The 71,789-nt window shown below is 49.5% G+C and overlaps 1 protein-coding gene across 1 annotated transcript; it reads left to right on the top strand.

The window, feature by feature from the left end:
- Positions 1-39,641: 39,641 nt before the first annotated feature.
- FAIM2 (Fas apoptotic inhibitory molecule 2) lies at positions 39,642-70,491 on the top strand. Its single transcript, XM_005896406.3, has 12 exons — positions 39,642-40,011; positions 43,334-43,529; positions 46,609-46,712; positions 47,127-47,191; positions 47,628-47,681; positions 53,655-53,705; positions 53,995-54,034; positions 54,524-54,561; positions 55,086-55,173; positions 55,440-55,535; positions 57,167-57,220; positions 70,237-70,491. Exons 1-12 carry the CDS (start codon positions 39,997-39,999, stop codon positions 70,384-70,386), a joined length of 951 nt encoding a protein of 316 aa, XP_005896468.1. The 5' UTR covers positions 39,642-39,996; the 3' UTR covers positions 70,387-70,491.
- Positions 70,492-71,789: the final 1,298 nt, after the last annotated feature.

The raw sequence follows: 71,789 nt of genomic DNA, 5'->3' as shown, positions 1-71,789 counted from the left end.
CAAGAAGAGATAAGAAAGCCTTCCTCAGTGATCACTGCAAAGAAATAGAGGAAAACAATAGAATGGGAAAGACTAGAGACCTCTTCAAGAAAATTAGAAATACCAAGGGAACATGTCATCCAAAGATGGGCTCAATAAAGGACAGAAATGGTATGGACCTAACAGAAGCAAAAGATATTAAGAAGAGGTGGTAAGAATACACAGAAGAACTGTACAAAAAAGATCTTCATGACCCAGATAATCATGATGGTGTGATCACTGACCTAGAGCCAGACATCCTGGAATGTGAAGTCAAGTGGGCCTTAGAAAGCATCACCACGAACAAAGCCAGTAGAGGTGATGGAATTCCAGTCGAGCTATTTCAAATCCTGAAAGATGATGCTGTGAAAGTGCTGCACTCAATATGCCAGCACATTTGGAAAACTCAGCAGTGGCCACAGGACTGGAAAAGGTCAGTTTTCATTCCAATCCAAAAGAAAGGCAATGCCAAAAAATGCTCAAACTACAGCACAATTGCACTCATCTCACAGGCTAGCAAAGTAATGCTCAAAATTCTAGAGGCCAGGCTTCAACAGTATGTGAACCATGAACTTCCAGATGTTCAAGCTGGATTTAGAAAAGGCAGAGGAACCAGTGATCAAATTGCCAACATTCGCTGGATCATCGAAAAAGCAAGAGAGTTCCAGAAAAACATCTATTTCTGCTTTATTGACTATGCCAAAGCCTTTGACTGTGTGGATCACAACAAACTATGGAAAATTCTGAAAGAGATGGGAATACCAGACCACCTGATCTGCCTTCTGAGAAATCTGTATGCAGGTCAAGAAGCAACAGTTAGAACTGGACATGGAACAACAGACTGGTTCCAAATCGGGAAAGGAGTGCGTCAAGGCTGTATATTGTCACCCTGGTTATTTAACTTATATGCAGAGTATATCATGAGAAATGCTGGGCTGGATGAAGCACAAGCTGGAATCAAGATTGCCAGGAGAAATATCAATAACCTCGGATATACAAATGACACCACCCTTATGGCAGAAAGTGAAGAAGAACTAAAGAGTCTCTTGATGAAAGTGAAAGAGAGAGTGAAAAAAGTTGGCTTATCATGGCATCTGGTCCCATCCCTTCATGGCAAATAGATGGGGAAACAGTGGAAACAGTGTCAGACTTTATTTTTGGGAGTTCCAAAATCACTGCAGATGGTGACTGCAGCCATGAAATTAAAAGATACTTGCTCCTTGGAAGAAAAGCTATGACCAACCTAGAGAATATATTAAAAAGCAGAGACATCTCTTTATCAACAAAGGTCCATCTAGTCAAGGCTATGGTTTTTCCAGTGGTCATGTATGGATGTGAGAGTTGGACTATAAAGAAAGCTGAGCGCCAAAGAATTGATGCTTTTGAATTGTGGTGTTGGAGAAGACTCTTGAGAGTCCCTTGGACTGCAAGGAGATCCAACCAATCCATCCTAAAGGAAATCAGTCCTGAATATACATTGGAAGGACTGATGCTGAAGCTGAAACTCCAATACTTTGGCCACCTGATGCAAAGAACTGACTCACTGGAAAAGACCCTGATGCTGGGAAAGATTGAAGGCAGGAGGAGAAAGGGACAACAGAGGATGAGATGGTTGGATGGCATCACCAACTCAATGGACATGAGTTTGAGTAAACTCCGGGAGTTGATTATGGGCAGAGAGGCCTGGCGTGCTGCGGTCCCTGGGGTCGCAAAGAGTCAGACACGACTGAGCAACTGAAGTGAACTAAACGAACTGGACTGTGTGTGCCAGGCTCCTCTGTCCATGGGGTTCTCTAGGCAAGAACACTGGAGTGGGTAGCCATTCTCTTCTCCAGGGGAGCTTCCCGACCCAGGGATCAAACCAGGGTCTCTTGTGTTGCAGGCAGATTCTTTACCATCTGAGCCACCAAGTGAGCCCAGCATGTATATGTCAATCCCCAAATCCTTCCTACCTCTTCCCACCTCTGGTATTTGTAAGTTTGTTTTCTGTGAGTCAGTTTCTGTTTTATAAATAGGTTCATTTGCATCTTTTTTTTTTAATTCCAGGTAAGCGATATTGGGCTTCCCAGGTGGCACTAGTGATAAAGAATCTGCCTGACAATGCAGGAGATAAAAGAGTCATGTGTTAGCCAGGACATGGAAGCAACCTAGATGTCCATCAGCAGATGAATGGATAAGAAAGTTGTGGTACATATACACAATGGAGTATTACTCAGCCATTAAAAAGAATACATTTGAATCAGTTCTAATGAGGTGGATGAAACTGGAGCCTATTATACAGAGTGAAGTAAGCCAGAAAGAAAAACACCAATACAGTATACTAACGCATATATATGGAATTTAGAAAGATGGTAACAATAACCCTGTATATGAGACAGCAAAAGAGACACTGATGTATAGAACATTTTGGACTCTGTGGGAGAGGGAGAGGGTGGGATGATTTGGGAGAATGGCACTGAAACATGTATAATATCATATATGAAATGAGTCGCCAGTCCAGGTTTGATGCACGATACTGGATGCTTGGGGCTGGTGCACTGGGACGACCCAGAGGAATGGTACAGGGAGGGAGGAGGGAGGAGGGTTCAGGATGCGGAAGACGTGTATACCTGTGGCGGATTCATGTTGATATATAGCAAAACCAATACAAAATTGTAAAGTTAAAAAAAAAAGTCCTAATTCTTAAAATACTTGTACGGTTTAAAAGACAATAAATAACTAATAAGAAAATTAAAAAAAAAAAAGAGTCATGTGTTCGATCCATGTGTTGGGAATATCCCCTGGAGGAGGGCATGGAAATACACTCTAGTACTCTTGCCTGGAGAATCCCCATGGACAGACGAGCCTGGTGGGCTACAGTCCATGGGGTCGCACAGAGTCAGACATGACTGAAGCGACTTAGCACACATGCGTGCATAAACTTTATCACATATTTGTCTTTGACTTACTTCACTCAGTATGACAATCTCTAGGTCCATCCATGTTGCTGCAAATGGCATTATTTCATTCTTTTCAACGGCTGAGTAATATTCCATTGTGCGTATGCACCACACCTTCTTTATCTGTTTGTCTGTTGATGGACATTTAGATTGTTTCCTTGTTTTGCCTATTGTAAATAGTGCTGCTATGAACACAGGAGTGTATGTATCTTTTTGAATTAGGTTTTCCTCCAGGTAAATTCCCAGGAGTGGAATTTCTGGATCGTTTGGTAGTACTCCGAAAAAACTTTTTAAAAAATGAGGGAAAAAAAAGTGTGGAAGCTCAATAAACTCGTGTTGAATGAATGGGCTATCGGTTGGATTGAGCTGGGCTAGAATGCTGCTAGTCTTATCATTCCAGAGGAACAGTGTGTCATGTTATTTTTTTCAGTGACCTTTCTGGGTAGTTTTTCTGGAGGAGAAGGACAAATTCAGGAATGGATCAGAATGATCTGAAAACCTTTTCACAATACCATTGCCAACCTTCCTGGAAGTCATATTGTCCGGATTATGTAGGGGTGAGAATAGGGAGAGGGCAGCACATTCACTCTGAGAAAGCTCCCGGGTGTTGTTGACCTGCCACATCTCCCAGCCCCGCAGAGACCACTGTTGAAGGCTGAGTTCCAGGCCATATTTTGGGTGGTAACCATCCATGGGATTCAAACCAAGGTGCACTAGACTCTAAAACCACTGCCCTTGATCTCCACACCATGCTGTGCTAACCATGACCCCACCTTCACAATCTGAGACACCACCAACCACCCTCTCAGGCGTTCAGCGCCATCACCCTCCCCCACAATCCCTCACCCCACAGCCATACCTCGGCCAGACCCTCCGCACGGCTTGTTCCCAAGGAACCAACTCCTGCTAAAGCCCAGCCCCCTCTCTCAGCAGCCGTCTGGCTGTGCTACCAGGACCATACCTTTTCATCCGCTACCCTAGGGCAGGCTGTGCCTGGGGTGCATCTTCTTGGGATTCATCTTTGCCCTAGAGATTAGTGTCCTTGATCATTTTGATCATAGCCACACTCTGGCTGGCCTCAGGGCCTTTTCTGGGGATTCCCAACTCCAAGATCCATGGAGCATGTATGTAAGTTTCTGACAGAAGGTCCATTACTTTCATCAGATTCTCATGGGATGTTTCCAGTTTTTGAGTATGTGCCTGCTCACCCCTTGGGGAACTGTTCGTCTGTCAAAATGCAATTCAGATATAACTGACTCTGGATACTCTCCCACTCCCATCAGAGCATTTCCCAAGCTCCGTATCTTTCCTGGGCTGAGTTTTCCATCGTCTGCCTTCTCCACAACAGTGTCAGCTCCCTGATGGCCAGGGTCACAATTGTTCACCCTTATTTCCCAGAGCTGCACCAGTCCAAAGCACATGCTCAAATGGTTTCCTGTGATCAGATGATCTATCAGGCTGTTTCAGAAATTACTCCTCTTTCAAGAAGCCTACCCAGATGGACTGGCAGACGAGCACTTCTTTATCCCAGGGTGACATCTTAGGCCTTACTACTCAATTCCCTCTATACTTCAAGGTACAAAGGCTTAGCACCTTGTCTTAAAGACAGTAAAATGGGACATATGATGAATTAAAGGATTGTTCTACATAGGCCATCTAGTTATCCGCCCCAGGCATGTCCAAATATCCAACCAAGGCTTCTGAATGTCTTCATATCAGGTTCCAAGCTCTCAGCACATCACCTCCACCCCCTACCTAGTTGCCTTCCTCTCCTTTCCCCAACTCATCACTCTGGAGAATTTCTAGTTCCTTCATCCCTCTAGAGATGACCCCTTGGGGACTCCGCACACTCTCATATTACCCAGAATACAAGATGGTGTGGAGACCATCTGTGCATGGAGACTGTCCAATCTGCCATGCAACGCCCCTCCCCAGCATACCTCATTCCATGTTACTCTGCCCTTTCCTCCATCACATCCGTGCATGAGTCCCCTTCGCCAAGGATCTCTCTGACCAAATTCTTTCCTCGCCCCTCTGCTCACAGCTGTAGATTGATTCTTATTTGTTCCAGGTGTGGTTCTGCCCCCCAACCACAAGCACAATTCCTTTCCTCCAGTGGACTTCATCCCATCCTTGGTCACGGACAGAAATGGGGAGAGAGCTGGAAAATAGAGAGCTCTTGGGGATGCATTGAGGGTAGGGAAGCCCCAGAGCCTGAGCTCTGAGTGGCCAGGTCTGGAGGAGGTGGCTGACACTGAAGGAGGCCACAATTCATGTTCCTAAGACAACACTGGGGTTCTCTCCCCCCGGGTCAGGGGCTGCCAGGAGTTGCAGAGGGCAGTTTTAGTTTTCACAGTACTCCAGGAATACAAGTTCCATCAACAGTTTCCAAATAGATGCCCTCTCCCAGAGCAACATGAGATAGCCGTGGGCCTGGGAGGACTTGTCCAGCACAGGGCTGAGCAGGGGTCTGCTGGAGTAAAGGGCACAGGGGTGGGGGGCACAGTCAAGGTTGGGGGCTGAGGGCAGGCTGAGAAGGAGGCTTCCTCAGGGGACTGGTCCACCCTCCACAGCTCTGTAGTCATTCCAGGGGGAAGCTGGCCTATGCCCAGACCCTGGGCTTATCAGAGCTAGAAGGGAAGTTAGGGACCGCCTATCTTGTCAGTGGTTACTGGACCCAGGGTCACATGAAGGCTGGGATGTGGGTTTCTCAAGTAATTTGCTCTAATTCAATGGGTGCGTCAGGTTCTGAATATTTCCCTGACCTGAGACTGCGATCAAGTAACTCAGCCATAAAGAGCTTCTGCTTATTTCTGGAATTCTACCAAGCCTGGTTGGCACACTTGCTATCGGCGGTAGATCTGAGTCTGCTCCATAGATCTTCTGTTAACAAGAAATGGGGAAACAAATTAATCATTACTTACATGTGGTCTACTCGGTCAGCCACATTCGCCAAAGCATGTTCTGCATGGCAGTGGTGGGTGTGGGGATAGATAACAGAAGGTGAGGTTGGTGGGTAAAGGCAGGGAACTGCCTTTCAACCCTGCAGAGGATCCAACTGAGGTTCAGAAAGGAAAAGGCTTTGCAAGGTTGCACAGCAAGCTGTGAATGGATATCAAATCTGAACACATGTCCGCAACTCCTTGACCAGGCCACCTACCCTTCTCACCTTTGGATGGACTGCAGAGACCCCCGCACATGAGATTTACTCTCTCTTCCTCAGGAGGACCAGTCTTTCAAACAAACTTCTTGCTTTCTCTTTTCAGATCTTTTTTTTCCCCTCAAAATTTTATTCTTTTGTAATATCTTTAATACCTTTTTAGAATATCTTTAATATTTTCATTCATTTATTTGTTTTTTTGGTTGTGCTGGGTCTTCGCTGCTGCGTGGGCTACTCTTTGTTGTGGGGTACCGGCTTCTCATGTTGTGAGCACAGGCTCTAGGCATGCAGGCTCAGTATTTACTGTCACATGGGCTTAGTTGCCCCTCGACATGTGGATCTTCCTGGACCAGAGGTTGAACCCATATCCCCTGCACTGACAGGCAGACTCTTATCCACTGCACCACCAAGGAAGCCCCATCTCTTCAGATCTTTGACCAATCTGTTTGTTCAAGTGGAAGTGCCAAGAGAGTCCACACTCTATGATTCCATCTATACAAAGTACGAAATCAGACAAAACTGATCTCTGTTGTTACCAGCCAGGACCTTAGTTATACTTGAGGGAGGTGGTGACTGGGAGGAGAACAGGAGTTCTGGGTGCTGGTCACATTCTGTCTTTTGATCTAGATTCTGGTTACATGGGTGCATTCAGTCAGTGAAAATGCATCAGGCTGTACACTTATGCCTTGCATCTTAATACATGCTGGTAATATATCAATTATGAAATTTAAAAGGTATGAGATCAGAAGTATTTGTCATTGACTGATGAAAGAAAGCACACTGGGGCTGTTTCTAAGCACTTTTAAATATTGTGCTTAGAAACAAAGCTACACGCCCTCAGCAGTCAACAGCACTGGGGAGACTCTCCCTGCTCCCACGGCTCAACCAGGTGGCTCAAGGCCCCAGCAGGGGCAGGTGGAAAAGTTTCTGCATCTTGTGACAATCAAGCTTCATCAGGACCAAGAACCTCTAGCCCAGTTCCTGCTGGGGCTTCAGGGATTAGTGCCCGAGTCCTCAGTAAGGACCCAGAGGAGAACATCTAGCCTGGTGACACAGAGGGAGAAGGAAGGGAAGGAAGGCCAGGGATGGCAGACGTTCAATGCCCTCTGGAGGAAAGGCCAACTGGAACCCAGAGCTTGGTGGGACTCTGGGCTGTGGGTTGACTCAGGTAGACACACTGACATCTTTCAGACAGTCTCTGATGGGCCCAGTTCTTGGGAGAAGGATGCATCTGAGCGTGTGTGTGTGTGTTGGTGCAACGTGTGCCTGTGAACACACCTTTGCTACAGCTGTTCCATCTGCCTGGAACACCTTTCCCACCCTTCCTGAAATCCTTTAGTCCATGTCTCTACCTGACAGAATCCTAGGCAGTATTCCAGGCTCAGTTCAAAGGTCTAAGGTGGCTTGATGCCTCCCAGGCAGAATGACTCCTGCCCGGCTGTTCCGGGCCTACTGTGTGACCCAGCCCTGGCCCCCTGACTCAGAGGAGTCACATGTGTGCCGTCTTCATGCCTTGACTGAGGGCAGGGGCTCAACCCCAGATCTCCGCTGGACTGTCTAAGGTTCAAATGAGCGTTTGTAGCTGTGGGAACATATATTAGAATTGATTAGGGCTAATCCCTCTAAACAAAGAAAATCATTAACAGATTAATTAAGAGAGCTGTTTGGAGCGCTAATTCAAAGGCTAATGATCTTTTAGTTTAAGCAAGGCCTGATGCTTTGATAAGGCCTGTCATTGTACTACAGTATTGATTGAGATTGGGCCTGGCTGTGAAATGCCTAAGTGTGCAATTCACACATAATTCCTCCACTAATTCAGGCACATTTTTCTCCTGTTGATAAGCCTTATAATGACTATAATGAATTAAGGAAACCTCAGGTGAAACAACACATGACTATACTTGTCAATAGAGGTGTAACTATGAATTTAATGAATGCATTTCCTAAGCCATTCTTTGGTAAGGATGTTTGCCCAGGTTCTGATCACAATATGAACTATATGAGTGACTCAATAGCATTCATTCATTTATGTGCTTATTCATTCGTTCATTTGGCATGTACTCAGCCCTGCCACAGTCGTAAGCTCCATGCTGGGGGCTGTGAGGAATACTTTCAGACACAAGCCCTGCCTTTGATGAGCTCTTCTTCCAGTGAGTTAGTGAGATTAGAGAGATCTCATGAGGTCCCAGAAACCTCATGAGAGAACAAGGTGCTGTAAGACAAGCACTGAGGAACTGTTCAGAGGTAGGCAGGTCTTGAATGGAGAGTCTGGGAAAAGCTCCCTGAATGAAGTGGCTTTGGGGTTGGAATGAATTGAATATGTAAGATTTTGCTACGTGCTGGGCACTGTCACTCAGTCATGTCCGACTCTTTGCGAACCTGTGGACTGTAGCCCACCAGGTTCCTCTATCCATGGAATTTCCAGGCAAGAATACTGAAGTGGATTGCTATGCCCTCTTCCAGGGGATCTTCCCAACCCAAGGATCGAACTTGTGTCCCCTGCGACTCCTGCATTGCAGGCAGATTCTTTATCACTGAGCCACAGGGAAAGCCCCAAGATGACTGAATATCTACATGCAAAAGAATGAATTTGGAACCCTATACTAAGATTAAGTAAACATGATCGAAGACCTAAAAGTAAGAGGTAAACTATAAAGCCATCAGAGTAAAACATAGAGATAAGCCTCTTTGACCTTGGATTAGATGATGGTTTCTTAGATGTGACATATAAAGCACAAGTAACCAAAAAATAATAATAAATTAGATGTCATCAAAATTAAAAACTTTTATGCTTCGGAAGACATTATCAAGAAACCAAAAAAACAATTGATATGATGGGAGACAATATTTGCAAATCATGTATCTGATAAACATCTAGTATCCAGCGTATATAAAGAGTACTTGGAACTCAACAATAAAAAGACAATCCAATTTAAAAATGGGAAAAGGATTTGAATAGATGTTTTCCTAAAAATATGGAGAAAGAGAGAGAGAGAAGAGGTACTTCTCTATAAACATACAGAGAATTGGCAAAAGCATTTGAAAAGGTGCTCAACATTAGGAAAATGCAAATTAAACAACAATAGGATGCTACTTCACACCCACTGGGATGACTATAATGAAAAACACAGACAACAACAAGTGTTGAGGGTGATGTGAAGAAACTGAAATCCTCATATGTAGCCAGTGGGAAGGTAAATTGTTGCAGTTGCTGTAGAAAGCAGTGTGGTGGTTCTCAAAAAAATTAAATATGGAATTACCATATGATCCAACAATCTCACTCTATATCCAAAAGAATTTAAAACAATGACTCAAACAGGAATCATGCACCAGCATTCATAGCAGCCTTATTCACAATAGCCAATAGCTGGAAACAATCAGAGTGTCCATCGACAGAGAACTGATAAACACAGTGTGGTCTATCCATACAGTGAAATATTATTCAGACTTAAAAAGAGAGGAAATTCGGACACATGCTACAACACGGATGAAACTCGAAGTCAGGATACTAAGTGAAATAAGGCAATTGCAAAAGGACACCCGTTGTATGATTCTATATGTGGAATCAGTATATGAAATATCCTTGTATATATTTCAGTGTATGAAATATCCTGACTAGGCAAATCCACAGAGATAGTAAGTAGATTATGGTTACCAGGGGCTAGGGAGCAGGAGAATGAGGAGTGACTGCTAATGGGTATGTAATTTCTTTTGGGGCTGATGAAATTGTTCAGGAATTAGATGGTGATGATGGTGGCAGGGCTTTCCTAGTGGCTTAGATGGTAAAGAATCTGCTTGCACTGTAGGAGACCTGAGTTTGATCCCTGGGTTGGGAAGATCCCCTGGAGGAGGGCATGGCAATCCACTCCAGTATTCTTGCCTGGAGAATTCAATAGACAGAGGAGCCTGGCAGGCTACAATCCATAGCGTCGCTCAGAGTCAGGCACGACTGAGGTGACTTAACACGCAGCTCGATGGTGGTACAGCCTTGTAAATATACTAAAACCCACTGGATTGTATACTTTTTTGAAGGATGAATTTTGTGTTATATGAATTGCATGTCGATTTAAAAAGTAGTTTATGCTTATCATAGTAAGTGTAGAAACAAGTATTTTTAAAAAAGAAGAAAAAGCATTCCCCAGACTCTTATCTGGAGGCTGTCTCATAGGCTGGGGGACCCATCAGCAAAAAAGATGGGAAAGGGTAGGGTGAGTGTAGCCAGTGTCCAGGGTGACTGGCACAGACCTGCAAAGTGCCTGAATGCCAGGTTCGACCAGATGTAGGACAAGGAGGAGCCATGAAGAGTTCTGGGGAGACCAGACTGGCAATTAGGAGACTGGGTACGAAGCTGCTGCTGCTGCTGCTGCTAAGTCACTTCAGTAGTGTCTGACTCTGTGTGACCCCATAGACGGCAGCCCACCAGGCTCCCCCTTCCCTGGGATTCTCCAGGCAAGAACACTGGAGTGGGTTGCCATTTCCTTCTCCAGCAGTCTCCATTAATGGTCACCATCCTACCAAATACTGAAGATGCATTCATTTCATTTACAGTAAACTTGCACGTGTCCACAAGGCGTCTGCACAGTAAGTAGCGAATGAGGATCGCAGTATTACTGACAACGGAAAGGAAATGGAAGCCACACACATGTCCAGCAGTAGTGTCTGTGCATTTGTGGGAGAGAATGTTACGTGGAAGATGTTCAAGATACTTTAAGTGAAAGAAAAAAAAAGCTTTCATGATAAGAACTTGATTTTGTTTTTAAAAAAGTTATTCATAACCCTCCTCTTTACATATGAGTGGAGATAAGCTAAAATGTTAATGGTAGTTATCTGCTTGGTGGCTTTCTTAGTCTTGTGTTTTCTGTTTAAAACATATTTTTCTATGATAAACATGTATTACTTATTTAAAAGAATAAGAATAAACATTAATTGTCATTAAATGGTAGAGAGAAAAATTCTATTTTGCCAATTTTCTGATTATTCATGGGAGAATTCAGGGAATGCAGGGGCAGCAGAAGGTAACATCAATGGGTTAACTAATGATTCGAAAGCGATTTACCTTTTACTTTCAACAAGAGGGCAGAGTGAGGGGCAGGGGTGGGAGACAAAGGCATCGAATGTGATTCTCAGTGTTCACCAGTTGAAGGAGCTAGGCGGTTCCACATTGCCAGTGGACAGAAGGTCTAACCCTTCAGCCATTAGAAAGAACAACAGTTCATGTTTTCATTCCTTCGTTCATTCATTCACTTTTTGGGTGAGCACCTGCAGTCCAGAGGGCAGTTCTAGAATTCACCTGAGACACAATCCTTGGCCTCTCAAAGCTAGGAGCTGATTTATTCAATATAATAAGTCTATCTGCTCATATTGAAATGCCTGCCTGGTAGAGTTAAACATTTGTTTACATATTTATTTTGGCCGCACTGGGTCTTGATTGTGCCCTGTGGGCTTTCTCCAGTTGAGGTGCACAGGCTTAGTTGCCCCAAGACATGTGTGATATTAGTTCTCCGACCAAAGATCAAACTCACGTTCCCTGCATTGGAAGGCAGATTCTCAACCGCTGGACCACCAGGGAAGTCCCTAGAGTGAATAAACATGTATAGAAAGCTTTCTATGTGTCAGGTGTTAAGTGCTCCACGTAGATAATCCCACTGACACCTCTCCCCAACAAGATATTTACTAGTGTTGTTACTCCCTTTTATAGATCATGAAAGTGAGCCCTCAGCAGTTAACAAGCTGCCCGTTGGAAGTGGTGGACCTTCTACTTCAGGAGAAAAGTCATCCCAGCTCACAGAGTTAACCTGCCTTACTCGAAAGCGCACATAACAGCAGTGCTGGTCAGCACAGCCGTGAGGCGAATGGTCACCTTGAGGGTGCTGAGTGAGCGTCTGCTCTGGGCCAGGCACTGCGCTGGGGACGCCACGGGGACTCAGGCAGGACTTGCCTTCAAAGAATGTCCAGAACTGAAGCAGAAGCATGGACAAATCTGGTCCCTACGCTACAGAAGAGGAAACTAAACCTCTGAGACGGTGAGAGGCATTTCTGAGTTTCGCACACAACAAGGCATGCATTGATAGAAGCAGGTCCACTCTCTCGCTTCTCTTTGCATTCCAGTCTGTGACTCTGCATAGATTCGTGAATTAGTGCAGTATTCATACAAGTTGAACAAAGCGGTGGAGGAATCTTTTTTAAGACTAATTCTTAAAACTCTTATTTGCATGTTCATAGGTCAGGCATACTGTGGAGGGAGCATGATACCATCTCTTTACATTGTTCTACCCTGAAGCAATTCTCAAAATGTGGCCCAAAGACAAGAATTCTCTGGTGGGCCGGTGGTTAGGACTCCAAGCTTTCACTGCCAAGGGTCTGGGTTCAATGCCTGCTCAGGGAATTAAGATCCCACAAAACTTAGACGTCGTTTGCCCCTCTCATGTTAATTCTCTTGTGAGTGTACAGTGTTTCTCAGAGGCTGCTTGGTGTGGATGTCATCACCGTTCTGACAGCTAAGAGAACATGTGCTAGTGTGTGGTGTTTTAAAAGTTATCAGTTTAATTTCCAACATGACAACCGTCAATAGCTTCCCTTTACGTACACAAGAGCTCTTGGAACCCTCAATAACTTTTAAGAGTGTAAAGGAGTTCTGACATAAAAATGCTTAAGAACTGGTATTTTACAGATTGAGATAGTGCTTTAAGAAGTTTTCAAGATATAAGGGATAGCAGTTTATATCATGAAATGAAAACATTTGTTATTTTTTTTGTGACAGTGGTAATGTATCATATGCCATCCCATTATTTTGCTTGCACATGATACATAAAATTTGTGCTTTCATTCTGAATCCAAGTAATGCTTTGAGAATAATTTCCAGCCTTATGACGTTTCTCCAGATTGAAGTTAATAAAAAGCTAACAACCACAGCGACTCAAGGAATACTGTCTAATTTGGCGTGACTGTCAAATTGATAGTATTCTATGTTTCAGATGTACAACACAATGAAACACAATTTTTAAAGTTTATACTACGTTTATAGTTATGAAAGTCTCTATTATAACCATGTAATTGGTGATTTTCCTGTGACAAATGCAAGATAAGCAAATTTTACTGAATGAACGTGTACTCATTTATGAATAATGTATAATTAGGTATACATTTATTACTCAACCAAGCATTGCCAGCCCATCACTAGTACACTCAGACAAGCGCAATAAAAAATTTAGCCTTTTGATATTTTGTCAAGTTTTAGCCAAGTAATAACCATAGCTTTACACATTTACAAACTATAGCAACTATGGAAGTATATCCTCAAGGTAGGTAAACAATGTATTTTATTTGCGGCTTATGAGTGCATGCTCAGTCATGTCCGACTCTTTATGACCCCAAGAACTGCAGCCCACCAAGCTCCTCTGTCCATGGAAATTTCCAGGCAAGAATACTGGAGTGGGGTGCATTTCCTTCTCCAGGGGATCTTCTCAAGCCAAGGACTGAACCCACATCTCCCGTGTGTCCTGCATTGGCAGGCGGACTCTTTACCACTGAGCCAGATTTGGCAATTAGCTTAACCCATAACTTTTCAATATTTAGACAAGTGGTATGAGAACCTTGCCCGGGTCCTGTACAAGTTAAGGACGGGCCTGGTGTTGTGAACTGCGTCATCATTTCTCACAGAAGAGGGCGAGAATTTCTAGAATGTTCAGATCCCATGTCAGCCACTTTCCACTCAATCTGGCAGTTTAGTTACCAGAGAAATGTGGAAGATGTGGAATCCACACCTTAGCTTGAATCATGGTGCTCGCTGCCTTTTCCATGGCCCTGAATTGCCTGAGTCTTGTGAAAAGTCACCATCCTTCACAGGGAGTGTCTTGGAGCTTGCAGTGCAAACACACATTTTACATACACAGAGACCAGGACAGGGAGACCGCTGGGAGACCTCCTCCTGTCCCCTAGCACCCTCACGTGGGCTGCAAGGATGATCCTGAAGTCCTGGATGACAGTGAAGGGCAGAGCATCTCCTTGGGCAAGATGGTCCTCACGGGAGACTGGGTCTCAAAGCTCCAGGCCTGAGGTTCCCCGTGGCTCGGCAAGTGTGGCTACCCCAGCTCAGCTCACCTGGACACAGTTTCTCAACACAGCTTGTCCATCAGTCCAGGAAATCTGGGTCAGAAGGCCTTGCCCAGACCTCAGTTCTTTTTCTACGCATCTCCACAGAGGTTGCTCAGGAAAAGAGCTGGGTGGGGAGCTGGGGGTGAGGCGGGGGTGGCAGCCAATGGGAAGCCAGCTCAGTGTCTGCAGCTTGGCCAAGGAAGCCCCATCCGCTTCACCTCACCTGTGTGCTCCAGCTTGACCTCTCTGTCTGTTTCATTCTTTTGCCTCCCAGTATGGAAGGAAGGGTCTTCCCAGGTGGCGCTAGTGGTAAAGAACACACCTGCTAATGCAGGAGGCATAGCAGACACATATTTGATCCCTGGGTCGGGAAGATTCCCTGGAGGAGGGCATGGCAACCCACTTCGGTATTCTTGCCTGGACAATCCCGTGGACAGAGGAGCCTGGTGGGCTACAGTCCGTGGGGATCGCAAAGAGTCGGACATGACTGAAGCGACTTAGCATGTGTGGAAGGAAGGATGGGAAAGAGGAGAAAGAGTGACCTTGTCAATCTCTGATGTCCCCTCTGTCCACCCAGGGGTATGAGGACACAGTCAGTTGAGGGTTACCAGGGCAGGGAGCGCCATGACCTTGGGTCTTCTTCTTCCTTCTCCTCCTCATCACTGATTACCACTGATGAGCAGCCACATTAGCTGCTGCCCTGGGTTCAAAAGGTGATGCCATTTCCCTACCCTCCAGGCATCTCCGGGCCAGGAGACTGGAAGGACAGATGTGTCAGTCTCTACCCAGGGCAAAAATAAAAAAGATCTGGGAGCTAATTGGACCAGATAGAAGGGCTGGGCTGGGAGGGTGATGATAAAGGCAGAGTGGAGGTGGTGAGGCAGACTGCTTGCCCTGCACACCAGCCCTTAAAGAGTCCTGAGTGATAAGAGGCCCAAGGACGTGGCAGGGCGAGGCCGGAGGCTGAGGCCATGCCCTGTTGCTAATTCAGCTCTCATGAACACTTGCTACCTGGCAGACCTCATTCCATGCGAAAGTGGTTCTTTTCCTCACAACACCTACTATGTTTTCAACCAAAGTGCATTTATTGAGTACCTACTGTATACCTGATTCAGAGCTGGCCACTAGGGTCTAAAAGATAAATGCAGTTCTAAGGAGCTTACAATAGAGCATCACAGTCACAGCACAGAGATAAATGTTAATGAACATAGTGATTGAGGACTCAAGTTTTCTTATTTATAAAATGAGGGGGCTTGACTGTCTATTTATTACTTGCATTCTACCTGCTTCCATAAGATTTTGAGATAGCTTCCAATTAAACACACTTTATAGTAATTTTGTTAAACCAGAATTAGAAAATTAAAAAGCAAGTGGAAGGAGAGAAACCAGTTGAAGGGGAGAGGGGAAAAAGAGAGCTAAGATGAAGTCAAACTGAGTTAAGAAGTCAGACGTCAATTATCCTAGTTATGTTGTTGCTGTAACTATGGCTCTGAGCTTCCCGGTAGCCAGGCAAAAAGAGAAAGAGAAATGGTCATGTACGTACCATTGTCTGGTAAAATAAAACATAAAAGGTCTTTAAGCAATATAATTTTTTTCCTGGTAGTAAATACTAAAGATAAGTTACTATGTGGGTCCTTCCTTCTGGTAACATAGATTAGGAGAGTAGATAGTGCCTTTAGTGGTAGCTTTTCCCGGACACAAATAATGCTGTTATTTTTCATGTGGTCATTTCTTTGCCAAGGATTAACAGATGCCAAAAGTGTAACACTTAAATGGAACTGGGCTGAATGCATTTCTGCATGGGCAGCTAAGCTAATGCGGTTCAGATGTATAGTTTTCTGGTGACATGAACTGATAGTACGATAGAATATGTAGAGGAACAGTTATAGAGTAGTTTGTATCCCTACTTGATCACAGCTTGAATATTGACCAGTTTTCATTTTTGTTGTGCCGAGGAGTGAAAAAGTGATGTCTAAATTCTAGTTTTATTTTGTATTTCTTCAATTATGAGTGATATCAAGCATGCTTCCACATGTTTACTGGCTTCATATTTATTAAGTAAATATAGCCATATGTTTCTTGATATTTCCTTTTCTGTAAACTCCCTGTCTATAGTCTTTGACTATTCTAAAAATTTATTTATTTTGGCTGTGCTATGTCTTCCTTGCTGCTTGGGCTCGTCTCTAGCTGTGGTGAGCAGGGCCTGTTCTCTGGTTGCGTGCGCCTGCTTCTTATCAAGGTGGCTTTTCTTGTGGAGCACAGGCTCTAGGGCATGCGGGCTTCAGCAGTTGCTGCATGTGGACTCAGTAGTTGTGGCCCCTGGGCTCTAGAGCACAGGCTCAATAGCTGTGATGCACGGGCTAAGCTGCTTTGTGGTATGTGGGATTGGTCTTCCCCAATCCGGGATCAAACCCGTATCTCCTGCATTGGCAGGCAGATTCTTCACCACTAAGCCACTAGGGAAACCCTCTTTGACTATTTTAAAAAACTGTTTCCATGTCCTCATCTATAAATCAGATAATTATAGTACTTATCTGATAGGGCTACCTACTGTGAGATTTAAATAAAATAATCTATGTGCTTAAAATAATGTCTAGTACATAGTAAATAATCATTAAATATTAGTTTTTATGATGATTAGACTTTATGTGAGTTTCCTTGTAAATTAAGGAATAATCCCTTTATCGTATGCTTTTTCACAATATTGTGAAATGTTTTTATGGTAGTCTTCCATTTAGGAAGTTTTAAAAAATTGTTATGTAGTCAAACGTATCAACCTTTTCCTTTATGACTCTTGGGTTTTCCATCCTGATTAGAAAAGCCTTCCAGCTCCAAAATTATAAATCAGTTCACCTGTACTTTCTTATAGAACTTCTACAGTTTTATCACACTTAAATATGCTTTGTTGTTGTTCAGCTTCTAGATAGAGTCCAACTCTTTGCAACCTCATGGACTGCAGCATGTCAGGCTTCCCTGTTCTTCACTATCTCCTGGAGTTTGCTCAAATCCATGTCCACTGAGTCCGTGATGCTATCTAACAATCTCATCCTCGGCCATCCCGTTCTCCTTTTGCCTTCAATCTTTCCCATCATCAGAGTCTTTTACAACGAGTCAGCTCTTCAAATTAGAGGGTCAATATATTGGCGCTTCAGTTTCAGCATCAGTCCTCCCAGTGAATACACTTATCATGATTGAAATAGAATTTGTTTTGGCCCCATCTTTATTATTCCCCCCAAACAACAGTTTTGGTATCTCAACACCATTTATTGAATTTTCTTATTTCCCTGTCTATTTGAGCAAGAATTCTAGAAATTTTCACTAAAGTCCCAACCCTTTCCCTAATCTAAGACTCCTTTGGTCTTAACATGTTGGGATGGATGCCAATCTGCTGGAGGAGATAAGGCGTGAATGTAGAGGAGGGCACTGGATCAGGAGGTAGTCAGCCTGGGTTCTGAACTCTGGACCCTTAGCCTTGTGACTGATCTCTTGTTTTCTCAATTAAAAATCTTTTTTTTGAAGTATTACCATATGATCCAACAGTCCCATTCCTGGGCATATATTGGAGAAAACCATAATTAGAAAAGATACATAGACTCCAATGTTCATTGCAACTCTATTTACAATAGCCGAGATATGGAAGCAACCTAAATGTCCACTGATGGAGGAATGGATAATGATGGATAAAGAAGATGTGGTGTGTATATATATATATATACATATATATTACTCAGCCATTAAAAAAGAACAAAATAATGCCATTTGCAGCAACATGGGTGGACCTGCAGATCGTCATACTGAGTGAAATAAGTCAGATAGAGGAAGACAAATACCATGTGATATTGCTTTGAAGAGTGATCTTAACAAGTCATTCCTGCTTTCCGGGCCCCCGTTTTTTCTCTCTGTAAGATGAAGAGACAAGATTTGATGATTTCTAAAATCCCATCCGGTTTTAATACTGTTCAAGTCTGGAGATTACAGAGTCTGCACAGGAGCAAGTGAGCCAAAACAGGAGATGGAGGCATCATGCTGTTTGTCAGTCTCAAACCAGCCCTGTCCCCTCACTGTCCACACTCCCCTCTCCTCTGCCCAAGGCCCGAGGGTGTGGGAACCAACTGCCTGCCACCCTGAGAGACACTGGCTCTGGTACAGAAAGGCAAGACCTCAGAGAAGCTGCTGACTGAGGGTTGGTGGACAGATGGCACAGGTCCCTGAGAAAGCCACCCTGGGTGAGCACCACTGGGGTGCCCACTCCAAGGTCCTAGACTTTCCCAAGAGAGGAAAGCCAGGAAAGGACTGGAAAACCCTACTCTGAAGGGTGGAAGTGACTATGAGTGTCCACAATGTGCACACGCATGCAAGCATGCACACACAAACACACACACACACATGCCTGCACACATGTCAACAATGTATATGCACAAAGGAGGGCAAAAGTTCGCCTTGAGATGAGACAGATGTGGGTTCGAATCCCTGCTCCACTGCTTCATCTGTGTGACCTCAGATGCTTACTACTTCTAGAATCTCCTAGAGAATCAACTTTATTAGACTTTTGTGACAGCTCAGTGAGTTCTAACACAGCACCTGGGACGTGGTGGAAGACCAGGATATGCCATGTCAACTCCTGTTCCTTCCCTCACCTTCCTGGATGCTGGAGTCTTTGAACAGGCCACAGCACAGCACAACAGAAGGAGATCTGGGCTTTGGAGTCAGGCCAGCTCCCAGCTTCGTGAGCTTACATCTCATGGCTCTGGACCCCCGGGGGCACACAGTAAGTGGTACTAATATTATCACTCAGTACTGCTCTGAGCTTACTGAGGGCAGCATCCAGGCATATCCTGAGAGGACAAGGTGCCCAGATTGGAGGAAAGAGAGATTGACTGGGAGCCCCAAGAAGGCTGAGCCTGGGGGTGCATATGTGAGTGCTAAATTGCTTCAGTTGTGTCTGACTCTGTGCGACCCTACAGACTTTAGCCCGCCAGGCTCGTCTGTACATTAGATTCTCTAGACACGAATACTGGAGTGGGTTGCTGTGCCCTCTTCCAGGGGATCTTCCCAGCCTGGGGATCAGACCCACGTCTCTTATGTCTCCTGCCTTGGCAGGCTGGTTCTTTACCACTAGCACCACCTGGAAAGCCCCTGATTCCAGGGTCTATTTGCAGGATTTACTAGCAAATACAGCCTAAGACGTGACACAACAACAACCCTATGGCCCCGGTGGGCGTCTTAACCCTTATCCTCAAGTTCAGTTCGACCACTGCAGAGCCATTTTCTGGCCCCACATCCCTGTCATTCCAGCCAGCCCATAAACTGTCATCAGTAGGTTTTCCAGATAAAATTTAGGATGCACAGATGAATTTGAATTTCAGGTACACAATGAGTAATATTTTTGTATTATAAATATGTCATCCCCAAATAGACCCTTTTGACATAAATAAAAGTTTACTTTGAGCTAAAGGCACTTGAAAGACAGCAGATTTAAGAAGGGCATCCTAATCTCCTCTTTTCTTCCTGAAAACAGGAGATAACAGCTTCCATGTGTAAGATGCCTTCCCTGTACCAGGAAAAAAAGGAAACTCTTATCTTCCTTTAGCCTCATACTTCTCCACAATTGTTGGTCTTTGTTCAATCCAATATAAAGACATGTCGTTTTCACCATTTCTTTGGGTCTTTTAGCAATAAAATGTAAAGAAATGTGTATGCTTTTCTCCTGTTAATCTGTCTTATGGCAGTTTAATTCTCAGGTCCAGCCAAAATCCCTAAGAGGATAGGGGTAAATTTTTTCCTCCTTTACAGTCCCAAATATTGTGTGGGACATACTTATAACAATAACAAATCTTTCGTTGTTTATCTGAAATTCAAATGTAACTGGGTTTCCTGGATTTTTATTTACTAAAGTAGGCAGCCAGTAGAACACATTGATGACTATTACATCAGTTGTGTGCTGGCTTCTGCAGTCAAGTTCACGTCCATGAACTGGTATGACCTTCCTTTCAACAGATACGGCCTGGTGGCACACTTGACACTTCAGTGGGGGGACAGGAAGGGGACTGGGGGTGGGGGTCACAAGCAGGACCAGAGAGTGAGCTGGCTCTGGGGAGCCATCAATCAGTAGTATTATTATTACTCCCATTTAACATGCAAGGAAGGCAATCCACTCCAGCATTCTTGCCTGGAGAATCCTATGGACAGAGTCTGGCGGGCCACAATCCACAGGGTAGCAGAGTCGAACACACTGAAGTGACTTAGTATGCATGCACATACAACATGCAAAGAAACAGAAACACATTTATTTAAATATATGTATTGAGCCTGATACTTTCAAGGCCCAAGAGGAAAGGTTAGCTGATTCACACAAGGTCCCCCAGTGGGTAGATAATGATCAGTTGAACACTGTGTCCCTGGGGGTCACTTACCTCTCCTCTGAGAACCTGAAACAACACACTGTATATACATTTGAATTTTCAGTGTCTGTGTTTGTCTCCTTTCCTACCCAGTTCCACTCCTTCCAGCCCACTGCCTTAGACTGGGATCTCCAGGAAGGCTTGGTCTTACTTACCTTGGGATTCCAGGCCAGAAACTCAGAGTGATTAATTTCAGGGACAGTTATTTATGGGGGTTCTCTCTTTCCGGGATGCTGTACCTTAAGCTGCTGCCTCGCTGGGACAATAAGAATGACACTGGCCACATGCTCGCCACCTGCCTTGTTCCCCTTCCTCCAGGCTGTGCATACCTGGGGCCCCAGGAAGGAGTTAGGAAGGGAAGGACAGAAGATTTGGATGGGACAGACGACTAGGTGAGGCTGAAGACACTTAGGTTTAAGGAGGAAAAATGGAAAATGCTCACCCATACAAGTAACTGGGCATTAGCAGTACTGGCATTTACTATGATGCGTGTGTGCATGCTAAGTCGCTTCGGTTGTGTCCAACTCTAGTGACCCTACAGACTGTAGCCTACCTGGCTCCTCTGTCTACGGGATTCTCCAGGCATGAATGCTGGAGTGGGTTGCCATGCCTGCTCCAGGGGATCTTCCTGACCCAGGGATTGAACCCGAAGCTCTTGGGTCTCCTGAATTGGCAGGCAGGTTCTTTACCACTAGCACCACCTGGAAAGCACTTTACTATGATGGGTGGTCCCTAAAATGAAAGTTTGGTAGGGGAGAGGTCATGGCAGGGACAGACTCAGGGTCAAGATCAGAGTCAAGATATTCAGGGCAGTGCTGAAGATGTCTTAGCATGCTCAGCAGCATTCCATGGCCATCCCTGTCCCCTTACTCCGCCTCTCACTCTCACCCACTGGACCTGACAAGTACACTGCTGTTCCAGGCCCCTTGCTCTAGCTGCTGACTGCTCCGAACATCCTTCCCCCAGATATACATTCAGCTACTCCCTCGTCTCCTTCAAGTCACCTTGCTCGTACTACCGAACCCTGCGACTTCTCCCTGAACCAGCTCTCCTCATCACACTTGGCCAGCGCTGCTGTAACTACTAGAAACTTTTACTCATTTATCTTGTATTTTGCTCACTGGTTTATCTCAAACCTGCAGGGCAGTGCCTGGCATAGGGGATCCTCAATAAACAAGTGTCGTATTGAATTTATTGAACTGGATTTGGAAGGGACCGTGATAATCTAGTTGTTTCTAATCAGATGTACTTTCAGAGTTTCCCATGGGGCTTGTTGAAATACCCTAACCAGGGAAGTCCCTGGTGGTCCAGTGGTTAAGATTGTGCTTCCAATGCAGAGAGTACAGGTTCAGTTCCTGGTTAGGGAACTAAGAACCCACAAGCTGTGTGGCACAGCAAAAAAAAAAAAAAAAGGCCAAACAAACAAAAAAACACAAAACAAACAAACATAAAATAAATAAATAAAATACTCCAACTAGTGTCCTTTCCCTGGACCTCTTGGGTCAGCTTGAGATGTTTCTTGAGGCTTCTGACATGAAAAACCCCTTGTCTAGTGCAGTCCACTTACTTAGCAACAGGTTTACTGAGGGCCTGCCTTGTTCAAGGTCACAGAGAAATCAGGGTCTAAGCCGGCATCCCCAAACTCTCCCCCACTGGGGCCCTTACTAGCTCTTGAGGCAGACCTGGGGCACCTCCTAGTCCAGCACAGGTAACCCTTAGTTCAGAGTGTTAGTTGTCAGAAAGAATATCTGCTTCTTTTGTTCCACCTGGTTTTCTCCAGAGCACCTCTAACTACTAGACATTTTACTGATTTATCTTGTATTTTGTTCTCTGATGTATCCCATACCGAGTGCATGGTTGGAGCTCAATGAATGTTTGCTCCTGATTTGCTGTGCTGTGCTAAGTTGCTTCAGTCATGTCCGACTCTTTGAGACCTTATGGAGGTTGCAGACTCCTCTGTGAGGCCTGTGACACAGGGATTCTCCAGACAAGAATACTGGATCGGGTTGCCATGTCCTCCTCCAGGGGGTCTTCCTGACCCAGGGATTGAACCTGCATCTCTTACATATCCTGCATTGGCAGGTGGGTTCTTTACCTCTAGCACCACCTGGGAATCTCTTGTTCCTATTACTTGCTGTCATATTCTTAGTAAAGCATGTCTCAGAACTCTTCTGAGTCTGTTTTCTAAACTGCAAAATGTGCAGTTCTTAGGATTTTTTTTTATTTTTATTTTTTAAAAATTAATTAATTGATTTATTTTACTCTACAATATTGTATTGGTTATTTCCACCTGATAACGTACCTTGAGAAGCTCCTCGTAAACCCAGATCACCCTGCAAACCCAGCTATCACTGTCCTCAGTCCTCTTGCTTAATGCCTCCCATGGCCCTACGTCTCCGCCTCCCAAGAACAAACTGCAGCTCCCTGACCTAGAACCTGAGGTTTCTACCTTGGCCCTAGCAGCCCCTCTCACTCCATTTGCTGCCGCTCCTCCTCACACACCCTTCAGTCTGGCCACAGAGGTAATCGCCGCCCTGAACAGGTCATACCCTTTCACGCCTCCACACCTTTGTACAAACTGTTCCTCCTGCCGGGAATGCTCTCCTCCCTTCACTACCCAGAGAGCTCCAGCATCGCCTGCCTCCACAGCACCCTGCCTCCTGGTTCCTCTGTACCTGATGTGGAGTTGGGTATGAGGTGAGATGAGATGGATGAGATCCCTGGATCTGCCACCTGTCTTGGGTAAAGTTGCTTAACCTCTCTTAGCTCTTAGCAAAACGGAGATGATAAGAACACCCACCTTCTCTGGGCACTGTGAGGGTCTGACCCTCACCCGGCGCCCAGGAAAAGCTGCTCTTGTGTTCTTATTGATACCTCCCCATTCCCAGCTGCACCCAGGCTCTCTGTTCTCCCAGGGCCACCCTGGCCTCCCTGGGGAAGCAGAGGGAACTTTCCTGTCCTAACTGATTAATGAAGCAAGTCGGATGAGAACCATAATGGCAGTGGATGTAGAACCCGCCAAGAACAGCTGCATTCTTAGTCAAGAGGCCTGCGTCTCAGCAGGTGAGGGGGGTCCTGGGGAGGGAGAGAGCCCAGCTGCAGCAGGAGTCTTGCCCCCTCCACCAGGTGCCAGACCTGACCCTGCTCCATTTCGGAGGTGAAGTGCCAGGGCCAACAATAGCCCTGTTGCAGTGATTTTCTTGTCTGCCAGGGCCTGCCATTTTCCTGGTTAGTTCCTCGTCCCATCCTTCATTCCTGCGGCCTTTACTTCTACAAACACCAATAGTGAAAGTGAAGTCACTCAGTCATGTCTGACTCTTTGCGACCCCATGGACTGTAGCCTATCAGGCTCCTCCCTCCATGGGATTTTCCAGGCAAGAGTACGGGAGTGGGTTGCCATTGCCTTCTCCAGGGGATCTTTCCAACCCAGGGATCAAACCCCGGTCTCCTGCATTCCAGGCAGACGCTTTAACCTCTGAGCCACCAGGGAAGCCCAACCACCAATAATTCTCACTAATTATGCACCTACCACAAGCCAATACCATGAAAATAGGGTACCTATTTGCTAAACGTGTGGGCTTTGGAGTCAGGCCAAGTGCTTGGCATACAGTAGGCATCCCATGAATGATTACTGCCATCTCAAATCTTCACAATAACCATTAGAGTATGGTGTGCTTTGAAGCCAGACTGTTTCGGGTTCAAGTTCACCTCTTTCAAGTCAAGTTCCACCTCTTTCTGGGTATGCAACCTTGACAAATTGCTCAACCAGCTTATGTTTTAGTCTCCTCCTTATCCCTAAAATAAGGATGATAATAGCTCCTACCTCATGGAGCTGATAGGAGGATTATCAGGCTTCCCCAACTGCTCAGCAGTAAAGAATCTGCCTGCAGTGCAGGAGACACAGGAGACATGAGTTCGATTCCTGGGTAGGGAAGATCCCCTGGAGGTGAAATGGAAACAACACAACATTATTCTTTTTTTTTGTTTTGTTTTCGTGTCATTTTATTTTTACACTCTCTGAATGATTCAAATGTGCTGCCAACATTACAAACTATTGATTTAAGAGGAGAAAAATTGGGGGAATTTCAAATTTATCAGCTTTTTTCCTTTAGGATTAGTGATTTCTGTAACTCAAAATATCTGCCTGCATCAAAGTTGTAAAGATTTCCTCTTTTTATCACAACAGTATTCTTGACTGAAAAATCTCAGGGACAGGGGAGCCTGGTGGGCTATAGTCCAATGGGTCACAAAGAGTCAGACATGACTGATGTCTTTACAGCACTTAGCACGATGCTTCAAAGATGGTAAACACTCAATAAATGTTAGTTATTGTTAACCATTTTCCTCTGTGGGGCATGAGGAGATAGAAAAAAAAAAGAAATTAAGTAACTCGACCAAGGTCACCAAGCTCATAAGTGGTACAGCCAGGATTCCACCCCTGGGTTATTTGATTCCAGAGTCAGAGTTCTCTAGGTTTTCCAATGGTTATCTTTATTTTTTATTACCTTCATTCAATAAATTTAAGCCAGAAAAAAAGTTTTTAAATATATCCTAACTATAGTGGCAATAATTTAAAACACTTTGAATACATTTGAATTCACAAGTTCATGATTTAAAAAAACTGATCACTTTTGGGGATGCTAAGAAGCAACCTTTTGATGAGGGTGAAAGAGGAGAGTAAAAAAACTGGCTTGAAACTCAATATTCAAAAAACTTAAGATCAGAGCAAATAGAATGGGAAAAAGTGGAAGCAGTGACAGATTTTATTTTCTTGTATTCCAAAATCACTGTGGATGGTGACTGCAGCCATGAAATTAAAAGATGTTTGTTCCTTGGAAGGAAAGCTATGACCAACCTAAACAGCATATTAAAAAGCAGAGACATTACTTTGCTGACAAAGTTCCATCTAGTCAAAGCTATAGTTTTTTCAGTAGTCATGTATGATGTGACAGTTGGACCCTAAAGAAGGCTGAGCACTGAAGAATTGATGCTTTTGAACTGTGGTGCTGGAGAAGACTCCTGAAAGTCCTTTGGACAGCAAGGAGATCAAACCAGTCAATCCTAAAGGAAATCAGTCCTGAATATTCATTGGAAGAACTGATGCTGAAGCTGAAGCTTCAATACTTTGGCCTCTTGATGTGGAGTGGACTTATTTGGACTCCAATTTAAACAAACTGTTTTAGAAACGAGAGAGAATTTGAACAATGAATGTTTGATGATATAAACACATTATCGTGAATATTTTAGTAATAATAGAAATGCGGCTATTTTTAGGGGCTTCCCAGTTGGTGCGAGTGGTAAATAACCCGCCTGCCAATGCAGGAGACATGAGACACGGGTTTGCTCCCTGGGTCAGGAAAGTACCCTGGAGGAGGTACTGGCAACCCATGCCAGTATTCTTGCCTGGAGAATCCCCACGGACAGAGGAGCCTGGAGGGCTACAGTCCGTGGGGTCACAAGAGTTGGACACAACTGAAGCAACTTGGCATGCATGCACGGCTATTTTTAGAGATACATACTGGAATATTTACAAATGAGCTGATGTAACAGCTGAGATTTGCTTCAGAAGAATTCAAGGCTGAACTTCCTTGGTGGTTCAGTGGTTAAGATTCCACACTTCCTGTATAGGAGGCGCAGGTTCGATCCCTGGTTGGAGAATGAAGATTCCACACGCCATGTGGAGCATGGCCAAGAAACCACCAGAGGTGTGGCAGAAGTGTAGATGGGCCTGACAATCATTAAAATAGGGTAATGCAAAAAAGCAAAATGGCTGTCTGGGGAGGCCTTACAAATAGCTGTGAAAAGAAGAGAAGTGAAAAGCAAAGGAGAAAAGGAAAGATATACCCATCTGAATGCAGAGTTCCAAAGAATAGCAAGAAGAGATAAGAAAGCCTTCTTCAGCGATCAATGCAAAGAAATAGAGGAAAACAACAGAATGGGAAAGACTAGAGATCTCTTCAAGAAAATCAGAGATACCAAAGGAACATTTCATGCAAAGATGGGCTCGATAAAGGACAGAAATGGTATGGACCTAACAGAGGCAGAAGATATTAAGAAGAGATGGCAAGAATACACAGAACTGTACAAAAAAGATCTTCACGACCCAGATAATCATGATGGTGTAATCACTGACCTAGAGCCAGACATCCTGGAATGTGAAGTCAAGTGGGCCTTAGAAAGCATCACTACGAACAAAGCTAGTGGAGGTGATGGAATTCCAGTTGAGCTATTTCAAATCCTGAAAGATGATGCTGTGAAAGTGCTGCACTCAATATGCCAGCACATTTGGAAAACTCAGCAGTGGCCACAGGACTGGAAAAGGTCAGTTTTCATTCCAATCCCAAAGAAAGGCAATGCAAAAGAATGCTCAAATTACCACACAACTGCACTCATCTCACACGCTAGTAAAGTAATGCTCAAAATTCTCCAAGCCAGGCTTCAGCAATATGTGAACCGTGAACTTCCTGATGTTCAAGCTGGATTTAGAAAAGGCAGAGGAACCAGAGATCAAATTGCTAACATCCGCTGGATCATGGAAAAAGCAAGAGAGTTCCAGAAAAACATCTATTTCTGCCTTATTGACTATGCTAAAGCCTTTGACTGTGTGGATCATAATAAACTGTGGAAAATTCTGAAAGAGATGGGAATACCAGACCACCTGATCTGCCTCTTGAGAAATTTGTATACGCAGGTCAGGAAGCAACAGTTAGAACTGGACACGGAACAACAGACTGGTTCCAAATAGGAAAAGGAGTTTGTCAAGGCTGTATATTGTCACCCTGTTTATTTAACTTATATGCAGAGTACATCATGAGAAACGCTGGACTGGAAGAAACACAAGCTGGAATCAAGATTGCCGGGAGAAATATCAATAACCTCAGATATGCAGATGACACCACCCTTATGGCAGAAAGTGAAGAGGAACTCAAAAGCCTCTTCATGAAGGTGAAAGTGGAGAATGAAAAAGTTGGCTTAAAGCTCAACATTCAGAAAACGAAGATCATGGCATCTGGTCCCATCACTTCATGGGAAATAGATGGGGAAAGAGTGGAAACAGTGTCAGACTTTATTTTTCTGGGCTCCAAAATCACTGCAGATGGTGACTGCAGCCATGAAATTAAAAGACGCTTACTCCTTGGAAGGAAAGTTATGACCAACCTAGATAGCATATTGAAAAGCAGAGACATTACTTTGCCAACAAAGGTTCGTCTAGTCAAGGCTATGGTTTTTCCTGTGGTCATGTATGGATGTGAGAGTTGGACTGTGAAGAAGGCTGAGCGCCGAAGAATTGATGCTTTTGAACTGTGGTGTTGGAGAAGACTCTTGAGAGTCCCTTGGACTGCAAGGAGATCCAACCAGTCCATTCTGAAGGAGATCAGCCCTGGGATTTCTTTGGAAGGAATGATGCTAAAGCTGAAACTCCAGTACTTTGGCCACCTCATGTGAAGAGTTGACTCATTGGAAAAGACTCTGATGCTGGGAGGGATTGGGGGCAAGAGGAGAAGGGGATGACAGAGGATGAGATGGCTGGATGGCATCACTGACTCGATGGACGTGAGTCTGAGTGAACTCCGGGAGTTGGTGATGGACAGGGAGGCCTGGCGTGCTGTGATTCATGGGGTCGCAAAGAGTCGGACATGACTGAGCGACTGATCTGATCTGATCTGAATGAGTACCTTTCTTCATAATGAGTTCATCATATTATTCCTTTTTAAGTTAAAAATTTCCATAATAAAAACTAAAAGAAAAAACTGAATGATATAAAAGCATTTTGTCTGGATAACTATGCCCTAGTTATTACTCCTCTTTGAGCCTTGCTTCCCCATGTGTGACGTGAGGGAGCTAGACTACCTCTAACACTGAGTGTTTGCCATGTGCCAGGCACAGTTTTAAGTGCTTGATTTATTTTCAGTCATGGAATCTCTGAACCACCCTCTGAGCTGGGGACCTGTATTGTGCTCATTTCTGAGGTGAGGAACCTAAGGTCTGAAGAGGTTGCCCAAGGTCACATACAGCAAGTGGAGAAGCTGAGATTCAAACCCAGGCATTCCAGCTCCAGAATCCTGGTGCCTATGTTCCACAGTAGGCTGCTCAACACGCAGTACTACCATCTGTCCCTCTGAGCTCCTCTGGGGTCCTTCCTGCATGCTCAATCCCTCCCCGATCCTGCTGCCTCTTTACCTTGCCTCTGGCAGGGCAAAGAGGCTTGTCAAGGGTGGGAACTGTGGGAACCTGCCAACTGGACCCCACCTCGAGACTTAAGGTGTGTGAGAAGTGTGCTCCTGAGAATCGCTGATCCATGAATTGGGCAAGGGTGGGGCCTGAACCTGAAACAGAGGCAGAGCTGTGCCAGGCAGAACTAGCTGAATGCTTCCGCCTTCCGTGGGCTGCACTAGCAGCCTTTCCCACCCTGGCCCAAGTGTGGAGAGACCCCGTGATCTCTCTCCCAGATGTGTGTGCACACCTGGGGAAGCACACCTGGGGAAGCACTGTGCCAGAGCTGACCGCAGGAGGAATAGGAATCTGATCCTTTGAAGGGAGCAAAGAGGCAGGAGGCTGGATGCAATGACCTCAGGGTCACTGCCTGTTCTCAGCTGTCTTCAGCTCCTAGGGAGTGTAGATGAGATTTCAAAGATTTAAAGATTAAAATCTCCAAGTGCTATGGTCACCCAGGTGGGCCTGGCACCATCTCGGCACCATCCTCTGCTATCTGGATTCTCTCCCCATCCTGTCCCTTGCGTCACTCCTTGTAGTAGTACAGCTCTTCTTTTTTCTTTCTCTTTTTCTGGCTGTGCTGGGTCTTCCTTGTGGCATGCAGGCATCTCTAGTGTAGCTCGTGGGTTTTGTGGCCCTCCAGGCATGTGTGATCTTAGTTTCCCAACCAGGGATACAACCCACGTCTCCCGCATTGGAAGGTGGATTCTTAACCACTGGCCCACCAGAGAAGGCCCAGCAGGCATGTTTTCAATAACATGTTTTCAATAACATAGAATGAGTATTCTATGGCAGGCACTGTGCTTGGCACTGAGGATATGAAGATGAATAAAACAAGGTCTTATTTATCCTGGAGCTCATAGTCTCCTAGGCAGGCAGACGTATGAGCAGAGAAATACAGAGTGTGAAAGAGAAAAGTACCTGTTCCAACCCCCACTTCCGGGATAGCACAGCTGTCCCCTCGCCCATCTTTCTGCATTTCCAGTCTAGTCTGGATAGATCTTATATCAACATGTTACAAGCCCTCTCCATCTGAGTTTCCCCCATGACATCTTCCCATGGGGCTGCCCTCAGAAGAGTGGGCAGTGGGGAAGGGATCAGTCTAGATCAGCAAGGTTCAATAGAAAGAAATATGTGAGACAAAAATGCAAGCACATTTGTAATTTAAACTGTTTCATACTCTTATGAAAAAAGCAAAAAGAACAAGTAGAATTAGCTTTAATATTTTATTTAACCCAATATACCCCAAATATTATCACTTCAATATGTAGTCAACATAAAAGCTTATGAATAAGACATTTTACATTCGCTTTTCATCCTGTCTCAACAGCAAAAAAAAGCCCCAGATAATATTGATTTAAAAAATTGGCAAAGGTGTGGGGGGAGGAGGGATAAATTGGGAGATTGAGATTGACATATACACATGACTATATATAAAACAGATTAACTAGTAAGAGCTTACTGTGTAGCACAGGGAACTCGACTCAATACTCTGTAATGACCTATATAGAAAAAGATCTGAAAAAGAGTGGATATAGATGTATATGTGGGGCTTCCCAGGTGTCATTAGTGGTAAAGAACCTGTCTACCAATGTAGGAGGCTTAAGAGACCCTGGTTAGATCCCTGATTCAGGAAGATCCCCTGGAGGAGGGTATGGCAATCTACTCCAGTATTCTTGCCTGGAAAATCCCATGAACAGAGGAGCCTGGTGGGCTACAGCCCATAGGGTTGTAAAGAGTCAGATACGATCAAGGTAACCTCACATGCAGGTGTATATGTGTATGTATAACATTCACTTTGCTATACAGCAGAAAATAACACAACACTGTAAGTCAACTATACTTCTATCATTATTTTTAATACGCAAAGGACTTGAATAGACTTTTCTCCAAAAAAGACAAACGGCCAACAAGTATATGAAAATATAAAGTCACTAATCATCAGGGAAAAGTAAACCAAAAACACAATGAGATACTTCACACCTGTTAGGAGGGCTGTTAGTAAAGAAAAAAACAATAACAAACGTTGGGGAGGATGTTGAGACTCTGGAACCCTTTTACACAGTTGGGAGGAGTGTAAAATGGTGCAGCCTCTATGGAAAGCAGTATAGCAGTGTCTCAAAACATTAAAACTAGAACTACCATATGGTCCAGCGATCCCACTTTTGGGTGTTTATCCAAAAGAATTGAAACTAGGATCTCAAAGAGCTATTTAGACTCCCACATTCATTACAGCATTATTCACAATAGCCAAGATGTGGAAATAATCTAAATATCCAGTGATGCTTGAATGCATGAATGAATAGAAGGTGGTATATATCACCTTTCCTCTATCTCTGTCTATATATAGTACCTTTCCTCTATATTTCTAAATATATATATTATACATATATAGTAAAGTGCTAGTCAACCTTAAAAAGGGGGGAAATTCTTCTATATATGACAACATGGATGAAGCTTGAGGACATTATGTTAAATGATAAGCCAGTTGCAGAAGGAGAGATGCCACGTGATCACCTTTGTGAGGTATCTAAGTCAAACTCACAGAAGCAGAGAGTCCAACGGTGGCTGCCAGGAGCTGGCGGAAGGTGGAAGTGGAGAGTTTCTATTTAATGAGTGTCAAGTTTCAGTTATGCAAGATGAATAAGTTCTACACATCTGCTATATAATATCATGCCTATAGTGAACAATACTGGATTGTGCCCTTAAAAACTTGTTAAGAAGGTAGATCACATATTAAATATTCTTACTGCAACCAAGCATTTTTAAAAAGTGCTCAAGAAGCATCAACGCAGGTCACCTTGCTCTCAATTCTATGCCCCTGCCTTTGGGGCATGGCTTGTGTTCCTTGTTTCCTTTTCTGGGCTCCATGCAACCCTTTCAGGACCCCAAGCGTGACGGAGCCCTTGGCACAGCATCCGGGTTGGAAGGAGGAGCCCATCGATAGCTGTTGGGCTTGGCTGTGTCCTTGCTTGGGAAATGGGACCCTGGGTCAGCTCATGCTCTGACCTCTCTCCAGAAAAGTCTGTAGATCTGTCTTATGCCAGTGACGACTGTCAACTGTTCAAGCAAAAGATCTTTTTTTCTTTTTAAATGAGACTGACTGAACACTTTCAACAGGCCCAGGACATCACCCAGTCTGATCACAAGTGCTGCAGAGAACCGGCTGCATAGCCTCGACCACACAGATACCACTGAAATATTTATCAGGCTCATGAAATAGAGCTTTCCACTCTGGAGAAAGAGAAGGGTCTTGGCCTATGTGAAGACTTACAGCATGTCACACCATTCAGGGAGTTTTATGTCCATCACCAAAACCTTGCACCTCAGTAGAGAAGCTGCCATTAACTCCATCTAACTGGTTAGAAAACAGTAACTGAGGTGGGACCATGTGGTTAAGAGCTGGGCTCTGGCTGATGACTACCAGGTGTGGGAGACTTTGGGCAAGTCACTTCACCTCTCAAACTCTCAGTTTCTTTATCTGTAAAATGGAGATAAGAGGACTTACCTCTGCTGTCAAGGGCTAAATGAAACAATCCATGCAGCACACTTACCTCAGTGCCCAACACTCAAGTGCTCGATAAATTTTAGCTATTATTATTACTCCCCCAGTCATATTACCCTGCTCGCCACTGTTTCTAGGTCTCTTTTCCCCACCATTCTTCTCATGGCTCAGATGCATCCTTCCATGTTATTCCTGCGGGAATGATTTGCCCTCATCAGCAACCTCCTGGAGGCTCATCCAAAGAAATGAATTTCTAATGGTGGAATCTTGAGCCTGGTGTCATCTTGGCCAAGGATAGAGGGCTGGGAAAGGGGACGGAGGTCTCTTCCTCTTTCTGTCACTATTGTTTGTGTTAAATTTCACTCTTCCAGATGCAGTTCAAAAGTCACCTCCTCCAGTCCCTTCTAATCTCCCAACCAAATATAACCACACCTTTTTCTGAACCTCCCCAAACCATAGTGTTGATAACCATCAATCATATATGGCTTTATCTGAGGGATACTGAGGGACAAACAGCTGTCCCTGCTCTACCTAACATTCTAGAAACTTATGGTTCTTTGTAGGATGCAATACAAGCTGACGCTGGTTACAAGCTTCTGAACAATGACTCAGACAGATGAGCCCATTGTTACATAGTTGGTATGTTTGACTGCGAGTTCCTTGCGGGCACGGATGGGCATTCTGCATCTCTGTCTCCCTGACACCCAGCAGGGAGCTGACGCATAGTAAGTTCTCAGCAAATGGTCCTGGTTGGATGTGCATGGCAACAGCTCCAGTGTGTCAAGCCTACCATGTCAGGCGCTGTTTCAGCTTTTCCCATATGATGGTTCATCAAGTCTTCACAATCGCCCCATGAGACAAATGTTAATATTCCCCACTAAAAAGTAAATCCCCAAAGGCAGAGAATTGCATCTTTTGTGTTGGCTGTTGTATATACATCAGTGCCTGAGATGTAGTAAGACCTCAGTAAATATTGGTTGAATGAATGAATGAATCAATGGATATCCATTACTAAGCTCAGAGAAGTTTAGTGACTTGCCTAAAGTCACTCATATAATAAGTAGCAAGGTCAGAATTTGCACCCAAACGGACCTAGATCCAAAACCCCGTATACTTCACTACTGAACTCTAGCAGGTGGAAGAGACTGGGGTAGGGTGGGGGGACTGCTATAAGGATCAAGGGACACAGTCTACCTTTAAGGAGCATCTGGTGGAGAAGCAGAAATGCACACGCAATGGCATCCCACTCCAGTACTCTTGCCTGGAAAATCCCTTGGACGGAGAAGCCTGGTGGGCTGCAGTCCATGGGGTCGTAGAGTCTGAGCGACTTCACTTTCACTTTTCTGCATTGGAGAAGGAAATGGCAACCCACTCCAGTGTTCTTGCCTGGAGAATCCCAGGGACGGGGGAGCCTGGTGGGCTGCCGTCTATGGGGTCGCAGAGAGTTGGACACGACTGAAGCGACTCAGCCCCAGCAGCAGCAGCAGCAGCACACAGAACATAACAAGTGACCGTAACAACCTGTGGCCATCCCAGGAATCAGGGAGGGTGGGTGCCCACACCAAGACCCAGGGCGAAGGAAATGACTTCTCAGGGGCCCCCAGTACTGCCGAGAGCAGCAGGAATGCAATTTCACACTGTTAGCAATTCCTACAGCTGGAGGGTGATTCAGGGTGTTGGTGCCTACCAGAGACAATGTGTTCCCGTGCTTCGCAGACCATGTCTGAGGAGGCAGTGTGTCCTGGGGTGAAGGAGGGGGAGGCAGGAATGGACACCCCAGCATAGAGGAGTTGTACAACCAGGCTATGACTGGCCTGGACAGGATGTTGGTTTCTTTGCTGTAGGGCTGTTGGGGGCAGAGCGGGGAGAAGGGGAGGAATTTGAAAGGGCCTATAAGGATAGCAGTGAGAGGGGTGGGGGGCCAGGGACCTGCAGGGCAACGGCAGGCTTCAGTATCTGTGGGAGGCTGCCACACCTGGGGTCCTCGTATACACAGGGAGGTGCGCTGGTACCCAGAGCAGGCCTGGGCCACTGCCTCTTGCAGCCCAGCCTGAGATCTGCCTGCTCTGAGCCACCCAAGCTCCAGCCCCTGCCTCTGCAGTTCTCTCTTCACCCTCAGGGGCAGATGCTGCCACTGGCTGGGTGTACTGGGGGTATGGGTGTGGATCTGGGGAGAGGACACTGAATGGCTCTGATTGTGCCTACCTAGGAAGCCTGGGACCCCTCCAACTCGTCCTCCACACCCATTCTAAGTGTTGTCATTTTGAATCACTCCTGGGCTGATGGTCCCCGAGCCAGGGTCACATTCACGCTTCTTACCTTGGCACAGCCCCCAACCTGTCATGTAACATTGGGTTAGTCACTAGCCCTCTTTGGCCTTTTGCTTCTATGGCTGTAAAATGAGAAGCGGTGCCTCTGTCCACACCTTCAGCCCCCTCCCCTAGCAGCTGCCCCAAAACAGAACTGACTGGGAACCACAGCAGAACAAGAATCTGGAGGGGCTGCCCTGGTGTGAACTTGACGGGGAGGGGGCCTGAAACAGAAACAATGGGGGCGCGTGAGCTCCCTTGCCCAAGGAGTAGCCCCGAAGACACTGACGTGTGGCCTTCGAATCTCTCTATTTCCGCCTCAGCCTGGAGGTTGAAGATGGTGAGGGGGATTCTGGAGGGAGGAAAATAATTTCCTTCCATCACCTGCATACCTCAGGTGATGCTCCAGGTCTGCTTGCCTTCCTCTTCCTTCCTTGGCCTCGCTCTCCTCATGTCCCCGGTGATCCAGCCACTGTCCACATGCTAATGACCAGTGGCCACCCAGTCCCTGGCGACCCCACTGCTAGACTCCATGAGGCCCCAGGGCTGTGCTCCAGGGCAGGCAGGGCAGAGGTGTTCCCCTAGAATCCGGTGCCTAGTGTCCCCTGAGCCATGTAAGTCCTGCCCAAGACCTCCAGCTGACCGCCCATGGGACATTGCCACCTGGGTGTCCCACGGGCACTGCAAACTCGACCCGACCCCACCTGAGCACATCAACATCTCCTCCCTTCTCATAATAGCACCATTCACCCAGGGACTTGGCCTCCAAGCCCCCATCTCTTCTGATGCCCCTTCACCCCTTATCTATATCCAGCCTCTACCCAAGTGTGGTCAGTTCTGCCCCAAGCCATCTGCCTCTCTCCATCGTTGACCCTGGACAAATGGAGACATCTTTGTCTCCATCTTTGCCTCTCTCCATCATTTGTCTCACTTTAAAGTCACCAGACACATATGGAGCACTTGCTATATGGCCGGCCCTGTTCTGAGCGCTTTACCAATGCTAACTCTCAAGTTTCATTTCATAGAAGAGCAACCTGAGGCATGGAGAAGTGAAGCATCTCATGTAGGGCCCACACTTGAGCAGCCCGGCTCAGTCAGCCTGGGCTCTGAATGCCCATCATCAGAACTCTCCTGAAGTCTCCATGCTATGTCTGCACCTCCAGCCTCTCCCTCATTCAGTCCTTCCCACGTGTTGCTCACAGACATACCCTTCTGCCCTTCTTTTAAAAAAAGTATTTATTTTTGGCTGCTCTGGGTCTTCACTGCTTTACGGGCTACCTCTCGTTGCAGCGAGTGGGGGTCCCTCTTTTGTTGCGGAGCACGGGTCCTAGGGCGCGTGGGCTTCAGTAGTGGTGGTGCACTGGCTTAGTTGCCCCGCGGCAAGTGGGATCTTCCCAGACCAGGGATCAAACTGGCGTCCCCTATACTGTAAGGCGGATTCTTAACCACTAGACCACTGCCTCCATCCTGCCCTTCTTGTTTAAGAAAATGCTTTAATGAAAGAAATGACTCCAGCAGTGTGGTCTTTCTGGAGCACGTGCTGTGCTGCGCTAAGTCGCTTCAGTCATGTCTAACTCTTTGCAACCTTATAGACTGTAGCCTACCAGGCTCCTCTGTCCATGGGATTCTCCAGGCAAGAATACTGGAGTTTGTTGCCAATGCCTTCCTCCTGGGGATCTTCCTGACCCAGAGACTGAACCCACATCTCTTACATCTCCTGCATTGGCAGACAGGGGAAGCCCTGGAGCATGCCCTGCTCAAAAAAACCTTGAAACCTGCCCCTTCTCCCCTGGCCCCAATTTCCCTACTGCATGAGCATGGAGTAAAGCTCATTCCCTGGGCTGGGGATTCAAGAATGTTACCCCAACAAGCTCGCAACTCCCCTGGGGAGCTCCGCACCCTCTGGATCCTTCAGGCGCCTCACCCTCTAAGCTCCCTGACCGCACTTTCTTCGGCCCTCATGCTGCACAGGGGTGAGCTCTGAACATGCTCGGGATGGATCACTCCTCCTTGAGGAAAGACTGCAGGTCTGATTCCTCTTTGAATCACTGTCCCCACCAGGGTGTCACACAGAGGTAAGCATTACACACATGAAGAATGAATAACAGTGGAACCGAGTGCTTTATAAGGGTGGGAGTTAATTATTTCATTCAACAACATTTGTGTAGCTCTTAAGGTTGATAGCTTACTTGCAGCTGCTGTGTAGTGGCTAAGTCATGTCCAACTCTTTGAGATCCCACAGAGCCTTTGGGACTGCCAGGCTCCTCTGTCCATGAAATTTCCTGGGCAAGAATACTGGAGTGGGTTGCCATTTCCTTCTCCAGAGGATCTTCTTGGACTAGCGACTGAACCAGTGTCTCCTCCTTGGCAGGTGGATTCTTTATCACTGAGCCACCTGGGAAGCCCAATAGGTTACTTACAGAGAACTTGTTATGTGCTGAGCACTATGGGAAGCCCCTTACAGATATTATCATTTCAGCCTCTCTACAGTCTTGTGAAGTCAGTACTATCACTGTCCCCCATTGTACAAATGAGGAAACTGAGGCTCTGAGAGGGGAAGTAATTGTCTGGAGTCAGACAGCCTTCAAGTAGAGAAGCTGGGATCTGAACCAAGGCCGCCTGACTCTCAAGCCTGTGAACTTGATCACTGGACTTCACTGCCTCCAGAGGCCAATGGAGTACTAGACAAGCTAGTACATCATTCAACTTCTGAATGATGAATGAAGACTACATAATGAGATATATATAAGCAAGGTCAAGAGTCAACAAGTCCAACCCTACGTCAAGGTCACAGAGTCCAACATCTGAGAAACATCATAGCGCTGACGATGTCAAAATGTCTGAAGAACATAAGGATTGTATATAATGTTGCACTTTCCTTAGCCAAATGTTTATCAAGCACCTCCTACATCTATGCCAGGCACTATTTTAACCCAGGGATGTAGGGTCGAAATGCCTCCTCTCATATGGTTGAGAGGGAGGAGATGGGAGGAGAAAGAGTGATAAAAAAAACTAAACAAAAATAAATATCAGAGGTGACAGCTGAGTCAGGAAAGAGGGACTGCCCAGTGAACTGAGTGGAGGCACACTGGTGGCGTTGCTACTTGTATAACATCAGGAAGATCCCGCCCCCCAATAAGATGATGTCTGAGCAGGGCAGTGAAGAAAGTGGGGGTGTGTAGAGGTCCCAGGCAGAGAACAGAGTAAATGCAAAGGCCCTGAGCTATGCTTGACCCAGTCTAGAACAGCCAAGAAGCATGTGTAGCTACAGCAGAGGAATGGGGGTACAAGGAGTAGGCAAGAGTCACAAACACAGGAGGATACCAAGGCCTAAGTAAATTATGGCTCTGCATAACATTGTACGTCTGGATAACAGTAACAAGATTCATTCATTCCACATGCCTGGCACAGTCTTCAGCCCTGCTAACACAAAAACTGCTACAGACAGGATCTCTTAGAATCTAATGGGGAAATTGACAAACTCCAAGCACCACATGACAGGTGCTATGTCAGGGCACTCTGAAAGTACAGAAGAGTACATCCAACCCAGACTAGGGACCACGGGGGCTTCCTGGAGGAGATGGCACTTGAACTGCCAAACAGGAGAAGGAAAATATTCCGAAACAAACACAGGATCAGAGAGGGAGGGAGGGGAAGGCCAGAACCTGGAATGCTGGCCAGAGCTTCCGCAGTGCCAGGGCCGGGGGCAGCTTGTGGGAAGAAGGGGTCAGGGAGAAGGGCTGGGGAGGAGATGACAGGACAGGGAGGGGCATGGGGAGGAGACTCCGTGTGTCGGTGGTGGGCGTGGGGGCTGCTGACAAAGCCTCTGGACAGGGAGGCCTAGGTTTAAGCAAGTGTGTGGGAAGTTGGTAGTTATGGAATGGGAGATAGCAGATGAGTGGAGGTGGCAAAAAAACATCAACAATTTACCTGCCAACCCAGGGCCCTGCTTTCTCTCTGGTCACTAGGTGGGTCAAGCTCAGAGACGACAAGGAAGCAGGAGGCAGGGGGCCACCCCCACCTGCACCAAATCTTGGTTTCTCCTCCCATCCTTCAAGGTTCATATCCTTCTTTAGGCCGATCTCTGAGCCCTCACCCTGGGGCAGTTCAAGACACTCTCAAAGGAGATTCTTCAAATAATAATGACTCAAAAATTCACAGCCGTTTGTGGTCTTCAGTCTGCTTCTACCACCATAACCACCCCTGTGTCTCACAGTACATCCAGGATGGACAGAGCTCCACTGTTAGCCTCCTTCCCACAGGAGATGCTGCAACTCAGAGAGGTTAAAGCTTTGTCAAAGTCACACGGCCAGTGGGTGACTGCACTGGGACTCGAGCCCAGCTCTTGAGGTTGCAAATCCCACACCAACACTGCAGCAACCGCAGAAAACAGGGCCCAGTGATGGCTGAGTCCCAAGGACAAGACTGGGGAATGGGGTGGGACCAGCTCCGGAAGAGGGGGGAGATGGATAACAGGGGCGGTGGAGGCTGAGATTGAAGGTAAAAAGGGAGCAATGTAGCGGGGTGGAAAGGTTTTGAGGCAGAACTAGAGGCCTCTCCAGAAAGATCTGGTAAAATGTCCCAGCAGGGTTGAGAAAAATAGAAGCTGCATCCTCCCACTGCCCATGTCTCTGTGACAAGGTCTCTGTGACAAGGTCGGGAGGGGCCTCTTGCTCCCATTTCACAGTTGAGAAAAGGGAGGCAAGGAGAGAGGCCCACACAGGGTTTGCCTAGAGGCCCACAGGAACTTAGGGCCCAGGGGGACAGTAGGGGAGAGAAGACATCGGAGACTTTTCCCACTCCAGCTTGAATGACGAAACAGAGATGATGAGAGTGGGGGTGGAGACGGAGATAGAAACCAGGGCGGCATCCAAAGGGCGGGGGTGGGGGTGGGGAGTCATAGGTATGGTGGAGCCTGACAGCGGCAGAGATGGTGCAGAGATAAGGCCCTGTCACCCAGCTCCAGTTACAGGCAGGCAGCATCAGCTGGTCGGGTGTCACGGAGTCCCCGCGCCTCCTCCCGCCCGCGCGGACACATCCACTTGGGCAGTGCCGCAGCGCTGAGCTCCCTGGTCCCCGGGGCTGAGGGTACCAGGGTGAAGGGGGTGGGAGGAGGGGGCGGTGCTCCTCCTCCTCCGCCGCCGCCTGCAGCTCCGCAGAGGCCTCCGCAGCAGCCTCCTGGCCCGCCCCCTCTTCCCCCCACCCCCCGTGCCTGGATGGTACGCTCCGGTCCGCCTGGCCCGGCTGCAGTGGATGTTGCTAGAACCCACGCGGAGAAAGGAAGAGACGCAGGCAGGCTGCGGTGACCCGAGCGGCCGCCTCTGCCTCAGGCACCCCTTCCCCGAGAGACGGCACCATGACACAGGGAAAGGTACCGGCATCTCCCCTGCCCGCACCATCCTCCATCCTCAGGTTTCCCCCATCTCCCTGTCATCCTTAGCAAGCCCTCTGAACCATTGTAAGCACCTTGTGCTTGGCTCTTGTGCGAAGGTCCTGGGTGGTCCTTGCTGAAGTCAGAGGACCCAAAGGCCCATTTCAAGGAATGGGCTGTGGCCTCTTCCTGCCCACCAGGCTCTCCTCTCCTCCATCTACATTCCACCCATGCTTTGGCATCACAGGACCCTTCACAGATGCCCAGGTCTTCTTAAGGAGTCAGCTTAGGAGTCGTGTGTGTGTGTGTGTGTGTGTGTGTGTGTGTGTGTATCCCCAGGATGAACCCTCAGAGGCAGTCTCTATGTGGCACCCCCCTCTTTTGTCCAATCCCAACCTCAACCATGTTATACTCATCTTTTACACCCTCCACAGAAACCCCCCCTCCAACTCCCTGTCATCTTTCCATTTCTGGATACAGCCCCTGTGGCTGAGGAGTTACTATGGCAACCCTGCTTCAGGATGTTCTAATTTTTGTTTTGGTTTTGGCCAGACATGGGACTGAATGGGACCGGATAAAACGTCTTCTCTTTTTGTTCCTGTTTTAGGCCTGAAATGTAGAGGAGGGGGACTGGGGCAGAGACTTGGCTGGCCTAGTAGGGTTATGTAACATTGACAGCCTGTGGAATTATACAACCACCAGGGCCTCAGGCAAAGGAAGAGGGTCCTCTGGGGTGGTGCTAAGGATTGGGTAGAGAAAACAGAAGAAGGGCTTCCCTTCTGCTCCCACTTTTTTTTCCTCAGAGATGAGCCTCAGAGCCAATGGCATCTTTCCTGGGCTCTTAGACCCTCTTTTCCTTGTTTGCAAGCTCATCAGGCCAAAAAATGATGTCATTGGGTGATACCATCTCCTGCCATTTGGGCAGGCTTCACTTGGGAGTGCTGGATGTGGGGAGGGCAGGGCCAAGGAGGCTCTGGGGGTCTGGTTAGCAGGGTGGTTCCTGGTGAGGAGGACCAGTGTGGACAGGGCTGAGGTCAGAGGTGATAATCCTTTCCCAGGCACGAGCCCTGGGTCTGGGCTCAGAGGACCTTGGTTCTGGTGGGCTGAAGTGGATTTTCCTGGGCATGACCCTTCCGATCTGGATGATGAAGGGGATTGGCGAGTAGGAGGGAAGCAGATGAGCCAGGGCTCCATTCCCACAGGCCTGGGTTCTGAGGCCCTTCCCTGAGGATCGAGGGGTGGGGGTTCACCATGGGGAAAATGAAGCGCTCCCACCTCTGCGGATTCTCTCCCTCCACTTCCCACCCCTGCCTCCATCAGTCACTTTGCTGACGCTGCTTCCTGTCCTGGGGTGAATGTATTGCCCCTGCCTCTTCCACCCCCCACCCCCCCAGCTTGCTCCCAGGCTTTCTGATGATGGAAAAGGCCCCTCCAGTTCAGTGGTCCTCAGGGCTGGACGGAAGCAGAATATCCTGGTGTGGTTTCCTTTTTCATACCACCCTTGCCTCCCAAGTCATCTCTTCCCTGGCGGCCTCATTCGGGCCCTCAAAGCCCATATCCTCTCACCGAAGCTGAACTTGTACATTGTCGGGGCCTGTCATCCTGCCATGGGACATTTCCCACTGGGCCTCAGTTTCCTTGTCTGTAAGATGATGGAAGGGGCTGAACAAGGCGCTTTCCCTTCCATTAGTAACAGTCTGATTCTATTCTGGTTTAAGGGAGAGAGGCTGAGATTTCCAATAAGAAAGAAAGAAAGAGTTAGTCCCTCAGTCGTGTCCGACTCTTTGCAACCCCATGGACTGTAGCCTGCCAGCTCCTCTGTCCTTGGAATTCTCCAGGCACAAATACTGGAGTGGGTTGCCATTCCCTCCTCCAGCGGACCTTCCCGACCCAGGGATTGAACCTGGGTCTTCTGCATTGCAGGCAGATTCTTTACCAACTGAGCCACTAGGGAAGGCCTTGAGATTTCCAAAACGGATTCTTAGCCAAGGGCTTCTTGCCCCTCCACTTCGCTGCAGCCCCTATTCCTCTTCCTCCTTTCCCCCTCTCCTCTCCCCCTTCTGTTTCCCTGCTTTCCAAATCCCTGCCCTCCTTGGTCCTCTCCAGCCCAGGAGAAGGCCAGTCCCAGTGGATGGTGTCTGGACTCTGCAGCCCAGTGGGCCATGGCCGGCTTTGAGTCATTCTTCCTCTCTGAGCCTCAGTTCCCTCATTTGAAAACAGGGGTCAAAAATATAGTTAGCAAGGTAACAGGGAGATTGAGTGAGAGAACTTTTCATTGAGTAGTATTTTTTAAGCGCCTACTCTGTGCAAGGCCCTTCTCTGGACCCCAGGAAAAAGGTGAAATCGTTTAGAGCCGGGCACTGCCCCAGGGACAGTGACCCCCAATGGTGGGCTCTCCTAAGAATTTCCAGCTTGCTCAGTTCTTACCCCTATTCCAGTGTGTATGCCTCTGGCCAGCTCCGAGCCTCCTAGAGCTCAGTTCTCTCATCCATAAAATAAGATTCTTTTCTCCAGCTTTATTGGGGGTAGAATTGACAAATAGAAATTGTATACAGGGACTTCCCTGGTGGTCCAGTGATTAAGACTCCACTCTCCCACTGCAGGAAGTGTAGGTTCGATCCCTGGTAGGAGAACTAAGATCCCACATGCTGCATGGCACAGCCAAAAACAAAAAAACAAATTGTATATATCTAAGGTGTATGATATTTTGATGTACATGTAACTTGCAAAATGATCACCCCAATCAAGCTAGTTAACACGTCCATCACTTCACATAGTTACTTTCTCTTTGTTTTTTGGTGGCAAGAACACTTATGATCTACCCTTTCAGCAGATTTCAAGGACACAATACGGTATTGTTAACTCTAGCCACCATGCTGTGCATTAGATCTCCACAACTTATTCATCGTGCATAACTGAACCTTTGTACCCTTTGACCAGTATCTCCCCACTCCCCCCACCACCCGCTGACCCTGGCAGCCACCATTCTACTCTGTGCTCCTGTGAGTTTGACTATTTCAGATTCCATGTATAAGTGAGATCCTCCAGTTTTTTCTTTCTGGGTCTGGCTTATTTCACTTAGCATAATGTCCTCCTGATTCATTCATGCTGCTGCAAATGACAGGAATTCCTTCTTTAAGGCTGAGTAATATTCCATTGTATATATACCCCACATAAAATAGGGAAACTCTTGTCTGCACCCCTGTCATTCTAGTAAGGGGACAAAGTACCTGGGGCAATCCCAGAAGTGGAGGGGCTGGTGCGGAGGACTTGGGTGGCGCCCTGTCCCCGGTGACTGTCTTTCTCTGCCTCTCCTCCACAGCTCTCCGTGGCTAACAAGGCCCCCGGGACAGAGGGGCAGCAGCAGGCGAATGGCGAGAAGAAGGAGACTCCGGCAGTGCCCTCGGCCCCGCCCTCCTATGAGGAGGCCACCTCTGGGGAGGGGCTCAAGGCAGGAGCCTTCCCCCCCGCCCCCTCGGCTGTGCCTCTCCACCCCAGCTGGGCCTACGTGGACCCTAGTAAGTCTCTCAGTTCCTGGAGGCAGGAGCCTGAGGGGAAGTGGTGGGCCTGTATGAAAAAACCTGTGTAGGAGGAAGTTGCCCAGAAATAGATGCACTGTGTGGTTGTCAGATGAGGCTGTGATGTCAAAGGTTTGGAGTTTGGAGGGCTGTTCTAAAGATAGGTCAAGGAGAACTCCATGAGAAAAGAAAGATACAGTTTCTGCAGTCAGAGTTCTCTTCGGTAGGTAAGAGAGGTTTTTTCCAAGTTATCGAGCTAGGACAAAAAGAGGGAACAGATAGGGGAGAAAAACCAGAAGTTGGTCTAGAAGAAAGGGATGCAGAGTAGGAGTGAGCAAGGTTAGAGCGGACACAGGAAGGAACAGTACGAGACCACAGTTGACCGTGGCCTCAACTGGGACTGGCTCCCTGTGAATGGGATGCAGTCTGCTTACATGCTGGCTGATCTGAAACCTGTGTGCATGGAGGCCCCAGGGTTGTTGGGGGCCCCAACCTGAGGATCCCCTTCATCCATCACTCTCCTTGACTCTTTCCCTCCCCCAGGCCTTAACTGGAAGCAAATATCAGCTGTAGTGGGATTACCTGGTGGGTCAGATGGTAGAGAACCCACCTGCAACGCAGGAGACCAGGGTTCGATCCCTGGGTCCGGAAGATCCCCTTGGAGGAGGGCATAGCAACCCACTCCAGTATTCTTGCCTGGAGAATCCCATGGACAGAGGAGCCTGGTGGGCTACGGTCCATGGGGTTGCAAAGAGTCAGACACGACTGAACAACTAACCCACACCAGCCTTAGCATCTCTCACAGTCAGGTACAGTTCCTAAGCAGACCCATGCAGGCTGATGCTAGCTCCTTGCAGACTAAGAATCATGGCTGGTAGGGACCCCTCTGTTAGGCTGAGCAGCCTGGGGAAACCTTGCCTCAGGCCTGGGAACATACAACCCCCCACGAGGTGTAATGAAGTCTTCCTCAGCCCCTTCAACCTCCCTCAACAGCCCCTTATCCCCTCCCCCACCTTATTGAGTCCCCACCCCCACCCCTAACAGAATTCTAGAAGCAACCCCAAGAACAATGCCTCAGACAGAGTCTTTACTCACAAGGAGTGGCCACCATGGTTCGCACCTCCCACCACAAAGCTCCTCAGGCCAAGAAGTCCCACCCCACCGTGACCTACTGGAGGGCCTATGAAGGTTTGGTGTTCATGGGAGCCCTTCCTACTGCCCCCGACACCCACAGGACTGCTTTTTCTCTCCTTTCCTCCCCCTCTGTGGCCTGGCCACTTGGGCTTTGGCAGGAAACGTAGACAGTACACAGAGTAGTGAAGGATAAGAGGTTTAGGGTCTTCAAGCCCCAGGCTGGCAACTGGTCTACCTCCCTCCCCACTTCCTCATTTCCTGTGTCCTGGTTGCCAGGAATGGCTGCTGTAAGGAATGTTTTCACAGAACTGTCAGGGCAGAGGAAAGCAGCTCACTTCAGTCAGCAGATGACAAACATTTCCTAAGCCTGCACCAGGCACTGTGTCTGGCACTGAGCTGGTTTCTAGGGATGCACCGATTTGCAAGACCTACATTCACAGAAATGACTGTGTAGACAAGTAAATGGACAACCACCACACAGGGAAACAGGTGCGGTGATGGAGGCCTCAGCCATTCACCTGCCGACAGTCAGGGAGGACTTCCTGGAGGAAGGGGTATCCACATGGAGTCCTGAAGGATGGCATGTGTTAGCTTGGTGAAGAGGTGGGAAAATGAGGGTCTGAGGTTGAAAGAAAGAATATGCAGAGGCTCAGAGGCATGAGAACATATCACTGAAAAAAATACAGTCACGCTGGAGAAGAGTAGCAGGGAGCAGTGTGCAGTGGAGCCGGAGGGCTCATGGGAGGCTGAGGAGGCTTTGTTGGGGAACTCAAACTTGAATAAAAGGCAGTGTGTTAGTCACTAAGTCCTGTCTGAGTCTTTGTGACCCCGTGGACTATAGTCTATCAGGCTCCTCTGTCCGTGGAATTCTTCAGGCAAGAATACTGGAGTGGGTAGCCATTCCCTTTTACAAGGGATCTTTCCAACCCAGGGTTGGAACCCCAGTTGCATGGACTTCAGGCATATTCTTTACCATCTGAGCCACTGGGGAATCCCAAAAGGCAGTGGGGAGCCATCAAAGAACCTGAAGCAAGGGCAGTGCCAACATCAGCTTTGAAAGACCAAGGTAGAGGCTATTGCGGTGGAGGGGAAGGTCGGGGAGATCTGGTAGGGATAGTGGGGGAGAATAGAGTGGACACATTTGAGGCTTTAGGAATGATTCAGATGCAGAATTAAGAGGTTGGTGTGGTCAGCATCAGGCACAAAGTTTTCACTTTTATCTTGTTTCATCCCTGGTGGGTGGGTATCACTGACCTCTATCATAGAAGAGACTCAGAGAAGGCTGGTGACTCCCTTAAGGTCCCACAGCTAGGCAGTCTTGAGGACCGATCCACATGTTTTCCTATGGAGCCCATGCTTTTCTGAAAGTGTAAGTTCTAGGACCAGGCTCCCAAACTTCACCTGACTTTATTTCCCCTCCAGTCACTGCCCTTCCCTGATTCCCAGCTAGAGCACCAGCAGGTCTGATCTTCCCAGGAGTCTCCACTTCCCACCCCAAGGGCCTCAGAGCAACCTGGGGTTGGACCAATGACCCTGGGGATGTGCGAGGTGGCCCGGGGAGCGTGGCTGTCCCCTCTCTGATTCTCAACCAAGAGGGAGCTAGAGTGTCCAGGGAGGGGTATGGGGGGCACAAGAGGGAAAGGCCACATTTCTATGAAAGAACATGGCCCCCAGGGAGCCCCAGCTGGGGGTGGGGGCAGGAAGAAGGGGAGGAGACAGTTCTTTCTCAGGACTCAGAACGAGACAGGTGAGAGGCACCCTGGGAGAGGTCTGGGACCTCTGTGGGAAGAGATGCGGTGGGGCTGGAGGTTTGAGAATGGGGCTGGAGAAAGAGGCTTCGCCTGGTCCTGGGAGCCAGTCTGACAAATACTCTGAGCGGGTGGCCGTCGGGGGCGGTGTTCACATGTGTGTGGGGGGCACTCATGGCCCTCCCCCTGCCACGCAGACAGCAGCTCCAGCTATGAGAGTGGCTTCCCCACTGGAGACCATGAGTTCTTCACCACCTTCAGTTGGGACGACCAGAAGGTTCGCCGAGTCTTCATCAGAAAGGTAACTGCCTCCCCCAACTCCTCCAAACTGGGAGGGTGGGCAGGAAAATCCCCTTGAGAAACCCCTGGCCCAACCCTCTGCCCAGAGGCCACCCTTCTCCCCATTGCTGTGACCCCAGCTGATAGTACCTGCTGGTAAGTGGGGCATCCACCACCCCCTGCTATGCCTGAACACCTGCTCTCTTCTCTCCAGACCCCATGGGTGCAGGCCGTGGAGCGTCATTGCTCTCTTTTCTCCTTGGCCTGGATTCCTTCCAGTGACTCTGAAGATGGAGGGTGGAGGGCCTGGGATGCGGGTCTGGAGGGTAGATCGAGTCACCAGGAAGAAGGGCCTGCCTGATCTTGGCTGGGGGCCTGAGCCTCCCGGCCTCCAACAGGGCCCCCTAAGCTGAGAGGAACCCCTTCCTGTCCCCAGGTCTATACCATTCTGCTGATTCAGCTGCTGGTGACCTTGGGTGTCGTGGCTCTCTTTACCTTCTGGTGAGTTGACCATGTGAACCAGCACACTCCAGGAGTGGTGGGGCCAGGCGTGGGGTTGGGGGGATCCAGCATCAGACAGGTCTGGGAATGTTTGCCTGGGGATATTTGTTCAGGGCAGCGGTACCCCTCGTGCTGGGAAGAACCTTAGCCTGGACACATGGAGGGGTCCTCCCTCCAGTGGGGGTGGCCCCATGCTTTCTGGGCCAGCGAGTGTCTGTGAAGCAGCCGTTCCTCTCAGACACCGCAGCCCTACGTCCAGGCATGTCCGCGTCTCAGCCCAAGACTGTGGCTGGGGTCCCCTGCCCCACCAGGGTTGCAGTCACTCCTTTCTTCCTCTCCAGTCCTGTGAACTGGGAGCGGGGGGCAGGTGCAGATGTAGAGCCAGAAATGGAGACAGAGGGTCAATTCGGATTCTCTCTTCCTCCTTTCTCTGCAGTGACCCCGTGAAGGACTATGTCCAGGCCAACCCAGGCTGGTACTGGGCATCCTAGTGAGTATTCCGCGCCACCCACCCCCCTCACCGGAAGCACCCATGGCGGCCCAGGGTGGAAGGTCTCTGCTGACAAGTCCCAGCCCATGGCCTCTCCCCACCCCATGGGGACTGTCCTCACAGGAGCATGGCCAGAAGGGCCCTTCTGAGGTGTTTAGGTCTGAGAGGGAGGGGAGAAGAGGCGTGTTGGTTCTGGAGCCTGCATAAGGAGGGAAGGGTGGAGCTGGGGTCATGGCTGGAGAGACCCAGACCTTGGCCCTGAGCAGAAAGGGGCTGGGACGCCTTGGCCTACACTAATAATAATGTTGCTACTCTTATTAACATAGTGTTATTAGTGCTTACGAATTATTAATCATAATAGCTGCCACTTATAAAGTGCCTAATAAGGGCTGGGCATTGTTCGCTGTGCTTGATATACAGTATTGCATTCGCTCAGGTCTACTGGGTATAATTACCTTGGAAAACTCAGGCTTGGAGAGGTTGAGTTTGCCCAAGATCACACAAGTAGACAGTGGTGGAGCTGGGGTTCAAACCCAGGATTCAGGTTGAGGCTTGCACTCTTAATCCCTCTGCTTGGCAGACTCCCTTCCCCTCAAGCAGTCAGCTCCCGCCTATCCTAAACTCTGCAAGGAACATGGCAAGTAACTTGAGAGAAGGCTCTTCTGACCCTCCCAGGTGGGCAGTTAAGAAATTGTTCTGGATAACACCAGGCCGGACCACCATAGGCTCAAAGCAGAGCTACTGTCAGCAAAGTCTCCTTCAGCACCCATTGTGAGCCCAGGCCGGAACTGGGGCTGCTGGGAAGGCAGCCTCTGCAGGGCCAGGCAGCCCGTGAAAGAGGAGGGGCAGCTCTCGGTCCCTGTCAGGAGGGGCCAAGAGGACTGGGGACTGGAGTGGCTTAAGCAAAAGCGTGTGTGGGAGCTGGAGTGGGAGTGCATGGGGGTACGTTTGTTGAGTTAGGGACCAGGCTGGCGGAGCACTGCAGGGGTCCGTGGAGGGGAATCTGGGACACCCAACAGAGCAGTGGGCGTTCTGGGATGGAGGCTTCCAATGTCCACCCAAGGAGCTTGTGCACTACAGCTGTCCCAGGCCTGTTATTGAAAAGGAATCTGGTGGAAAATGTAGGCTCAGCCCAGAGCTTCTTGGATCACCCGAGCCCAGAACAATCCCACAGTGGGCCTTGAGATAACATAAGCCAGCCCAGAGACTGACAGGAAGGAGACATCTTGGCCTCTGGGGCTCTTTAAGAGCCCTAAGCTGGGGGTCCCAGGGGAGGAGACATTCACACCCAAAGCCTTTCTTAGGGTGCAGGACAGAGGGCCTGTCTGCAGACCAGGCAGGGAGGCGAGCGTCTAGGGGAACTGGGCACACTAATGAGGGTAAAGCTAATGAGGCCCCAGGGACTGCTGCCCCCATCAGCCCACGTGGCGGGTTGGCATGACTCCCAGCACGTCAGCACCTCCTGGCAGCCTCTGAGCCCCGAGACCTCGAGAGAGTTTCCAGGCCCCTCGTCAGGCTTTCTGTGGGGGAGTCTTCAGGACTCTGTGCCCTGAGCAGATGGAGCAGGGGAACAATCCAAGAATAAGCAGCTCAGGAAGTGGAGGCAGAGTCGACCCACTGAGGGCGGGTGTGAGACTCTGACCTCCGAATGCCGAGACTTAGCATCCTCCTTCCTCCTCAGCATCTCCAGGCAGAAAACAGAGATGCTGTGCTGGGCTCAGGGATGGATGGGGGTGGAGAGAAGCCGGAATTGGGCCTGGGCCCTGTGCTTTCCATGGAGCATGGCAAAGCCGTAATGGTGCTGATGAATTCACCACCGAGATGCTGTGCTGTCCTACAAAAAGCCAGCCTGTGGCTCTGTCCTTCCAGCCCCCTCCCCACCTCACCTTGGTCCTGAGTCTGCCTCTGGGTCGGACACCTACCAGGCCTGACATCTAGTGGGTCTCACCCCTCCCCAAGTACCAAGCCCTTAACAGCAATAAGAATGAAACAGGTCTTTTTCTCTGTATGAAGCACTGTGCCATGGGATTTGCAGATATTCTTCATTCGATCCCTAACAACAACCCTCCCAGACAGATACTGTTATTATTACCATTTTATACATTGAAAAAAATGAGGGTCAGAGTGAAGATGTTGCTTCCTAAGCAGCAGAGCCAGGATTGAAGCCTGTCTTTCCGACTGCAAAGCTGTTGCATGTCCCCTCCGTGCCCGGCAGCCTCCGCCACAGCCAGGAACTGGTCCCGGAGCAGCGTAAGTTGGGAGAGGACGCTGGGTTTGGACGCTGGCCTCCACCTGAGCCTCGTGCCTCTGTGTTGACATTCTGTAAATAGACCATGGCTCCAGCTCAGGCCCTGGGGCCCTGGATCTGACGAGTCTGTCTCTTTCTAACTCCTGTGACTCATTCTCCACTCCCTGGATGGCCGCCTCCCAGCACCCCCACCCCCAGCCCTCGCTTTCTCCAGGCCCCAGTTACCTCCCTCAGTGGGCTCTTGCCTTACTGTCTGATTGCTTTCTCTGAGCCGCGGCAGCAGGAACTGCATGCCTCCCTGTGGTGGGGGGAGTAAGGACCATGATATGGAGGTGGGGGGAGCCAGGCAGAGGAGGACAAATGTGAGCCCAGAACTGGGGCGGGGGGAGATGGGTCCCAGCCTCTCCAGGAAGCTGTCAGTCAGCCAGGGTCTAGTCATAATAATAACAGCGCTCAACCTCCCCTCCCCTTCACCAGGCCTTGGTGCTCAAGGCTGGACTGGGTGCTGCCGTCCAACTCTCGCTACAGTGAACTGGTACCAGTATTCCTATTTGACAAAGCAGGACGCTGGGGCTCTGCAATTCAGTAGCTTGTGCGAGGTCACATGACAGTGGTGCCAGAGCTGGGAGGGGAAACATGAGGGTCAGGCTCCCAAGCTGCCCCCAGGCCGCCCGTCCCTCTGCCCTTCCTCCCAACCACTCATCTGGAGGGTTGAGGAGCTCTGGACCGGAGAGAAAAGGAGGTTGAGCTCTGCCCTCAGGAAGCTTCTAGTCTGGCCAGGGAGATAGGCCCCACACCCAGGATACACAGAGACTAAGGTATTATTATTATCATTATTGTTGAAGTGACTGACCGGTGACTCAAGGGAGACCCAAAGAGAGCAAGTGCTGGAGTGTTTCTTAACAACTCCAGGGGCAGGATGATGCCATGGTCCCTCACAGAGCAGGATGTCTTGCAGCAGCCCTGGTCATGGCACTGAGAACCCCTCCATCACTGTGACAACAGTGACGCAGCATTTGCAAACCACCGAAGAGTAGGGAAGGGTGAAGACAGAGGGCTCCTGTTCACCAAATCCAGTGGCCTTGTCTCAACCCCTGCATTCCCCGAGTTTTTCATCCAGGAATGTTTAAAGATCGCCTAACCCGTGCCAGGCTGAGGATTAGACAATAGGTCGTTCCAGATGCTACACCTGGGTGCGGATCCGATGAGCAGGCCTGTGGGGTATGAGGTGCAGGCTTTGGCTGAGTTCTGTCCGCGGTGCACAGAGCAAGCCCCTCCAATCCCGGCCACAGGCATCATCGCTGGTTGGTCCTTTCCAGCCGGGGCAGAGGGAGGTGGTCACCCTGTGAGGATGCGGAGGGCGATGAGAGGGTAGATGGTGGGGTGGAGCATGGTGCGGGATGGGCTGGGGAGGTAGGCAGGGAGTGGATCACACAAGACATTGCCAGGTCTTTGGAATTTTAAACAGAAGAGTCACATGATGGGATCTGCCTGTAGCTTGGAGAGTGGCAGGCAGGGTTGGAGGCAGAAGGACTAGATAGACAGAGGTGGCTCAACCTAAAAGGGTGATTGCAGGAATGGAGAAAAGGGAATAGATTTGAGAGCTGCCTAGGTAGAGGACTTACAGGTCCAAGTGATTAGTTGGGTGTAGCAGGCTGGGAGTTACAGCTGACTGAGCTGCTGGGTGGGTGACTCCAAGGCTGCAATGGGGGGTGCCCAAGAAGGAGCAAGGAAGAGGACAAGTTCGATTCTAACCTTCTGCGTTGGGTATGTTTCTGAATGTGTCTGCCCAGTCGGCAGTTGGTTATTCAGGTCTGAGGTTGAGAAGGAAATTCTAGATCAGAAATATGGGTGTGCAAGTCATGAGCATCTGCCTGATAAAGGGAGTCCTAGGAATGAGTGAACCTACCCAAGGGGAGTGTGAAAGGAGACAGCTTGACAGAAGAGACCTGGTGCTGAAGCAGGTAGAGAAGGAGTGACCAAGGGAGTTAGGCAGGAACCCAAGGCTATGTCATTGTGGAACCAGGGCAACAAGTGAGAGATCAGATATTGAGATGCCAGGAAAGATAAGTATGGACAAGTGTCAACTGGACTCAACAAGGTCATAGTGATGTTGCAAAGGCAGCTCTCATTAAGCTGGGGCTCAGGCTGGTTTGTTGAGGAGTAATTATGAGATGGAGAAAATGCCTTCAACAGAGACAACTTTTTCAAGAAGCTTGGCTATAAGGGTGGATAATGTCGCAGTAGCTAGAACCATTAAAGGTGTTGTTTAAAGATTCAGGAGAACAGCTGAGGAGGTGTGTGAGGGTCAATGGCAGGACAGGGGAGGGTGTGGGACCCAGAGGCTTGGGGGATTAGTCTGCGATGAGAGGAGGGACGGGAGGAAGCACACAGAGATCCGTGACGTGATGTTTCCAGGTGGCAGACAGGGAGCCGGGGCGCCCCACCTCATCCTAGATCTTTCTGGGACACATCAGGGCAGACCAGGCAGGAGAGTGAGGCAGCCTGGGAGGTTTGAAGCTGGCGGAGGATGGTTGGCGTTGCTGCCATAGGGGATGGGCGAGAGAACTGAGGACAGAGATGGGGAGGGATGACAGGTGCCATGTCTGAGGGCACATTGGGCACTGGAGACCATGCATTGGCATTGGCACCAATCTAGGTAGGCATGATCATGCCCCACCCTTGGGTCCTCAGCCCTCATCTCCCCACTCCTGGACTGGCCTCCACCTCCACTGCTCTCCAGAAAATCCTCAACCCTCAATCCTTGTCTCTGGGTTTCGCTTGAGCTTCCTGCCAGTCTCCTGGTGGACATGGCCACCTGATCCAGAAATTCATGCCATAGGTACTTCTCACTGTGCCAGGTGCTGGCAGGAAAAACAAGATCGTTACAAGTAGCAACAGGTCCAGGGAAAGGCCTGAAGGAGGCAGTGTGGGGTAAGTGGTTATAAGTGAGGACTCTGGGGCCAGAATGCCTGGGTTCTAACCCTGCCTCTGCTGTTGTGGTAGTTGTGTGACCTTGGACAAGTCGGCTGGCCTCAATGAGCCTCACAGAGACGATGTGAGGATTATATTAGTCAATATTCATAAAGCATGTAGTTCTCTGGCTGGCACATAGAGAACACTATATGAACTCCATATATGAAACTATACCTATACACCTACATATACGCATGCATGTGTGCGTGTTCAGTCACGTTTCTTTCTCTGCAACTCTGTGGACTGCAGCCTGCCAGGCTCCTCTGTCCATGGAATCTTCCAGGCAAGAATACTGGAGTGAGTTGCCATTCCCTATTCCAGGGGATCTTCCCGACCCAGGGATCAAACTTGCATCTCTTGTGTCTCCTGCATTGACAGGTGGATTCTTCACCACCAGGCCACCTGGGAAGCCCATATATATATGTTTGTGTATATACACACACACACAAGTTATAAGATACTATCTGGAGGAAAACCACTTTGGATTGGGTGGTTAGCTATCCTATGGCACCCAGGATTCATGATTTCTAGAAGTAGGCTCATCTTATTCCCCTTCCTGTCTTTTGGAACTAGACTATCACCCTGTCTGTTGCAAGGTTCTAGGATGGTTGTGGGCTTAACCAATCCCTGCCCCTGACCCGCAGCACCTTGCTTGGTGTCCTGTGGGCAGAGAGTGGGTTGAGCAGGCGACTGAGTGAAAAGGCTTCAGGAAAGACCAGCTGACTCGCCGGTCTGTCTGTCTCTCGCAGTGCTGTGTTCTTTGCGACCTACCTGACCCTGGCCTGCTGTTCTGGACCCAGGTAAAGATGGTGGAGGGGGGAGCTTGTGGGAACATGAGCAGGATCTTGGAAGTTCTGGCCCCAGTCCTGCCTGCCACCAGTGCTGTGCACCCTAAGAGAGCCCCATTTTCTGGACTCTGTTAAGCAGGCCTGCCTTCCCCTGTTTCCTTGGCACCTCAAAGGTTGGGGAAGGGTGAGTGGACAGATGGGGGCCCATGGGGATGTGCCCCAGGAGGGGGTGAGCTTGCAGAGCCCTGGTCTGTGCTGCCCGCACCCCACTCTCCTCTGAACTTGGCGGCTTGCCTTACAGGAGGCATTTCCCCTGGAACCTGATCCTCCTGACCATCTTTGTAAGTGACGTGGGGGTGTCTGGGGACAGATGCTGTAGTGATGGAGGGAGCAGGGATGCAGAGTGAGTTTTGAGGGCCAGGAGTTGGGGACAGCCAAGATGAGGTCACTGAAGGAGGCAGGAGTATTTTCACCCCACTTTTTCTTCAAAGACAATTCACCCTCTCTTTCCAAATGAGCTTCCTCTCTCCAGTCCATCCACTCTCTCTTTCCACTATGATTTGTTTTTAAGAGGTTTGTGTGGGAAATCCTAGAGCTGTGGGTAACAAGGGGGATGGTCGTAGGAAAGGGGAAGAGCAGGGCTGCAAAAGAACAAAGGGACAGCTGGCTCAAGGCCCGTTGAGACCTCCTTCCCCAGATGAAGTTCTGGAGGTAAGCGCATATGCACAAAGCAGACTCAGAGTTGAGGGGTGCGCACAAGGCGGGGAGACCCAGGCTGGCCCTTGAAGGTGTCTGGGCCCCACTATTCCCTCACACTGTTCTCCTTTCAGACCCTGTCCATGGCCTACCTCACTGGAATGTTGTCCAGGTAAAGCAGATGGGCAGAATGGGGGAGTTGCCCCAAACACTATCCCTCCTGGGAGCGCTGGCTAGGCAGGTGTTGGGGAGGGGCAGGCAGGTAGGAAATGCTGGCTTCAAGCCCACTCCTCCTGCACTCTACTGGACAGTGCCTCCAAGACCTGGCCAGGCTGCCGGGGTTGGGGTGGGAGACGGAGGACAGCAAGGTGACACCTCTCAAGCTGCACCTGAAAGGACCCCAGGTTCATGCTCATGCAGTTCCCTGAAAGCCACCTCCATACACCAGCACAAACCCCACCACCACCACCTCTTCAGGATCCTTCTAACAGGATTTCGAGTCCTAAGCATGTTGGGAGGTTGGGTTCCAGTAGAAAGGATGGGGAGGCAGGAGAGGGAGGATCATGGGAAAGGAGGGAAGGTGGGCCCCACGGAGGTGGGATCAGGTCCTTGCAGAAGGGGGTGGGCCTGGGAGGAGGGCCGGGGGAGACCAGAAGCCCTGCCCTGAGGCTGAGCCCCTGCCTGCGGGTCCTGCAGTTACTACAACACCACGTCTGTGCTGCTGTGCCTGAGCATCACGGCCCTCGTCTGCCTCTCGGTCACAGTCTTCAGCTTCCAGACCAAGGTCAGCTCTGGGGCCCGTGGGCCTGGGAAGGCAGGTGGGATGCAGGCTCCGAGCTTGGATCCCTGGCTGGGGAGAGGTCACAAGGATGAGAAGCTTGTGGGGAGGGCACCTGGAGTGGATGGGGCGGAACGCCAGGTTCTGGGGTGAGCACTGGAAGGCAGCCTGCCACCGAGGCCTCAGCCTTCTGGCCAGGGCCCCCAGGAACGCCGGGCTGCCCTGTCCAGGCCTGAGGGGCCCTGCAGCTGACGCTCAGCCCATCCCTGCAGTTCGACTTCACATCCTGCCAAGGTGTGCTCTTCGTGCTGCTCATGACCCTCTTCTTCAGTGGGCTCATCCTGGCCATCCTCCTGCCCTTCCAATATGTGAGTCTCTGGCTCTGCCTGCCGCCCCTGGGGATAAAGGGGGCGGGATCGCTGGCCCGAGGCTGCCGCTTCCTCCTGCGCCCTCCAGGGAAGGCCCGGAGCCAAGGCCTCACAGCCTGCCATCCAGTCCTGCCCCTCCTGGCACCTTCCATGGGCTTGTTGGCAGTGTAAGCAAACACAGGCTTTTCTTGGCAGGTCTGGGCACCTGCCCGCTCCACAAGCCACATCCGGCTTCACCTTTCCTATCCTCCCCGCTAGGGCGGAGGCGAGGCTGAGGCGGAGGGCTAGGAGCTTTTGTAAACCCTAGGCAGGGGAGGGGCTCTGGAGTTCCATGGGGCTATGAAGCCCAGAGGGGCCCTGAGGACAGGCCTCCTGGGACTCTGGGGGGATCAGTCAAGTCCAGAGAGGCAGGATCTGGCTGGCCAGGCAGGTGGAAAGTGAGACGGCAGGGCTCTAAACACACCCTCACCTCATGACGGTGTCCATGGGAACAGTCGAATCTCAGCTCTTTAAGTGTCTGGCTTGCGGTGAAACCCAGCTAGGACTGCTCGGGGCTCAGTGACCTATTCCAGGCACTCGGGCTGCTGCAGGTGGAGAAGGGGCAGACCGAGGGCATCACAGGAGGGGGGTTTGAATCCTGGGAACCCAAGAGAGCAGCTACTGGACCCCAGCTGAACCCAGTGCTGTGCGTGCCCCCAGGCTCCTCTTGGTCCCCACCACCCCTTGTCTTCCAGGCCAGGAGCAGCCTTCCTCACTGCCCCTTCCCTACCCCATCCTGCCCAGCCCCCGGGTATTGGCTCCCAGTCCAGGACATCAGGATTGGTTCTGGCATTTCCTTGGCTCTTCCCAGGATCCTGTTGACGAAGGGAGGAGCCGGAGCTGGCCTGGGGCCCCTCTGTGTATCTAGGATGGGGGAGGGGTACAGGAAGGGGCCCAGAGCTTCAAAGAACCCTTTATTGACCCGGGTCAGGTTCATAGGATGCCTGTGTTTCCAGGAATCTTCTAGGGGAAGGCCCTACAGAGGGCATAGCTGGTTTGGCACCTCTTGCAAGGTTTCCACACACGGCCAGGTGCCACTGAGGCCCCCGGGGGGAGCAGAGGTTGGGAAGCCGGGGCAGACAATCCCATCAAGTTCAGCAACAAGGACTCCAGGTGCCCCTCCTCCCCAGCCTAAAGTCTATCCGCTTCTCCCTGAGACCCTCACCCCCACAGGCAGAGCCAGGGGGTCCTGACACGGGGACCGAGAGCCCAGGAATGAGTGCACAATGGGAGGAGGGCGCAGCCTCCGGCCAGACTCAGGCTGGGAAAATGACAGGGCCCCATAGGATGAGTCACCCTGGGCCAGCCTCAGCCTGGGGCTGTGTGTGGAGCGAAGAAGTGCTGGCCAGTCGGGAGCTCCCCTGCCAGCCCCTCACAATCACTGTTATTCTGGGGCTCCCCTAGCCCAGAGGGTTAAGGACCTCTCAGTCTAGGGCTGGGTTAGGGGGGCGGTGAGAGAGGGGGCCCCCACTGGGGAGGTCTGTCCTTCATCCACCATTCTCAGGACTGACCCCTTCTCCCTTCCCCGCTGCCCCTCGCCCCCACCGCCCACCCTCACCCTCCCTGAGTCCATATTTTTGTCTGCCTTGCAGGTGCCCTGGCTCCACGCAGTGTATGCCGTGCTGGGAGCAGGCGTGTTTACATTGGTGAGTGTACCCCCGGGGCCCCGCCTTTTCAGCCCCCCACCACCTCCTCAGGCCCCTCTTCCATCCCTATCTTCCTCATGGTCCACTTCTCTGAACCCCCATGGAGCATCAGTGGGCAGGGGCGGGACTCAGTGCTGCTCAGGTCTCCAAGACAGATCAGCTGACCTGTGCACGGGCATTGAAGGTTGTAACAGCAGAATTGACACTTTAAACAGAGCTGGGAAGAGGTACCCCTGGTTCCTGGGGAGAGGTTCAGTGTCGCTTGTGGGAGCAGGAAAGTGAGGGTGTCCCCACCGCATGGACTAAGTTAGCCCTGGCTGTCTCCTGGAGGTAATCTGGGAAGACTTCTTGGAGCAAAGGAGATTCCAGGTACTCTGTGACAGATGCATGTAGATTGAACTTGTCCTTGGCTGCCCTCACCAAGCTGAGAGTGTTAATGATGGTGATAACGATAACAGTGGTAGTTAATATTTTATTGAGCACTTACTTCTCCCACAGCAAGCTCTTCACATACACTAACTCCTCACCGTAGCTCTATAAAATAGGTTCTGTTGTTCTCAAATTAAGATGAGGGACTTGAGCTCAGAGGCTTTAAATCCCTCCCCAGGTGGCACTAGTGGGAAAGAACCCGCCTGCCAATGCAGGAGACATAAGACAATGAATGGTAAATCAACTAGCGTAGCCTTGGTCAAGACTAGGGGTACCAACTCATCCTGGTTGACCCAGAACTTTACTGGTTTCAGCACTGAAAGTCCCCCTTCTTGGGGGGGAAAGGCCCTAGGAACTGCAAGGTTGGACAAACCAGGATGGTTGATTATCCTGTGACACTAATTGCTCTTGGTTCCTGGACCAGCAGTCTTTCCTACAGATGTGTGTGTGTGTTTAGTCGCTCAGAGATGTCCGACTCTTTGCAACCCCATGGACTGTAGCTTGCCAGGCTCCTCTGTCTATGGGGATTCTCCAGGCAAGAATACTGGACTGGGTTGCCATGTCCTTCTCCAGGCGATCTTTCTGACCCAGGGATCAAACCCACATCTCATATATCTCCTGCATTGCAGGCAGATTTTTTACCTGCTGAGCCATCAGGGAAGCCTTTCCTGCAGATAGTACCTGCTGAAGACAAATCTCAATGAAAAGGATGGGTCAGGGGAGTCAGCCTAGGAGGAAAAGAAGCAGGAGGGCCAGACTGAGGGGAGCGAGACTGGGGAAGCTTCAGAGAACGGTGTTTGCAGGGACAGATGGAAGAAGAGGGGTCCGGGCAGAGTGGGAGGAGGGCAGTCACCGAGGGAGGGTCAGAAGTGTGCTGGGCTTCTCGCTGCTGCGCATGCGTCCGCTGTGCGGGGAGACTGTGCAGACAAGTAGGGTTGGGTGAACAGTAATCCCTTAAATTTAATAATCGTTTGTTATTAGAAATAATAAAAACAATCCCAACCATCGGTTCCACCCTTTCCATTTTACAAAGCACTTTCACACGTATTACCTCATGGGATCTCCATCACATCCCAGGGAGGGAGGCAATGCTGCTGTTAGAAGACCTGCTTTCTAGATATACCTGAGGTCACGGGTGTTAAGGGGCTGGCACAGAGTCCCACTGCCAGTAAAGGGCAGATTTAGGGCAGGACCCAATTGTCCTGGGCCCAGCCTGCTGCCATTTCCAGAACCCCCATCATCCCCCTCAAAGAGGACAACTTCTATTGGCTTGAAGTGGGGAGAGGCTGGGGCGATCTCTCTGGCAATGTTCCCCCTCTTTCTCTTGCACCATCTGTATTGCCCTTTCTACTGGATTTTTTCCATCAGCATAAAAACAGGCTGTAATTTCTCCCAACTGAAAAAATAGCAATACAAAAAACCCTTAACTCACATTTGCCTCTAGTCCCCCCATTTAGAGCGAAGCTTCTTATAAGGGAATCTATGCTGTCTCCAATTCTTCCCACTTCCTCCCTTCTCTCCACTCCATCATTCTTGTGTGTGCTTGGTCGCTCAGTCGCGTCTGACTCTTTGCGACCTCATCGATGGTAGCCTGCTAGTCTCCTTTGTCCATGGGGATTCTCCAGGCAAGAATATTGTAGTGGGTTGCCATGCCCTCCTCCAGGAGATCTTCCCAACCCAGGGATCAAACCCCAGTCTCCCACATTGCAGATGGATTCTTTACCGTCTGAGACACCAGTAAAGCCCATGAATACTGGAGTGGGTAGCCTATCCCTTCTCCAGGGGATCTTCCTGACCCAGGAATTGAACCGGGGTCTCCTGTGTTGCAGGCGGATTCTTTACCAGCTGAGCTACCAGGGAAGACTGAATCCTCTTTAAATGTTCTCATCAGGGTCCCCAGTGGGCTCCCTGTGACTGAACCCAGTGGTCATTTCTTAGTCCTTGTCTTGCTCGACTCTTGGCAGCATTTGGTACAGTTGTTTACGCCCTCCCCCCAGAAGCCTCTTTTTCACTTGGTGTCCAGGCACCAGCATTTGCCTCTACCTTCATGGCTACTCCCTGGTCCACGTCGCCACCATGGCCCACCTGGATTCTCGAAATGCCTCCCCTGGGTGCTGCCCCCTGCAGTCTGTGTCAGTACCACAGCAGTGGGAGGGCTTCTGTTCACTGTTAAAGGAGGCCAGATCATTTCTGCACTTTGGAGAAGGAAATGGCAGCCCACTCCAGTGTTCTTGCCTGGAGAATCCCAGGGGCAGAGGAGCCTGGTGGGCTGGCGTCTATGGGGTCGCACAGAGTCGGACACGACTGAAGCGACTTAGCAGCAGCAGCAGCATTTCTGCACTTGGCCTCCAGCAATCGCTGCCCACTGCCCGCAGGCCCTCCTGACCTCATGCCTCCCGCTCCTGGTTGCCCACTCTGCTGCAGCCACAAGCATCCTTTCTGCTCCCTAGGATGGCAGGCTCACTCCCAGCCCCAGGTCCCTGCTCCCGTAGTTGCCTCTGTCGATTCCTTCTGATCTTCTCACCGCTCCCCATCTCCCCTCCTTCAAGTGTTTGCTTTGTTTACAGTCTTGTGTGCTGAGTGTGTTTATACACACACACACACATGTAGGCATGCCCACAGGTTGCTCCCTTTATTTCTCTCCATCGCACATCTCATCCTCTGACATACTGTATATTTTTCTGGTTTATTTATTGTCTTCCATCCAGCGGAATTCAAGTTCCTTGAAGGCAGGGATTTGGGTCTGGCTGGCTTGTCACTGCATCCACAGTGTCTAGAACAGTGGCTGGCTGTTCTATCCACAGCCTAGGGGTTCACAGCTGGCACCCCTAGATGTTTTCAGAATGAACGGACTCCGGAGAGGTCAGGTCCAGCTGAGGCACTGCCAGAGTGAGGCACAGAAAGCATGACTGCACAGCTGACTTAGGCATCCATCTCCTGTGAGTCACAGGGGAGGAGGAACCATTGCACTTAATTACCCATTAATGTTTCGTTAGGAGAGCAACACGCTGACTCTCCTCTGTCAGGCTCATCCTTCGAGTCATGTCAACAGTGGTCAGGAGCAGTGGCGTCAGTCCCCCAGCCCCATCCCCTGCCCTCTGTCACCTGGGTCAAAGGAAGGAAGACCTGCAGCCCATCCCACGGCGTGGGGAGGCTTAAGGAGGGGCCACTGGACTCATTCCCCTCCCTCCCTCTCAGTTTCACGTGGATGGAGGCCCACAGAGGCCCAGCCCCATAAGAACTAAGGTTCCCGTGCCTTTCCACTAACCTCAACTCAGAAGGTCCTTGACCTCAATCTGATCCTGTTTCCAGCATCACTTCTGTCCTTTGGAATCTGTGGTCCAACCTATCCCCAGAACTGGTGTCCAGCACCCCTGGTCTCTCGATCTGTCCATCCTGCCTTCTCCTACCCTAGCCTTTGGCGAATTCTTATCACCGTGAAGGGTGCTCCAAGCACTGTAGCTAGGCAAGGATGTCACTCAGCGATCCCTGCCCCTCTTGCTGCCTCGGGGAGGATGTGTGAGAAAAGGGGGAAGAGAAGTGTTAGAGGAGGGCCCAGCCCCCAGTGAGAACCGCCCCAGCCCCACCAGCCTGGGCCTTGGAAGGGCTGTGAAAAGCAAAGGGCTTTCTCCTACAGACCTCAGCCCCTCCCCGAAATACTGTTGTCTTGGATAACAGGGCCTCCCAGCTGGACTAGGCTGAGATTGGGAAGATGGGGAGCCAAGGTCTTTTAGGGCCGTGGTCCTGCTGGCAGGGATGGGCCCCTCCTGGGCCTCACCCTGACTAGCCTTGGCACATTCTTGAGAGGCTTGGGTTTTTCTCTATCGCCCTACCCTGTAACCCCCCTCTGGGCACCAGACTCAAATGCCAGTGGAAGTGGTGAGTCAGTTGGAAGTTTCTGGGCTCAGGGTGGCCCCATTCTCCTCTCCCTTCTATGTCCCCTCCTTGAGTGCATTTTTGTAGAAGCTGATGGAAAGCGAGGCAGGGGAGCATGATGGGTGGGCTGGGGTGGTGAGGCAAGGCGCAGGGGCTGGGACAGAGCAGGAGAGTTGAGGCAGGAAGAGAGAGGAGGGAGCGAGCACGCAGGGCCTGGACAGTTGCCTTTCTGCTGCGGCAGCACCTCGGTACCTACATGACTGTGGGCAGGTGCTCTACCTCGGAGCTGGTCCTGCTCTGGGGAAGTGAAATCTCCCAGTCCCTGAAATCATGAAGCCAAGCCCTGGTACCTGGGGAGAAACCAGGAATAGGACTTTAGGTTTCAGGCCCAGTGGGAAGAGAACTCTCTTCTGCCTGTCCCACCTGGCCAGTTTCAGGACCTCTGGCAACATTCGTTCCTGTGCTTTAAGGAAGATGAGTGAGAAGCCAGATTCATGAGTAGGACAGAGGCTGGGAGATTAGTTAGGAGGCCGCTGCAGTGTCCCAGAGTCAAGGACAGGGCGGCCCAGAGCACTTGCGTGGTCAGTACAGGATGTGTCAGGGTCTGATGGTGTCTGGGTGAGTGAAGCTTGGATGGGAAGATGCTCCTTCTGTAGAGGGGCTGGGCCTCCAGTTCTGGGTATTGACTCCTGGCCATTGAGGGGGCACTCATAGCCATCTGTCCTCAGTCCCCGGGAAGGACCGTGAGCGCTCAGAGCTGGCAGGGACTTTCCTGTGCTGAGGCCCAGAGAGAGCGCAAACAGACTCACACACCACGTGCCTGCATACCACACACAGGCACACCATATGCATGTCACACACCTACACCACATATACCATATACACACCTACACACATCACACACACACACACCACTCACATATATACACACCACACACTCACAAACACACACACCCATACCATATGCACGTCACACACCTACACCACATATACCACATACACACCTACACACATCACACACACACACCACTCACATACATACACACACCACACACTCACAAACACACACACGCACACCATACACGTCACACACATACACCACATATACCACATACACACCTACACACATCACACACACATACCACTCACATATAGACACACCACACACTCACACACACACGCACACCATACACGTCACACACATACACCACATATACTACATACACACCTACACACATCACACACACATACCATTCACATATAGACACACCACACACTCAAACACACATTCACACCATACACGTCACACACATACACCAAATATACCACATACACACCTACACACATCACACACACACATGCACACACCACACTCACACACACACACATGCACACCATACACATGTCACATATACACCACATATACCATATACAGACCTACACACCCCAGTCACATATACACACACCACACACTCACAAATATACACATGCATACCATACACACATCACATATATACACCACATATACCACACACACCACACACATACACACCACACACACATGCACAGCACACACACACCACACACATACAGCACACATACCACATACATACCTACATACATCACAGAGACCATACATATATACACCACACACATACACACATGCACACACCCACACACATGCACACCATACACACATCACGTACATGCACCACACATACCACATACACACCTACACACTTCACACACCACACCATGCACACGATATACATGTCACACATATACACACCTGCACACATCACACATACATACCACACATATATACAACCACACACACATACACGCCATATATACGCCACATACCTATACCACATGTACTACACACTTGCACACATCACACATACACACCACACACATACACACCACACACACATGCACACTTTACACACGTCACACATATACACACACCACACATACCACATGTACACCACACACACACCCCACATATAGTCCACACACATACACATACCACACAATCACATACACACACCACATACACATGCATACCATATACACGTCACACATACACACCACACATCACTTACACGACATATAACACACACACCACAGACACACAGACACACCACACGCATGCAGTGTTGGCTGCCAGACTGGATGAAACGCCCCTTTTTCTGATTCTCAGCTCAGCACTCTTTCTATTCTGTCTCCCTTTCCATTTCACAGATGGAAAGATGGAGGCCTGGAGAGGTCTGTCCCCTCACATCAGGAGGGTCCAGAGAGGCCTTCTCAGCCTCTGTCATCCAGAGGCTGGGCTTCAGGCAGTCTCTTCATCCAGGTCCACCGGGGAATCCGCGTGTCCTAGGAATCTTCCCCAGTCTTTGAGGGGCTCAGGGAAGAGACCCAGTCTGCCCCACCCCACCACTTGCCCTGCTTTTCTCGTGGGGGCTATGGTAGATGCCCTGCCTTCTTCACAGTTAGAGAAACACTTTGAAAAGTAAAAATGGCTACACAGACCTGAGGGAGGGATATGATTTTCTTTCAGACTTTATTTCATTCAGAATTTGGCGACTCCTTTGCCTCACTGGTTTCCATGAGCTTAAGGGATCCCGTGAGAGAACCTTCTCTGCTCGGCAGCCCTCCCTCTGCCACCACAGCAGCCCTGATACCCCACCTGATGCATCATCTGAACCCTGGAGTCCAAATGAATTCCTCAGAGGGCAGGAGGAGGGAGGGTGGATTGACCAGTAATTGCTCCTTCAGGAGGAAAGTACGCTCGTGCCCCGCTCCTGCGCCTCACCTCAGTCTCACTTCCTCAGACACTAATCCTCAGAAACCAACGCCCTGCTCAAACCAAGCCCTTCAAACCAACACCCTAACTCGGAGAAGGTGAAGGAAACCCCCTGCCCCAGGGCTTGTGGACTGAAGGAGGGGTGATTAAGAGTCCCAGTAGGGCTCAGGACAGGACGCATCTACATGGACCTGAGTGGGGGAGGTGCTCGCAGGAGGCCTTCCGGGGAGCTCTCCAGGTGACCATGGGCATCCCACCCAAACCACAGTCAAGGCCTCACTCATCCTCTTGCCACTGTGACCTTTGGGCAAGTTACTTGATCTCTCTGTGCCTGGTTTTTAAAATGGGGCTGATATTAACTGCTTCACTGAAAAAAGAAGACAGCTGAGCACCTGGAATGCGGTAGTTTCTCAGCTGCCCTGGGAGCTTTCGCTCTTGTCGTACATGTTAATCCTGTAGTTCAGAGCCCAGATTTTGGAGCACTGTATGTGCATACTAAATTGCTTCCATCGTGTCCAACTCTGCGACCGCATGGATCCTCTGTCCTTGGGATTTCCCAGGCTAGAATATTGGAGTGGGTTGCCATGCCCTCCTCCAGGGGATCTTTCCAACTCAGGGATTGAACCTTTGTCTCTTAAGTCTCCTACGTTGGCAGGCGGGCTCTCTACCACTATTGCTCCTTGGGAAACCCTTGGAACAGAGTATCTGGGTTCAGATCCGTTCTCTGAAACATTTAAGCTGGGTGGATTGATTGAGTCATGTCACTCTCTGTACTTCTGTTTCCTTATCCATAAAATTCAGATAATAGTTCCCACCTCATAGCTTGTGACTTGTAAGTGAATCAGTATATATACAAAGCACTGAGAAAGTGCCTGGCATGTCATCAGTGAACAATAATATTACCTGTTAGTAGCTGTCAGTTGGAGAAGGCAATGGCACCCCACTCCAGTACTCTCGCCTGGAAAATCCCATGGGCGGAGGAACCTGGTAGGCTGCAGTCTGTGGGGTCGCGAAGAGTCGGACACGACTGAAGCAACTTAGCAGCAGCAGCAGTTGTCAGTTGCCCAAGGTCAGAGGCAAGCTTTGAACCCAAGTCTATGGGACTCCCCAGTCCATGTTCTTGAGCTCTGTTGCATTCACACCCTTCCTTTTTTACTTGCCTTCTCACATTGCTCCCCTCTTGTCCAGACCCTGTCAGACCCTGTTCCTTTGGTAGTGGTGGCCCACCTGAAGGTGCTCCCCAGGACTGCAGTATGCAGAGGTCATCTGTGCTGTTTAAACTTAAAAAAAAAAACAAAAACAAAAAACCAGAACTGCTCTTTTATTTAAATATGTATTCATTTCTTCGGCTGCACTGGATCTTAGGTATGGCATATGAACTCTTAGTTGCAGCATGTGGGATCTAGTTTCCTGACCAGGGATTGAACCTGGGCCCCTGCCTTGGGAGCTCAGAGTCTTAGCCACTGCACCATGAAGGAAGTCCCCTGTGCTGTTTAAACTTTTAACACCCAAGCCACTGAAGACAGGAGAAGTATCTTCTATGGGACTGAAGCAGGTCTCCACTCAGGTGCCCTCTCCCTGTCCTACATCCCAACCGAGGGCATAAGGGCTTAAAGCTGGCAGTTAGTCTCTTTTCTCTGGAATCCTCAGAGCCCAGTCTCACCCTTTAGCCCAGAAAGTGAGGAGCAGGTGGGCCCAGCACTCCCTGCACTCCTCAGGTAGCCCGCTGGGCTCTTAGCCATGAACTTTGGGTACACTTTTCTCCCCACCTCTTCCATCCTTATACACAAACACACATACACATACACACACACACACACACACACACCCCATGCCCCAAAGTGATGTCACACGGGAAAGAGAATGGAATTGACTGTCCTCTCAGCTGTGTGAAGTGGGTGAGGCACTTACATTCTCAGGGCCTCAGTCTCCTCAGTTCCATGGTAGAGATGATTATGCAATATCTGCCCCAGGGGCTTGTGGTGAGAATTAAATGAAAGGGTTCATGAACTCTTCTTTTGTGTTACTTTAACCCTTCTTTTAAAATGTTCTAATATATAGTATGTGCGTGCATGCTTAGTCACTAAATCATGTTCAACTCTTTGCAACCCCATGGACCGTAACCCACCAGGCTCCTCTGGCCCTGGGATTCTGCAGGCAAGAATACTAAGTGGGTTGCCATGCCCTTCTCCAGGGGGTTTTTCAAACCCAGGAATTGAATACGTTTATTCATATATTTCATTTTTTAACCTTAAATAATAAACATAAAGCAAATGTCGTCATGCCATATCCTTCCCTGCCTTCCCAGTGGTAATTGCTGTGGTTAATTGTCTCTCTTTCCAGACCTTTCTATATGCATTTTATAGATATATGCTAGGTAGCTTCTATGTCATAGGTTTTTTGTTAGGTAAAGGGGCTAATGTGATATGGATTTTTCTGTCCGTTGTTCATTTCTCATAATAGATGTTATCAGAGATATTTCTGCCTCAGCACAATTGATCGAGTTTGGGGTTGTTTCCAGGGTTTCTTTGTTAGAAGCAACGCTGCCTTGAACAGCTTTGGGTGTGCTGCTGGCATTTCTGTGGGATGGACACGGTCCGCGTATTATTTTTTATGCTGATTCAACCCATTATAACCCCAGCTTTTTGTATCCAGTGCCTGTTCATTGGTGGCTCTGAGCTGCCCTTTCCATGGCATGGCTCCCTCAGAGCCTCTCCAGTTCACCTCCAGGAGGGCGGCAGACATAAGCCTGGGCGCCCCAGGATCAGGCCGACTGCGTGGCCCAGGGGGCCTGGCCAGGTCCAGCCCTGACCAGTAGGGTGAGCCAGGGAAGTCTGCCTTTGTCTTCTGTGCCATCTGCACGTGCCTCCTCCCTCCCTGCAAGCCCACCCCACCCCACCGTCTCTTTCGGGATGTAGGAGACAGGTAATCTGGTTCCAGCTGGATAAGTGGCCATCAGCAAGTCACTCACCTGCTCTGAGCCTCCCTTCCTCCTGTGTAAAATAGTGATGATACTATCTACCTCCTAGGGTGAACTGGGCAAGTGAGATAAAGCACTAGTGTGTGAAGACTGCTCAGATGTAAGTTAATAGCACCCCCATCCTGCTCCTACCCCTGACCGCCATGTCCCTCCTGAAGGGTCTCATATCCAGCTGGCTCGCAACTCAAGCATCTGCTGTCATTTTAGGTGTTAGCGGGCAACTGAGTTGTTAGCTCTCAACTGAGATCTTGGCTGCCAGCTAAGGTGCTAACTATAACCAAGATACCTGCTCTCAGCCAAGATGTTAGTTAACAGTGCTCATCACCCAGGGAGATTATCAAGTTACTTTTCCCTATGTGCGTCCATGCTCATAGCGTAATCTCTGATCATGTTTTTTGCTCTCATTAGACAGTCAGTGCGCTGAAGGCAATTCCTTGTAGCATAGTAGATGCTCACTTTAAATATTGTTGGGAATAAATGAATGGAAACCCTTCAGCTGGCTCAATAGGCATGAAGTTGCAGTGGTGGGTGGTACTGGGCTGTGGAGTGGAAATTTGGAGCAAACTCTCCCACATAGCCCATGGAGATCAGCATCCATGGCCATGTGCCCAAGGCAGGGACAGGATCCATTTCATCCCTCTTTTCTCTAAGAGAAGGGCTTGCCTGGTGGCTCAGACAGTAAAGAATCTGCCCACAATGCAGGAGACCCAGATTTGATCCCTGGGTCAGGAAGATCCCCAGAGCAGGGAGTGGTAACCTACTTCATGGGATAGAGGAGACTGGTGGCCTACAGTCTATGGGGTCACAAAGAGTAGGACACGACTGAGTGACTAATACTTTTCTCCAAGAGAAAAGCCAGCTGGCTGTCCTAGGTGGCTCCTTGGAGAGCAGCCCCCCATCACCCCTCCAACAGGGTCAGGTTCAAGCCTTCTAGGTTGAGAGATTTGATTTCATTAGCTCACCCAGGGGTGACCAGGCTCTGGGAAATCAACCAAGCAAGCAATGATTGGTAAGCCAGATCAGCAGTTTATTAACTTGTGCTGGCAGTCGTGACCACTGAGCAGCCTGGAGCATTTGAGTCAGCCCCTCTCCTTGCTTGTTCTCCCTACACAAGAAAGCTTTACCTGGGAATCCAAATCGAAAAGAGAAGAAACAGAGTAGAATGGAGTGGAATGACACTAAAGAATAAGAAGTTGATGCCACATACACTGTCAGACATCAACCCTCAAAACCACACCATGGTGTGGTCATCATTACCGTCCCATTTTGCAGATGAGAACACTGAGGTCAGGTGGGGGATGGCTCCGAGGTATTAAAGACCAAACCTAGGTGTTCCGACTCCAGTCCTGTTCTTGTGCCTTGAACACAGCCCCCTCAGCCCTGGCTGTGGTTCTGTTTGCCTGCTGCGAAGGCCACCCAGCTTCCCCTGGCGACAGTTCTGCCTCCTTGATGAGTGGCAGGAGACACCTGTGTCTCAGCACAGCGTACACATGTCCTCAAGAGGGCACCTCTCCTGCAGACAATAACTGTAAATCCACACTAATAGCCACCATTCATTAAGTGCTTACCAGGTGTTGGGCACCTGGCCAGGCACCTCGCAAGCATTATCTCACTCTCACAACCACCTCGGGAGGTGAGCACACTCATCTCCCTTCTGCCGAGTTGGACTCAACGGCTCAGAGCGACTGAATAGCCTAGCCCAGAGTCCCAGAGTGAGTGAGTGGCGAAACTGAGACTGGAATTCAAGCCGGTCTGATTTTCAAGCCCATACTTGCAATCACCCCCACCTCCCCAGCCTCAAGGGTGACATGCTTTGATGTCCCACAGGCTGGAGCTGCTCCCTGTTGGAGCCTCTGGCCCCTGGGCTCCGGCCTCTTTCCGTCTGTCCTTTTGCCCCACTTCTCCCCACGGTGAATTCCTCATTCTTCACACCACCACCCTCACCTCCAGGGCTTCCCCAGGCCCACTTCATCTAGCAAACCCCTACTCATCCTGCAAGCCCCAGGTAAAGAGTCATTTCTCCTGGGCCACCTTCCTCCTGCCCAATCAGCCCTAATTATGGCATTTCCGAGGTTATACGGTAATCATCCGTAAGTGCCCACCACTAAGTGGTGAGACCCTGAAAGCAGGCATGGCATGGTGTTCCTCGTGGTCTCTGCAGTTCTGAGCAGGTTGCTGGGGCTCTTGGGGGAGCCTGATTCCTGGCAGAAGACACAGTAACCCTGGGTACTGCCCGTAAACCACAGGGCAGAACAGTTCAAGGAGCGGGCTCTGGAGTCAGCCTGCTTGGGTTCGGATCCTGGCTTTGCCACTTCCCAGCTATGTAACCTTGGTTATGTACTGAACATCTCTGGGCCTTGGTTTCCTCTAGGAAAGGGAGAATCCTTACTGGATACTGATGTTATTAGGATGAAGTAGGGAATGTCTGTAAAGCACAGAACAAGTGCTTGTTCCCCGCTCACTATTATACAGAGGATTTATTTGTCCTCTAAGAGTAGGGCCCTGAGGGGAATGGCAAGAAGACTCTGCTTCAGCTTGAAGGTCCCCTCCTCCAGGAAGCCTTCCTTGACACCTGACACACTCATAGGTCAGGTTCCTGTCATCAGCCCCTGGTGGCATTTTGGGTTTCTCTTTGGTTACTCATCATACTAACAATTACTTACCCACTAGACTCTGGGCTCTGTGAGGTCAGGGATCTGGTCTGTCTTGTTCTTTGTCACATCGGTGCCTGGCACATAGTAGGTGCTCAGTAAATAGGTGTCGAATTAGGGATGGAAGGTGTTGGGAAAGTTCTCAGGAGGATCACTGGGCAGCCAGGCTGCAGGTAATAACAGTATCGGGGGTGGGCCTGGGTGGGTCAGTGGTCAGAGTCACAGCGATCAGACTTTCTGACCTCTCTCTCTCTCTTCCTCTTTCCCTCAGTTCCTGGCTTTTGACACCCAGTTGCTGATGGGTAGCCGACGCCACTCGCTGAGCCCCGAAGAGTATATTTTTGGAGCCCTCAACATTTACCTAGACATCATCTATATCTTCACCTTCTTCCTGCAGCTTTTTGGCACCAACCGGGAATAAGGAGCCCTTCCCACCCCTTCCTTCCTTCAGAGAATGCCCCCTTGCTGGTCCTCTGACCCTCCCTGTGCTCCTGCAAGCCGAGATATAAAGCTAGCTGCCAGCCCAGCCTTCGGCCGACCCACTCACTGTCCTCAACCCCACCCTCTGCAGCTTGTACCCATGCCACCAGGGGCCCTGCGGAACCCGGTCCTACTGTCCCCTGTGCCGCCCTTCCCCCAGCTACCTCTCCCAGACTGGGACCATCGAGGCTAGAGGCCCCTCTGGGTTTGAGGACCCAAGGGATGCGTGGGAGAAGCCCAGCAGGATTTCAGATGTGGGAAAGAGGCCCCAGGAAGCCCAGCTGAAGCCTGCAACCTGACTGTGATTCCTCCTAGGGCCACCCACAGTGTGGGACCCTGGGGCACACTGTCCTGTGCCCAACCCCTGCCTCCTCGCCCTCCTTCCAGTTTAGGTTTTGACGTTCTGTAAGGAAGTGGTGGTGAGGACAACTAGGAGACAAGATGTGTGTGCTCTGCGGAGAGGCAAGGGTACTGGGTAAACAGTATGGCTGTCCCAGGCTGCCCAGCCTCCCTCAGCTCTGGGACCAGGGGCTTGTTTTAGGCACTTGAGCCCTGGGGCAGAAGAGAGGGGCAGAAGAGAGGGGCAGGAAACCAGTACCATCTGTGCTTGCCTTGGTCTACCCTTCTGGGTCACAACACAGCACTACCAGGGCAGGAGGTGGGTATAGGGGGGCCCTGCTCCTGAGTGGAGACCTGTCCTGAGATTCCAAAGGAGCAAGCAGCCAAGCAACTGGGCTCTGCAGCATTGCTGACTCTCCCAGACTTGCGTCCTCCTGGGAGATGTGGCAGGACTGAGACCGACGTCCTCTCACTGTCTTCTCTTAAATCCCCAGCCTGCTCTCACAGGCCTGAGGCTGAGTAAGGGCTTGAGCGCTGGAAGACTGGGTGTTCTGGGAAAAGGAGACTTATTCTGACTGCTGAGCCAGCAGCACCCACCCCGACCCCCTGACCCAGGAGGAAATTGGGCCCTGCCTCCAGCCCTTCCCCAAGGCCTTTCTGCCCATCTTACTTCCAAAACCTCCCTCATCCACTGCCAGTTGCTGGCTTATCCCCAGCCAGGCCTCCTGAGGCCTCCACTGGCAGTGCCCGTGTCTCTACTCCTAGCTTCTCTGACCACTCAGTTCAGAGGTCCAGGCCATTTCACTCCTATCTCCTCATCTCTCCAATTTGGAAACCGTCCAGCTGATGTTAACAACCAGGGCAAGTCCCTCTGGCTGGTCTCATGTGATGGGATCGGGTCTCCTTATCAGCCTCCAGGCAGCTGAGATCTCAGGCAGACTGTGTGCGTCAGCCACCAGCCCCCTGCAGGTCTGCTGGAGAGTGGACCAGGAGGCCACACCTAGG

This window comes from Bos mutus, chromosome 5 (genome assembly GCF_027580195.1).
Source record: "Bos mutus isolate GX-2022 chromosome 5, NWIPB_WYAK_1.1, whole genome shotgun sequence".
NCBI classification, from domain to species: Eukaryota; Metazoa; Chordata; class Mammalia; order Artiodactyla; family Bovidae; genus Bos; species Bos mutus.
Note: the sequence above shows the minus strand (reverse complement) of the source record. Positions and strands in the feature narration are given on the sequence as shown.

What these genes read in the sequence shown, in the direction of transcription:
- FAIM2 (XM_005896406.3), top strand. An exon ending in GTGGCTCTCTTTACCTTCTG is followed by an intron (nt 47,192 to 47,627) that starts GTGAGTTGACCA and finishes CTTTCTCTGCAG; the next exon opens with TGACCCCGTGAAGGACTATG. An exon ending in CTCACTGGAATGTTGTCCAG is followed by an intron (nt 54,562 to 55,085) that starts GTAAAGCAGATG and finishes CGGGTCCTGCAG; the next exon opens with TTACTACAACACCACGTCTG.